This window comes from Chiloscyllium plagiosum, unplaced genomic scaffold (assembly GCF_037043375.1).
Source record: "Chiloscyllium plagiosum isolate Xiang-an unplaced genomic scaffold, Cpla_swu_hap1 HiC_scaffold_42, whole genome shotgun sequence".
Lineage (NCBI taxonomy): Eukaryota > Metazoa > Chordata > Chondrichthyes > Orectolobiformes > Hemiscylliidae > Chiloscyllium > Chiloscyllium plagiosum.
This window is the reverse complement of record NW_028270180.1, coordinates 88,524,430-88,596,518: the sequence shown is the minus strand read 5'-3', so window position 1 is coordinate 88,596,518 and position 72,089 is coordinate 88,524,430.

Sequence of the window (72,089 nt, the reverse complement as noted above, 5' to 3'; positions counted from 1 at the left end):
ACCTGCTCTGACTCCTGGCACAAGTTTGCTTCACTAAAAGGGGTATAAATAGAACATAGAACAATACAGCACAGAACAGGCCCTTCGGCCCACGATGTTGTGCCGAACATTTGCCCTAGCTTAAGCACCCATCCATGTACCTATCCAATTGCCGCTTAAGGTCACCAAATATTCTGACTCTACCACTCCCACAGGCAGCGCATTCCATGCCCCCACCACTCTCTGGATAAAGAACCCACCCCTGACATCTCCCCATATACATTCCACCCTTCACCTTAAATTTATGTCCCCTTGTAACACTCTGTTGTACCCGGGCAAAAATTTTTCTGACTGTCTACTCTATCTATTCCTCTGATCATCTTATAAACCTCTATCAAGTCACCCCTCATCCTTCGCCGTTCCATCGACAAAAGGCCGAGCACTCTCAAACTATCCTCTTACGACCTATTCTCCATTCCAGGCAACATCCTGGTAAATCTTCTCTGCACCCTCGCCAAAGCTTCCACATCTTTCCTAAAGTGAGGCGACCAGAACTGCATACAGTACTCCAAACGTGGCCTAACCAAAGTCCTGTACAGTTGCAACATCACTTCACGACTCTTGAATTCAATCCCTCTGCTAATGAACGCTAATACACCATAGGCCTTCTTACAACCTCTATCCACCTGACTGGCAACTTTCAAAGATCTATGAACATAGACCCCAAGATCCCCTCTGTTCTTCCAACTCACTAAGAACCCTACCGTTATCCCTGTATTCCGCATTCTTATTTGTCTTTCCAAAATGGACAGCCTCACACTTGGCAGGGTTGAACTCCATCTGCCACTCCTCAGCCCAGCTCTGCATCATATCTAAGTCCCTTTGCAGCCGACAACAGCCCTCCTCACTATCCACAACTCCACCAATTGCAAATGTACTGACCCACCCTTCGACTCCCTCATCCAAGTCATTAATAAAAATTACAAACAGCGGAGGACCCAGAACTGATCCCTGCGGAACTCCACTTGGAACTTGGCTCCAGGCTGAATATTTACCATTTACCACCACTCTCTGACTTCGACCAGTTAGCCAGTTTTCTATCCAATTGGCCAAATTTCCCTCTATCCCATGCCTCCTGACTTTCCGCATAAGCCTACCATGGGGAACCTTATCAAATGCCTTACTAAAATCCATGTATACTACATCCACTGCTCTACCCTCATCCACATGCTTGGTCACCTCCTCAAAGAATTCAATAAGACTTGTAAGGCAGGACCTACCCTTCACAAATACATGCTGGCTGTCCCTAATCAAGCAGTGCCTTTCCAGATACTCATAAATTCTATCCCTCAGTACCCTTTCCATTACTTTACCTACCACTGAAGTAAGACTAACTGGCCTGTAATTCCCGGGGTTATCCCTATTCCCTTTTTTGAACAGGGGCACAACATTCGCCACTCTCCAGTCCCCTGGTACCACCCCCGTTGACAGTGAAGATGAAAAGATCATTGCCAACGGTACTGCAATTTCCTCTCTTGCTTCCCACATAATCCCACGATATATCCCATCAGGCCCGGGGGACTTGTCTATCCTCAAGTTGTTCAAAATATCCAACACATCTTCCTTCCTAACATGTATCTCCTCTAATTGTGTCATTATTGTACAATGATGAATAATGTTGGAATAGAAAAGACAAAAAAAACATGTTCAAAGCATTTCTTTTCTTACAATGAAATGAAACCAATAATCATTTTGTAGAGTGCATGATTTGAAAATAAAACAGTCATTTAATGTGTTATATAAACTGAAGACTACTTCTGTTTTGCAAAAATGGAGACTTCCACAAATTCAAAATTTAGGTTTGCTGAATTATACAATAAAAATTTGAAAAAACTCTTGCACACAAATTTAAAATAAGTAAACTTACAGATTTTTAGAATGACAAAATGTTTGTTGTTTGCATGATTGTATTCGAGTCAATATCCATGATAAATTAGAAGCATTGTTTTAAGCAATATAAATCATCTTGAACTACTGAACTGACATAGAAGATATCAATTGCACTTGTTGCATGGAATAGTAAACAAATGCTTACTGTTGTTATTGGTTTCAGGAGCAATAAGGTACTTACTCAGGTTATTCTACTGAACAATAAACAGATGGTGATGAAAGTCTTTGTGTAGCTCTGTTTAGTGTGAACATTGGTTACGATAAAATTGAGATATTTACATGAATTAGGAACAGATTGATAATTGGATGCGAATGATCTGATTTAAAATCAGACAGTTTTTGATATTTACGAGGATTGCTGAGTGAAACGTTCTTAAACCATCATGCAATTTCTGGGATAAGTGAGAGTTTGCAAACCCAACTTTAAAATGAACACAACCTGATATTTTCACACCATTGCAATGTCACATTCAATATAAATAGATGACTGGAAAGCTAAAATCAGATCTCATACAATTCATAAACTAACTAGTAATTAAAAATCGATAAATAACATCAAGTAGCATTTGTTTATTTTACTGAAGAAGTATTTGATCTTCTCTCATACTTATCGCACTGGAACATAAAATTCTATCTGTTGTTTTAACCAAGATTACAGAATGTGAGAGGTAATTTCGGTTTAAACTTTAAGATGTGCCTGGACCACAGACTGATCTATAATAAAAGACAAAACCTTTGTTTCTTTTCTAACAACCATTTTATCTACTCAAAAGTAGAGTAGTTTAAATTGTGCAGAATGCTGACAATTTGTGAGCGATAGTAAAAGCAAGCAGGCTCTTGATTAATGAAGCCATTCACACAGCAGAGAAGGATGAGTCCTTGGCTTATAAGACTCCAGGATGGGAGTACGACTTGAGACATCTGTTTCAGATTAAAGCTTTTGACTGATAAGACTACAGGGTGAGAAAAACAACAAACTTTGGAGACTCTGGAGCCTTTTGTTGCAGACTTTGTGATAAAAATAATGATGTTTTTAAGAATGTGAACCTCATGGCTTGTTGGAGCCAAGGAGAGGAGGGACTTGTCCTATAAATAATGGAGACTTTGTAAGCCTCGGCGCGCCTTTTCTTTAAGGGTGCCCGACTCTGCAGACTTGACTTGTTAATAAAACTTTGTTTTCCTGAATTTGTCTAGAGCGATTATTGAGAAGCGATTTTCGTTTCTAACAACTTGGGGACTCGTCATCCGGGATCAACACTCCGGCCGCGAGGGGAGTTGAGGAAGGATATCGGAGAAGGTGCACCCTGCTGAGTTCAGCAGTCCCTGATTCCTTGCTTGTCGCCCCGCGCGGCTTGAGCGAGTGATATCCGGGAGGCTCAGGAAAACAAAGGAGGGGTGTACCCGAGGCAGTGGGGACGGTTAACGATCGAGTAATTTCGGTGCACCGAACCCAGGTAAGAAAACCTTGCGGGGACCGTGTTTCCGGAGGACTGGGTACCTACGGGGTGCCTGTGGATTTTTTCTACAGAGACGTGGGACTCAGGAATCTAGAGACCGGGGCTCGCCTGTGAGGGATTTTGCAGAGACCGTGTTTGAGGAGGAACGTGTACCTACGGGGTGCCTGTGATTTGTGTCACAGAGACGTAGGACACAGGAATCCAAAGACCGGGGGTGCCTGCAAAGGAACCTGGGAGATCACGGGACTGAAGGTCCGGGAATTGGCTACATTGTGATAGATTATCACGGGAAAAATACGAAGTCCTCGGAAATGGGAAATAAGGGATCGAAGGTGATTAAGGGAAAGGTAGGCTTAAACAGGGACAATGACACATACCCCGGGGTACCTGACGATAGTCCGTTAGGGAAAATGCTAAATAATTGGGATCAGGCTGGAAGAAAGGGAAAATCTAAAAGGAAGATGGTAAAATACTGTCAAAAGTGGTCCCAGAAACCTATTAAGGGCGACTCAGTGTGGTGGCCTAGATTCGGTACTGACGAAGACTGGGTCCGGCAAGCCCTCATTTTATATGTCAATTCAAAACCTGATGTTAATCTGGAAGAAAGTGATTATGCCCTTTGTTGGCTACCGGTTACGATATCTTGCCAAATGCAGGTAACTAATAAAGATTCGAAAGGGCAGAAAGAATGGGACCCTTTAGATCACTTACCGCCGCCCGACGTGACCCCGTCTGCCCCACAGAATGTTCCTTCGGGTGACGACGATTCAGGGGAAGGGGAAGAAGATGGGGAGGAATCACAAACTACCTCAGGGGTACAGACCAGATCTCAAGCTGAAAAGGGTCACAGACAAAACCCTGCCTCGATTGCAAGAATGAATCCACTCCGGGAAGTGCCCATGGGGGGTGAGGAAGGAAGGACGGGATATGTGAACGTTCCCTTGACGAGTACTGAAGTACGGAATTACCTGAGGGAGATGAAGGGTCTACTAGAGGACCCCATGGGACTTGCTGAACAATTGGATCAGTTCCTGGGTCCGAATACTTACACGTGGGAAGAGATGTGTTCCATCATGAAAACATTGTTCTCTAGCCAGGAGCGTCAGATGATACGACAAGCTGCGCTCTTGGTCTGGGAGAGAGAGGGGGGAGAAGGAGGGGAGCAGAAGTTTCCCCTCACCGACCCCGAGTGGGATAAGAACACGGAGGGAGGACGGCGCAACATGAGAGACATGCGGGAATATTGGATAAAAGGAATAAGACACGCAGCCCCGAAGGGGCACAATTTTACCAAGGCCTTTGGTAATCATCAAAACCCGGAGGAAACCCCTACGGACTTCCTAGACAGGATTAGGAAGAATGTGCAGCAGTTTGCTAGTGTGGACCCTGAGACGGACGTGGGGCAACAACTCATACGGGTAGAGTTTTTATCAAAGGCCTGGCCGGACATACGAAAGAAGTTAGAGAAAATGGATGATTGGGATAGTAAATCTTTAAGTGAATTACTACGAGAGGCGCAAAAGGTGTTTGTGAGAAGGGACAATGAGAAGCAAAGGAAGGCGACAAAGATAATGATGCAAACGATGCAACAAATGACAACTGGAAGAAAGGAAAAGGGTGAGCCGTGGCAGAAACAGGAAAGGGGAGAGTCGTGGCAAGAGCAGAGGAAAAGAGAACCATGGCCGGAACAAAGGAAGAGTGGAGGAACGCGAGACCGCGACAGGGAAACGAAGAGGACACTCAGATGTTACTATTGTAATGAAGAGGGACATTTTAAACGGGAGTGCTCCCGCTACAAGCGGGAGGTGAGGTCGTACGCCCTGATGGAGGAAGGTTAGGGAGGTCGGGGGTTCCTACCCTTGGGGCAAAAGGACTATCGACAGGAACCCCTGGTAAACTTGAAAGTAGGGCCCCAAGGATCGGAGATCACATTTATGGTGGACTCGGGAGCCGAAAGATCAAGTATAATCCAAATACCCCCCGGCACCCGAGCAGGAGGAAAAGTTATGGGGGTATCTGGAATTGGAGGACAGAAATTACAAGTCCCAGTGGTAGAGGACGTGGAAATTGGATATGAAAACAGAACTACTAAACGAGACCTCCTTCTACTGCCATCGGCGGGATTTAATTTGTTAGGAAGAGACTTGCAGGTCAAACTAGGGATCGGAACGGTACCAAGTAACGGGGAAATGGTGGTAAGGTTGTTCGCCCTCACCGAAGAAGATGATCAACAAATAGACCCGGAAGTTTGGTACCGAGAGGGGAACAGAGGGGCTCTAAACATCAAACCTCTCCAAATCACCATGTTACCAGGAAGAGGCCCGGTAAGAAGGAAACAATACCCGATTGCTATGGAAGGACGGGAGGGGTTACAACCTGTGATAGAAAGATTAATCACAGATGGACTACTGGAGGAATGCATGTCCCCTTTCAATACTCCAATACTCCCTGTGAGGAAGCCGGACGGGACATATAGGCTGGTGCAAGACCTGCGGGGGTTGAATGAAGTAGTCCAGGCTAGATACCCGGTGGTACCTAATCCCTACACGTTAATGAGTAAAATTCCCCCCGAACATGAATGGTTCAGCGTAATAGATCTGAAGGATGCTTTTTGGAGTTGCCCCCTTGACGAAGAAAGTCAGAACCTTTTTGCCTTTGAATGGGAGAATCCCTTCACAGGACGAAAGCGACAGTTAAGATGGACGGTCTTGCCGCAGGGATTCACGGAGTCACCCAATTTGTTTGGACAAATACTGGAGCAGATCTTAGAAGGATTTCAGTGTAACGCGGAGAATCAATTGCTCCAATATGTCGATGATCTCTTACTCTCAGGACCAAGAGAAGAGGAGGTACGAGCAGACACCGTTGCCCTGTTGAACTTCCTGGGGAAACAGGGTCTACGCGTCTCCAGGACAAAACTCCAGTTTGTGGAGCGAGAAGTAAGATATCTGGGCCATCAAGTCAGTAAGGGGCACCGCCGTATCACGCCAGAACGAATATCAGGAATTACGGGTATGCCAATACCCAGGACGAAGAAGGAAGTCAGACAATTCCTGGGACTAGTAGGGTATTGCCGGATATGGATTGAAAGTTACACCACTTTAGTAAAATTTTTGTACGACAAACTGGGACAAGAAGGACAAAAGGTGGACTGGTCAGATGAGGAGGAGCAGCGATTTAATATTATTAAAAATAAACTGATTCGAGCTCCGGTATTGGCTTTACCCACCCTGAAGGAACCGTTCCAGTTATATGTTAATAGCGCCGGCGGAATTGCCCAGGGTGTGCTCACTCAGCTGCGGGCAGGGAAACGTCAGCCGGTTGCATTTTTGTCAAAAATGTTAGACCCTGTGTCATGTGGATGGCCGACCTGTATACAGGCAGTGGCAGCTACGGCAATGTTAGTAGAAGAGGCCTGAAAACTTACCTTTGGAGGAAGGATCACAGTATACTCCCCACATTCGGTTAGTGCCATACTGGCTCAGAAGGCTCACCGCTGGTTAACAGACTCTCGCATCCTAAAGTATGAGACGATTTTGATGACCGGGAACGATCTCAATTTTGCAAAAGATCTCAGTTGCAACCCAGCCCAGTTTCTGTACGGACGTCCTGCAGACGGGGAACAGGAGCATGATTGTGTGGAATTTGTGGACTTGCAGACCAAAAGCCGAGAGGACCTGCAAGAAGCCCCGCTGGGTGAGGGACAGGAACTGTATATCGACGGGTCCTCCCGGTGCATCAGTGGAGTACGATACAGTGGCTATGCTGTTATAGATGGTGCAACGAAACGGATGATTGAGTCTGGACGACTGCCCGGGAAGTGGTCAGCCCAATCCTGTGAGTTGTACGCCCTCCAGAGGGCCCTGAAGCTGTTGGAAGGGAAAGTGGGGACCATATATACTGACTCAAAGTATGCATACGGAGTCGTTCATACTTTCGGGAAAATCTGGAAAGAGCGAGGATTGATAACTTCCCGGGGAAAGGAATTAGCTCACGAACAAATGATCAGCCTAACGTTGGAAGCCCTGGCGTTACTTACGGAACTTGCAGTAGTCCATGTACCCGGTCACCAGAAGGGGTCGACACCGGAAGCGGTGGGAAACCGGCTGGCAGACGAGGAAGCCAAGCGGGCAGCTGTCGAAAAATCCGTCCAATTGTGAACGTTAATACCGTTGAGGGAGGGCCTCGCTAAACAACCCGTCTTCACCCAGGGGGAGATTGATAAAATGGATCAATTGGGTGCCCGGCTAGATACTAACGGGAAGTGGATGGTTCCTGATGGGAGACAAGTACTGAACAAACAGATCACCTGGGGTATTCTGCACCGATTACACCATCAGACCCATTGGGGGGTGCAAGCCATGTGTGACACAATCCTGAGAGACTATGTATGCAGGGGGATATACACATTAGCCCAACAAGAGGTAGTCGGATGCCCCACTTGCCGGCGTATTAATCAGAAAGCCATGCGTTCTATGCCAGCTGGTGGTCAGCCCCTAGCGATTAGGCCATTTCAGAGGATCCAAGTCGACTTTCCAGAATTACCCCCAGTACAGAGATGGAAATATCTGCTAGTAATAGTAGACCATTTCACTCACTGGGTAGAGGCTTTCCCAACTGCCAAAGACGATGCACCAACCGTGGCCCGACTGTTGTTAGAGAACATAATCCCGAGATATGGCATAATGGAATCTATTGACTCCGATTGCGGGACGCATTTTATTTCTAAGCTACACCATTTGATCTGTAATGCCCTGGGTATCCAATGGAAATTCCACACACCCTGGCATCCTCAGAGTTCGGGTCGAGTTGAGAGAATGGATGGCACGCTCAAGACCCAATTGACTAAGCTGATGTTAGAAACTAAGTTACCCTGGCCAAAGTGCCTGCCCATTGCCCTAATGAGGATACGTACGGCACCTCGCCGAGATGTTGGGTTTCCCCCTATGAAATGCTCTTCGGATTACCGTATTGGAGTAAGGTTGATGGATGTCCCACTCTACAAGGGGGGGATGTATTTATCCGAACCTATTTACTGGCCTTATCCCGTTCTTTTGCAGAACTCCGAAGGAAAGGTCTCCTGGCTCAGACTCCGCCGCTCGACTTCCTCCTGCATAAGGTGGAGCCCGGAGATTGGATACTTGTTAAGACCTGGAAGGCCGAAAAGCTCCAGCCGCGGTGGGAAGGACCGTTCCTGGTTCTGTTAACAACTGAGGCAGCTGTTCGAACGAAAGAAAAAGGGTGGGTCCACGCATCAAGGATAAAGGGGCCCGTTCCGCCTGAAGAAGAAAGCACCTGGACATGCGAGCAAGGGGACAAGCCGTTGTCGGTAAAACTGAAAAGACAGCAATAATGAAATCTACTTGGACTGTATTGGTGGGGATATTGATCAGTTTACTCCTGTATGTGGGGGAGAGTGAGGGGAGATGTGACAAATGTCGAACTACAGTAAGACTTGGGATTCGAATCTATTCGGGATCATTTGTGTCCCATTCCTATGTGGACGATAGGTGTTACGATGTGAGTGCACGCCATGAATGTTGGGAGGATGGGAGACCCTATTATCAGGTATATAATAAAGGATACGGTGGCAAAATCCATGGATGCCCTATAAATGACCGCTGGGTGTGTATTAGCAAAACTGGGAGGCGGGACCTATCCTCCGTGTTGCTCAGGGAGCAGGTTGACAGAGTCAAGGAGACCAAGATACAGATCCCTGATCGGGGGTTGGGGAAAGAGCAAGACCGTCAGGGAACGGTCGTGCTCCCTAAAGTGCCATCTGTATACGAAGAGGTAGAAGGACAGATTGAACTCCCTGATGTTACACAAAACCTGTTTATTGATCTCACCTCTAGAATAGCCACTGTTTTAAATGTTAGCAATTGCTGGGTCTGTGGGGGGCCGCATATGTCGGAACAATGGCCGTGGACTGGTCAAAGCTTAGACATAGGGGAATTGCTGCAAACCACTTGGACTCATGACAACGACAGAAAAAGCCAGGGGTGGAGACTGACAAACAGCCCTGAGGGCCAGTTCTGTATTGAAGGCAAGGGGACCGTGAAGGTAGGGATTAGCCCCTGTCAGAATATATTGGATGCAACCACGCGAGTATGGTGGCCTGAGGATATTACTTGGTACATTGCAAACCGAGATCATCAAAATTGCATTCGGTTACGTTATGATTCCTCCTCTTACGAGCTCAGTGCTGACCCTTCCGATGGCATGAAAAGAGTGTGGAGCGGTGGTTGTCAGGGGAATCAATGCTGGAATAATCCTGTCCAGACTCTGCCACAGGGTCAACAATCCGAATACTGGAATTGCAGTGGTCCTGGTCCTTATGAGGGCGTCCCTGGGTAAAGGAGTTGTGGGATGACGTTGTGAGGCAGGGAGGGCCTGCTCCAGATGGCCTATCTTGGATATGCGGTAATCAGGCATACTCCAAACTGCCCATGGGATGGGCTGGGGTATGCTTCCTGGGTCTAATACGACCTGCGTTCTTCCTATTACCCCGGGAGGAAGGCGATGATTTGGGAGTTAAACTCTTTGACTCCCTGCGTAGGTCGCCAAGGGATATCCAAGTCGGTGATTGGGGGGATGAGTGGCCACCGGCCCGGATTATTGAATACTATGGGCCGGCTACTTGGGCACAGGATGGATCATGGGGATATCGCACTCCTATCTATATGCTAAATCAAATTATCAGGCTCCAAGCAGTCGTAGAGGTCATTACTAACCGGACTGCCCTGGCCCTAGAGCTGTTGGCTCAGCAGCAGGATCAGATGAGGGCTGCTATATATCAAAACCGACTTGCCTTGGATTATCTGTTGGCCTCGGAGGGGGGGTGTGTGCGGGAAATTTAACCTGACAAACTGCTGTCTAGAAATTGACGATAATGGTAAAGCGGTTTTGAAAATCTCCGATGAAATTCGGAGATTGGCCCATGTGCCAGTACAATCTTGGCGTCCTCTTAGTGGCATCGGATGGTGGGATGGTCTCCTAGGTGGTAGCTGGTGGCGCACGGCGTTGCTGGTGGTTGGGGGCGGCATGATTCTTCTTCTCGTATTACCCTGCCTAACTCCCTGTATTCAGTTTTTAATTCAGAAAAATATTTCCCGACTCCAGGCAGTGGTGGTTCCACAACATGGGACATGGGAACTTAAAGTGATGTTGCTGCGAAAGACCAAGGATTTCCCGGGCCCTTGAGGGAAGGCGGGGGGGGGGGGGGCGGGGGGGGGGTGCTTATCTTGGTCAGGCACATCTTAAAGAAAGAAAAGGGTGGAATTGTGAGAGGTAATTTCGGTTTAAACTTTAAGATGTGCCTGGACCACAGACTGATCTATAATAAAAGACAAAACCTTTGTTTCTTTTCTAACAACCATTTTATATACTCAAAAGTAGAGTAGTTTAAATTGTGCAGAATGCTGACAATTTGTGAGCGATAGTAAAAGCAAGCAGGCTCTTGATAATGAAGCCATTCACACAGCAGAGAAGGATGAGTCCTTGGTTGATAAGACTCCAGGATGGGAGTACGACTTGAGATATCTGTTTCAGATTAAAGCTTTTGACTGATAAGACTACAGGGTGAAAAAAACAACAAACTTTGGAGACTCTGGAGCCTTTTGTTGCAGACTTTGTGATAAAAATAATGATGTTTTTAAGAATGTGAACCTCATGGCTTGTTGGAGCCAAGGAGAGGAGGGACTTGTCCTATAAATAATGGAGACTTTGTAAGCCTCGGCGCGCCTTTTCTTTAAGCGTGCCCGACTCTGCAGACTTGACTTGTTAATAAAACTTTGTTTTCCTGAATTTGTCTAGAGCGATTATTGAGAAGCGATTTTCGTTTCTAACACAGAACAAGAGAAAATTAATGACTATCATGACTTCGTATATTTCAGCTTTATGACTGAAACATTATCAAATATTTTCCGAGGAATATTGATTGAGTGGAATTAGATACATCTTGTTATTAGTGACCAGACGAAAGTATATAGCAGATACTGTGATTATTGGAATGAACGATGATACCTCCTTATAATCTACTGATATTGTAATTGGATACACAGCAAGTGTCAGCATCGAAGTACATTATAATCAAATTAATTCAAAAATGTTTCCAAGTTTAAAATAAATACAATATTCACAATGATTGAGAGATTGTATTTTGTAATGGCCTTGCAGTATTTATTGTACGGAAGCATAATTCCACACTTATACCCCTTACTGGATTGCACAATTATTATATATAAGATATATTAGCAACAAAGGGATTTTAAAAATCATATTCGTGAATTTGAGAATAATGACATATCCTATCTTGATATTTGACTGAGTAATGTGTAGAAATGAAGAGTAATATTGCAGGGAAAAGGAATTGGAGGTCTCTGAATTTCAAAGGCTGAGATATTTATTATCATTCAAATGAGCAAAAATCAGATATTTACAAAGAAGTTTGCAAAAGATATTATTGGTCGTTTTGTATTTGGATTGGCCGGAACAAATAGGTATTAATATAGTAGCATTGACAATAAGAAATAATGAATGAAATTTTAAAAAACACTGCCTTTTTACAAAGTCTAAGTTAAATTGCTGTCTAATTATTGTAACTGATAAATGCCTTTATATTCCTGACAGATAAATTGACTTAATATTTTTAAAACATTTTGCTCTGATGTTGGTTGGATATTCATTAAGATTAAGAAACTGAAAATTAAAGCATAACACTAAGCTGGATTGTGTGAAAACATCATTCAGCAACAATTGAAAAAAAATTGTTCAAAAATGTAGGCAATGCAAGAGTTATATGCTTCCTATAGCTTTCTTGAAGAGTCATGTCGATTTTGTTAATGTAATTTTTATCACAATAAATGTTTCGATATTTATTTCAGAATTAGGAGGAAACGAATTAGGCCATGAAAGTGACTATCTTTGTGAACAAAATATAGCGTCAATGACATTTGGTACGGAAAGGAATTCTCATAATTGTGTGATTATTATTCACTGACAACTAACATGGAAGGAAAAGGAAAATTGTCAACATTTCCAAGCAATTTTTTTCTTATAATGAAATGCAAATAAAAATCATTTTGGAAGGCACATCGTTTGAAAAAAAGAAACAATCACATCAATAGACAATAGACAATAGGTGCAAGAGTAGGCCATTCTGCCCTTCGAGCCTGCACTGCCATTCAATATGATCATGGCTGATCATTCCTAATCAGTATTCTGTTCCTGCCTTATCTCCATAACCCTTGATTCCACTATCTTTGAGAGCTCTATCCAACTCTTTCTTAAATGAATCCAGAGACTGGGCCTCCACTGCCCTCTGGGTCAGAGCATTCCACACAGCCATCACTCTCTGGGTGAAGAAGTTTCTCCTCATCTCCACCCTAAATGGTCTACCCCGTATTTCTAAGCTGTGTCCTTTGGTTCAGCACTCACCCATCAGCGGAAACATGTTTCCTGTTGCCAGAGTGTCCAATCCTTTCATAATCTTATATGTCTCAATCAGATCCCCTCTCAGTCTTCTAAACCCAAGGGTAAACAAGCCCACTCGCTTCAGTCTTTCAGTGTAAGGTAATCCCGCCATTTCAGGAATTGACCTCGTGAACCTATGCTACACTCCCTCAATAGCCAGAATGTTTTTCCTCAAATTTGGAGACGAGAACTGCATACAGTACTCCAGGTGTGGTCTCACCAGGGCCCTGTACAGCTGCAGAAGCATCTCTTTGCTTCTATAATCAATTCCTCTTGTTAGGAAGGCCAGCATGCTATTAGCCTTCTTCACTACTTGCTGTACCTGCATGCTTACCTTCATTGACTGGTGTACAAGAACACCCAGATCTCTCTGTACTGCCGCTTTACCTAAATTGATTCAATTGAGGTCGTAATCTGCCTTCCTGTTCTTGCCACCAAAGTGGATAACCATACATTTATCCACATTAAACTGCATCTGCCATGCATCTGCCCACTCACCTAACTTGTCCAGGTCACCCTGTAATCTCCTAACATCCTCATCACATTTAACCCTGCCACCCAGCTTAGTACCATCAGCAAATTTGCTAATGTTATTGCTGATACCATCTTCTATATCATTAACAAATATTGTAAAAAGCTGCGTTCCCACAACGGATCCCTGCGGTACCCCACTGGTCACTGCCTGCCATTCCGAAATTGAGTCATTTATCACGACCCTTTGTTTCCTATCAGCCAACCAATTTTCAATCCACTCTAGTACTTTGCCCCCAATACCATGCGCCCTAATTTTGCTCACTAGCCTCCTATGTGGGACATTATCAAAAGCTTTCTGAAAGTCCAGGTACACTACACCTACTGGATCTCCCCCGTCCATCTTCAGAGTTACATCCTCAAAAAATTGAAGAAGATTAGTCAAGCATGATTTACCCTTCATAAATCCATGCTGACTCTGTCCTATCCTGTTACTACTATCCAGATGTGCCGCAATTTCATCCTTTATAATAGACTCCAGCATCTTTCCCACCACTAATTTCAGACTAACTGGTTTATACTTTCCTGCTTTGTCTCTCCCACCTTTCTTTAAAGTGGTACAACATTAGCCACCCTCCAATCCTCAGGAACCGACCCTGAATCTATTGAACTCTGGAAAATAAACACCAACACATCCACGATTTCCCGAGCCACCTCCTTCAGTACCCTGGGATGTAGACCATCAGGCCCTGGAGACTTATCAACCTTCAAACCTATCAGTCTCTCTAACACCAAATCCTGGCAAATATAAATTCCCTTAAGTTCAGGTCCTTCAGCCATTGTTACCTCAGGGAGATTGCTCGTGTCTTCCCCAGTGAACACAGATCTGAATTACCCATTTAATTCTTCTGCCATTTCTTTGTTCTCCGTAATATATTCCCCTGTTTCTGTCTTCCAGGGCCCAATTTTAGTCCTAACCATTTTTTTGCCTTGCACATACCTAAAAAAGCTTTTACTATCCTCCTTTATATTATTGGTCAGTTTACCTTCGTACCTCATTTTTCCTCTGCGTATTTCCTTCTTAGTAATCCTCTGTTGCTCTTTAAAATCTTCCCAGTCCTCAGTTTTCCCACTTATCTTTGCTATGTTATACTTTTTCTCTTTTAACTCTATATGTTTCTTAACTTCCCTCGTCAGCCACGGCCACCCATGCCTCCTCCTGGGATCTTTCTTCCTTTTCGGAATGAACTGATCCTGCAACTTCTGTATTATACACAGACATATCCGCCAATGTTCCTCCACGGTCATCCCTGCTCAGGTATTGCACCATTGAACTTTGGCCAGCTCCTCCCTCATAGCTCCATAGTTCCCTTTATTCGACAGAAGTACTGTCACTTCCGACTGTACCCTCTCCCTCTCAAATTGCAGATTGAAGCTTAATGTATTATGGTCACTACTTCCCAATAGCTCCTTCACTTCGAGGTCTCTGACCAATTCTGGTTCGTTACACAATACCAGATCCAGAATTGCCTTCTCCATGGTCGGCTCCAGCACCAGCTGCTCTAAGAATCCATCTCTGAGGCACTCCACAAAGTGTCTTTCTTGAGGTCCAATACCATCCTGATTCTCCCAGTCTACCTGCATGTTAAAATCTCCCATAACAACTTTAGTAACATCTTTGCGACAGGACAATTTCAGCTCCTGATTCAACTTACATCCGACATCCAGACTACTGTTTGGGGGCCTGTAGATGACTCCCAAGAGGTTCTTTTTACCCTTAGTATTTCGCAGCTCTCTCCACATTGACTCTACATCCCCTGACTCTAGGTCCGCCCCGCGAAAGGGACTGAATATCCTCCCTTACCAACAAGGCCACCCCACCCCCTCTGCCCGTCAGTCTGTTCTTACGATAGCACGTGTAGCCTTGAATATTCATTTCCCAGGCCCTGTCCACTTGAAGCCACGTCTCAGTTATCCCCACAATATCCCCACATCATGTGACATTTGAGCTGAAGACTAGTTCCCGTTTCCTCCATTGTAGTCTTCACAATAATTTAAAACTTATTGTTAGTTGAACTAACGAACAAATGGATATAATCAAATTGTTTTCTTGTACATCAAAAAAAAACAAATGTTATGCAATTTTATGATGAAAATTATATCACTCTGAATGTTATAATTTCACACACAATAAATGTATGTATTGAATTGAAATGTCATCATAGCTGTAGAAGTGTTTTCACCTGACAGGGAATGAAGCCTCTGGATGTAGGCTGAGTTCAGGCATGTGGAAGATGTTTATTCATGCAGCAACCAGTTCATGAAGGGATCATCCCCCGAGGTCAATCTCGGAAGGGAGATCCATGACACACTGTAATATGTACAATAAAAATCAGCATCTTTATGATTTGGAGATGCCGGTGTTGGGACTGGGGTGTACAAAGTTAAAAATCACACAACACCAGGTTATAGTCCAACAGGTTTAATTGGAAGCACACTAGCTTTCGGAGGAACGCTCATTCATCAGGTGATTGTGGAGGGCTCGATCGTAACACAGAATTTATAGCAATTATACAAAATTATATAGAATTATCCAGAATTTTTGCTTTGAGATCGAGCAGCAGCTAAGGTAAGACAGTTTGTTTTAAAATTACTTACCGGTAGCGGGCAGCGGTGTTTTTTTCTCTCTTTACAGAAAGAGCGGGAGCAGCAGGGGGAAGTGACGAAGAACAGAGGGGCAGCCGGGTAGGTTTTTTCCCTTTCAAAGCGCGCAGGAGAAGAACCCGAGGCACTACAGAGGTAATGTCTCCCACCCGCCCTCCTTCTCTAACCTAAATAATAAGACCTTGCAGCGTGGTTGGTACCTGGGACTTCGATGTTGTGGCTAATACGGAGACATGGCTAGAACAGGGACAGGATTGGCTGTTGCAGGTTCCAGGATTTAAATGTTTTAGTAGGGTCAGAGGTGGGGGTAAAAGAGGGGGAGGTGTGGCATTGCTTGTCAAAGATAGTATTACAGTGGTGGAAAGGACGATGGATGAGGACTTGCCATCTGAGGTAGTTTGGGCTGAGGTTAGGAATACGAAAGGTGAGGTCACCCTGTTAGGAGTCTTTTACAGGCCTCCGAATAGTCCTAGAATCATTGAAGAAAGGATAGGGAAGGTGATTCAGGAGTTGAGTGACAGTAATAGGGTGGTTTTTATGGGGGACTTTAACTTTCCTGATATTGATTGGGAAAGCTATAGCTCAAGTTCGTTAGATGGGTCAGTGTTTGTTCAATGTGTGCAGGAGAGTTTCCTGACACAATATGTAGACAGGCCAACAAGAGGTGAGGCCATACTGGATTTGGTTCTGGTTAACGAACCAGGCCAGGTGTTAGAATTAGAGGTAGGTGAGCACTTTGGGGTTAGTGACCATAATTCGGTGATTTTTACTGTCGTGATGGAGAGGGATAGGTGTGTACTACAGGGCAAGAGTTATAGCTGGGGTCAGGGAAATTATGATGCGCTGAGGCATGACTTAGGATGTGTGGCTTTGAAAAGTAGACTCCAAGGCAAGAGTGTAAATGATATGTGGAGCTTGTTCAAGGAGCAACTATTGAGTGTCCTTGATAATTATGTACCTGTCAGGCAGGGAGGAAAGGGTCGTGCGAGGGAGCCGTGGTTTAATAAGGAATTGGAATCCCTTGTTAAATGGAAGAGGGCGGCCTATCTCAAGATGAGACGTGAAGGTTCAATTGGGGCGATTGAGAGTTATAGGGTAGCCAGGAAGGACATGAAGAGAGAGCTAAGAGCAGCAAGGAGGGGACATGAAAGGTCCTTAGTCGGTAGGATTAGGGAAACCCTAAGGCTTTCTATAGGTATGTTAGGAATAAAAGAATGACTAGGGTAGGAATAGGTCCAGTCAAGGATAGTAGTGGGAAGTTGCGTGTGGAGGCGGAAGAGATTGGGGAGACACTGAATGAATACTTTTCTCCAGTATTTACTCAGGAACAGGGCATTGTCGTCGATGTGAATACTGAGTCACAAATAAGTAGAATGGATGGCTTTGAGGTATGTAGAGAAGAGGTGTTGGAAATCCTGGAAAAGGTGAAAGTAGATAAGTCCCCTGGGCCTGATGGCATTTATCCTAGGATTCTCTGGGAAGCAAGAGAGGAGATTGCAGAGCCATTGGCCTTGATTTTTATGTCCTCTTTGTCTACAGGAGTAGTGCCAGAAGACTGGAGGATAGCAAATGTGGTTCTCTTGTTCAAAAAGGGGAGTAGGGATAACCCTAGTAACTATAGGCCGGTGAGTCTCACTTCTGTTGTGGGCAAAGTCTTAGAGAGAATTGTAAGGGATAGGATTTATGCACATCTGGATAGGAATAATGTGATCAAGGATAGTCAGCATGGTTTTGTGAAGGGCAGTTCGTGCCTCACAAACCTTATTGAATTCTTTGAAAAGGTGACGAAGGAGGTTGATGAGGGGAAAGCGGTAGATGTGGTATATATGGATTTTAGTAAGGCGTTTGATAAGGTTCCCCATGGTAGGCTACTGCAGAAAATACGCAGATATGGCATTGAGGGTGAATTGGAGGTTTGGATTAGGAATTGGCTGGATGGAAGAAGACAGAGGGTAGTAGTTGATGGCAAAGTTTCTTCATGGAGTGCCGTCACTAGCGGTGTTCCGCAAGGATCTGTTTTGGGACCATTGCTGTTTGTCATTTTTATAAATGACCTGGAAGAGGGGTTAGAAGGTTGGGTGAGCAAGTTTGCGGATGATACGAAAGTCGGAGGAGTTGTTGACAGTGAGGAAGGATGTGGCAGGTTACAGCAGGATATAGAGAAGCTGCAGAGCTGGGCAGAAAGGTGGCAAATGGAATTCAATGTAGCTAAGTGTGAGGTCATTCACTTTGGGAAGAATAACAAAAAGATGGGGTACTGGGCTAATGGTCGGATACTTGGTAGTGTGGATGAGCAGAGGGATCTTGGTGTCCATGTACACAGATCTCTGAAAGTTGCCACCCAGGTAAATAGTGCGGTGAGGAAGGCATATGGCGTACTGGCTTTTATTGGTAGAGGAATTGAGTTCCGGAGTCCTGAGGTCATGATGCAGTTGTATAAGACTCTGGTGCGGCCGCATCTGGAATATTGTGTGCAGTTCTGGTCGCCATCCTATAGGAAGGATGTGGAGGCACTGGAACGGGTGCAGAGGAGGTTTACCAGGATGTTGCCTGGTATGGAAGGAAGATCGTATGAGGAAAGACTGAGACACTTGGGGCTGTTTTCATTAGAGAAAAGAAGGTTGAGGGGTGACTTGATTGAGGTGTACAAGATGATTAGGGGGTTAGATAGGGTTGACAGTGTGAACCTTTTCCCGCGTATGGAGTCGGGTATTACAAGGGGGCATAGCTTTAAATTAAGGGGGGGGTAGATATAGGACTGAAGTTAGGGGTAGGTTCTTCACTCAGCGAGTCGTACGTTCATGGAATGCCCTGCCAGTAGCAGTGGTGGACTCTCCCTCTTTATGGGCATTTAAGCGGGCATTGGATAGGTATATGGAGGATAGTGGGTTAGTATAGGTTAGGTGGGCTTGGATCGGCGCAACATCGAGGTCCAAAAGGCCTGTACTGCGCTGTATTCTTCTATGTTCTATGTTCTACCTGTTGTGGTAAGTAGGTAAGTGCTGCATTTTGTTTGTTGTATTATTTAGACGCAGTGTTTTTATAAAAGGTTACTTTCAGAGGGATGGCAGTGAAGGCAGTGCAATGTTCCTCTTGCAACCTGTTTGAGGTGAGGGATGCCATGGACGTCCCTGCTGATTACACTTGCAGGAAGAGCACCCATCTCCAGCTCCTCCAAGACCGTGTTCGGGAACTGGAGCTGGAGTTGGGTGAACTTAGGATCATTCGGGAGGCAGAGGGGGTCATAGATCGGAGCTTTAGGGAAGTAGTAACTCCAAAGATGGCAGATAGATGGGTGACAATGAGGGGGACTGGGAGGAAGCAGCCAGTGCAGGGACCCCCTGCGGCCGTTCCCCTCAAGAACAAGTATACCGTTTTGGATACTTGTGGGGGGGATGACTTACCAGGGGTAAGTAACGGGGCTCAGGCCTCTGGCACGGAGCCTGTCCCCGTTACTCAGAAGGGAAGGGTGGAGAAGAGCAGAGCAATAGTAATTGGGGACTCGATAGTTCGGGACACAGATAGGCGGTTTTGTGGGATCGAGAGAGACTCACGTTTGGTATGTTGCCTCCCAGGTGCAAGGGTACGTGATGTCTCTGATCGTGTTTTCCGGGTCCTTAAGGGGGAGGGGGAGCAGCCCGAAGTCGTGGTCCACATTGGCACCAATGACAAAGGTAGGAGGAGGGCTGAGAATGTTAGGCAGGCTTTCAGGGAGCTCGGTTGGAAGCTCAGATTTAGAACGAACAGAGTTGTTGTCTCTGGTTTGTTACCCGTGCCACGTGATAGAGAGTCGAGGAATAGGAAGAGAGAACAGTTAAATGCGTGGCTACAGGGATGGTGCAGGAGGGAGGGATTCCGGTATTTGGATAACTGGGGTTCTTTCTGGGGACGGTGGGACCTCTATAAACAGGATGGTGTGCACCTGAACATGAGGGGCACCAGTATCCTTGGGGGGAGGTTTGCTAGTGCTCTTGGGGGGGGGGGGGGTTTAAACTAACTCTGCAGGGGCATGGGAACCCAGACTGTAGCTTTAGGGTGCAGGGCCTGGAGTGTAGGGAGGTTATCAACATGGCATCAATTTCAAAGGAGGGTGCCTGTAAACAGGAAAGTGGTTTGAAATGTGTATACTTCAATGCAAGAAGTATACGAAATAAGGTAGGTGAACTTGCAGCGTGGGTTGGTACCTGGGACTTCGATGTTGTGGCTATTACGGAGACATGGCTAGAACAGGGACAGGATTGGCTGTTGCAGGTTCCAGGGTTTAAATGTTTTAGTAGGGTCAGAGGTGGGGGTAAAAGAGGGGGAGGTGTGGCATTGCTTGTCAAAGATAGTATTACAGCTGTGAAAAGGACGATGGATGAAGACTCGCCATCTGAGGTAGTTTGGGCTGAGGTTAGGAATAGGAAAGGTGAGCTCACCCTGTTCGGAGTTTTTTACAGGCCTCCTAATAGTCCTAGAAACGTAGATGAAAGGATTGCGAGGATGATTCAAGAGAAGAGTGAAAGTAATAGGGTGGTTGTTATGGGGGACTTTAACTTTCCTGATATTGATTGGGAAAGCTATAGCTCAAGTTCGTTAGATTGGTCAGTGTTTGTCCAATGTGTGCAGGAGGGTTTCCTGACACAATATGTAGATAGGCCAACAAGAGGTGAGGCCATCCTGGATTTGGTTCTGGGTAATGACCCTGGCCAGGTGTTAGAATTGGAGGTTGGTGAGCACTTTGGGGACAGTGAACACAATTCGATTACTTTTGCTCAAGTGATGGAGAGGGATAAGTGTGCACTACAGGGCAAGAGTTATAGCTGGGGGCAGGCAAATTATGATGCTGTGAGGCATGACTTAGGATGTGTGGCTTGGAAAAGTAAGCTTCAAGGCAAGGGTGTAACTGATATGTGGAGCTTGTTCAAGAGCAACTATTGAGTGTCCTTGATAAGTATGTACCCGTCAGGCAGGGAGGAAAGGGTCGTGTGAGGGAGCCGTGGTTTAATAAGGAATTGGAATCTCTTGTTAAATGGAAGAGGGTGGCCTATGTAAAGATGAGGCGTGAAGGTTCAATTGGGGCGATTGAGAGTTATAAGGTAGCCAGGAAGGACATGAAGAGAGAGCTAAGAGCAGCAAGGAGGGGACATGAAAGGTCCTTAGTTGGTAGGATTAGGGAAAACCCTAAGACTTTCTATAGGTATGTCAGGAATAAAAGAATGACTAGGGTAGGAATAGGTCCAGTCAAGGATAGTAGTGGGAAGTTGCGTGTGGAGGCTGAAGAGATTGGGGAGACACTGAATGAATACCTTTCGTCAGTATTCACTCAGGAACAGGACATTGTTGTCAATGTGAGTACTGAGTCACAATTAAGTAGAATGGATGGCTTTGAGGTATGTAGAGAAGAGGGGTTGGAAATTCTGGAAAGGGTGAAAATAGATAAGTCCCCTGGGCCTGATGGCATTTATCCTAGGATTCTCTGGGAAGCAAGGGAGGAGATTGCAGAGCCATTGGCCTTGATTTTTATGTCCTCGTTGTCTACAGGAATAGTGCCAGAAGATTGGAGGCTAGCAAATGTGGTTTCCCTGTTCAAGAAGGGGAGTAGGGATAACCCTAGTAACTATAGGCCGGTGAGTCTCACTTCTGTTGTGGGCAAAATCTTAGAGAGAATTGTAAGGTGTAGGATTTATGAACATCTGGATAGGAATAATGTGATCAAGGATAGTCAGCATGGTTTTGTGAAGGGCAGGTCGTGCCTCACAAACCTTATTGAATTTTTTGAGAAGGTGACTAAGGAGGTGGACCAGGGGAAAGCGGTAGATGTGGTGTATATGGATTTTAGTAAGGCGTTTGATAAGCTTCCCCATGGTAGACTACTGCAAAAAATACGGAGATATGGCATTGAGGGTGAGTTGGAGGTTTGGATTAGGAGTTGGCTGGCTGGAAGAAGACAGAGGGTAGTAGTTGATGGCAAAGGTTCATCTTGGAGTGCCGTCACTAGCGGTGTTCCGCAAGGATCTATTTTGGGACCATTGCTGTTTGTCATTTTTATAAATGACCTGGAGGAGGGGTTAGAAGGTTGGGTGAGCAAGTTTGCGGATGATACGAAAGTCTGAGGAGTTGTAGACAGTGAGGAAGGATGTGGAAGGTTACAGCGGGATATAGATAAGCTGCAGAACTGGGCAGAGAGGTGGCAAATGGAGTTCAATGTAGCTAAGTGTGAGGTGATTCACTTTGGTAAGAGTAATAAAAAGATGGGGTACTAGGCTAACGGTCGGATACTTGGTAGTGTGGATGAGCAGAGGGATCTTGGTGTCCATGTACACAAATCTTTGAAAGTTGCCACCCAGGTAAATAGTGAGGTGAAGAAGGAATATGGCTTACTGGCTTTTATTGGTATAGGAATTGAGTTCCGGAGTACTGAGGTCATGGTGCAGTTGTATAAGACTCTGGTGCGGCTGAATCTGGAGTATTGTGTGCAGTTTTTGTCGCCATACTATAGGAAGGATGTGGAGGCACTGGAACGGGTGCAGAGGAGGTTTACCAGGATGTTGCCTGGTATGGTAGAAAGATCGTATGAGGAAAGGCTGAGGCACTTGGGGTTGTTTTCATTGGAGAAAAGAAGGTTTAGGGGTGACTTGATAGAGGTGTACAAGATGATTAGGGGGTTAGATAGGGTCGACAGTGAGAATCTTTTTCTACGTATGGAGTCAGCTATTACAAGGGGGCATAGCTTTAAATTAAGGGGGGGTAGGTATAGGACAGATGTTTGGGGTAGGTTCTTTACTCAGCGAGTCGTGAGTTCATGGAATGCCCTGCCAGTAGCAGTGGTGGACTCTCCCTCATTATGGGCATTTAAGCGGGCATTGGATAGGCATATGGAGGATAGTGAGCTAGTGTAGGTTAGGTGGGCTTGAATCGGCGCAACAGCGAGGGCCGAAGGGCCTGTACTGCGCTGTATTCTTCTATGTTCTATGTTCTATGTTTCCACACATCTTATTAATTCAGATTTCAAAGTTATTCCTGCACTCCCTCGGGCCTCTCAGGATGCCTTATCAGTCGGGACATTTTGAATTCTGCTATTCATTATATTTAATTTTATCAAAGTCAATTACTCCTCATATTGTTCACTGTCCTAATTATATATGTACAAAGAAATACAAAAGACAGTTAGTTTTGACTTACTTGCTCTAAGATTAGTGATATCACTTGTGTTATAAAGTTCGTTACATTGTGTAAAGTTAAACAGCTACTCTTACTGTCAGGAGTTTATAATTAATGGGCAGTCAACATCATACCTTGAAGTTCATTCCTAAAACTAGCTAACTGCACAACTAAGTCTAAATGCTTTTCTATAATGTTTTTGATAGGCATTGGTTACATGTATCTAATTATTTTACAAATTACCCCTATGATTCTCAAGAATCTGTAATTCGAACCTTTGTTTAATATTCTGAGTAACTTTAAAATAATAACTATTTCTGACAAACGAACTCGTCTGTTGTCACGATAGCTGATTAGAAATCTCATAAAGCTGCCCGTCATATGTAAAAATGAACAGCATTTGTTGGAGTGTAATGGGCGGCACGGTGGCACAGTGGTTAGCACTGCCTCCTCACAGCACCAGAGACCCAGCCTCAGGCGACTGACTGTGTGGAATTTGCGCATTCTCCCCGTGTCTGCGTGGGTTTCATCCCACAGTCCAAAAATATGCAGGCTAGGTGCAATGACCATGCTAAATTGCCCGTAGTGTTAGGGGTAAATGTCGGGTAATGGGTCTGGGTGGGTTGCGCTTCGGCGGATCGGTGTGGACTTTTTGGGCCGAAGGTAAGTAAGTCATCTAATCTCAAAAAAAACAGACGTCCCTTAATATGTAAGGCCGAATATTAATCCAATGATTTCTGTGAACATTCAAATTAGAAAGGAACAGATATTACCTGTGAGTGTTGGATGGGGAGTCATTAATTAGTTTGTGTTTGTGTTGACCTGGAATGAGAGAACTATTATTCCTTTTTAATATTGACACTAAGAAATACTGGATTAAATTAAAATGTGAATTAGACGATGTTTGTTACAAAACCTAAACTGAACTACTGTGTGATTCTTGGAATGACAATAAATTGATAATTAATATTATAACTTTGGCAAAGTAAATGATTCAATATTTCCAAACTGGTTTGTTCTGATGTTGATTAGATATTTCTTAATCTGTCAGCTGAGAATACAAATTCTGGCATGATGATGTGGAAAGACATGAGACATTCAGTGAGCGTTGATCAGAAATGGTTTGTCATTCAAAATCCTTAGATCTTCAGGATTTAGATACTTGGTTTCTTAGTTTTTCTTCTGGAGAAATATAATATATAATAAGAACAAATTCTGCATTGTATTTAATTCATGCAATTTTTCATATCATCAATATTTAGACATTTGAGTCAGAATTATAAAGAAAATAAGTCAATAAGGAAGATTTATTTTCACAGAAACATATAGGCAACAGTATTTATCAAGGTATTTGTTTCAATATTGTCTCTGAATAAACAGATAAATACGTTTAATGGGGATCTGTTGACAATGTAATGAGCCACAATTACATTTTTATCATAATTTTTGGATTGGAAAACCAGCAGAAAAAAATCCTATATTCAGGACTTGCTTCATCTCGATACATGTTACGCGTCGTATCCTCAGTCAGAAGTAATAAGGTGTCATCATTGGTCTGGGAAAGATGTAATGTGTAAATTATAATAAGGTTTCTCTTACATATCTTTGGATCTAGCGAGAGTGTGATGTTTGCTGTGATTATTCATCCTGAGAACAATAAGGCACGTACAAAGTGTTTTTCACCGAACAGTAATTAGGTGGTCTTGAAGACCATTACGAGTACTTTGATTTCAATAATGTTGAGCTGATTTCCATGATCTTGGAAATGTTTCAAAACATTTGTCCAAAATTCTGGTAGCTAAGCATTCAATGGGTTTCGTGCAAACACCCTTCACTTGTCGTCATCCTCAAGCGAGGTGTATAACGCTCAGGCACTGGCTGCAAGTCAAGGTGCCAGGAAGTTTGCTTCAACCACTCCAAAACACAGCTCTCGGGCTTGTTGTAACTGGATCTCCCGAACCTTTGTGACCTCTTTGACCTGGCTTTCCACTGTTTTCTGGAGCTTGTTATTTTATCTATTGTTTCCTTTATTTTGACCTTTTTAGCTCTGATTTTCCCAGCTGTAGGAATATTTAGAATGTTCAATTATGGGCGACAGGTCACTTGACCTTAGTGGACAGATAAAATATGGTTCACTTATTGTTGTAACAACGAATTTTAGAATGAATCTTTGCATTTTAAAAAATAAAATGTTTCAATATTTTTCAGCGGTTTATAATGACATTGATTAGATAGTCATTAAGAGAGATCAACTGACAATTATAATATATTTGTAGGATTATTGAATTGAAAATAGTCGTACAGAGATTTTTTCATTCAATTATCTTTGCTGTTCAAGAGGTCTATGTAGCAGTTCATTGGTTCTCTTGTCCAGATACTAATTTTATAATTCATATCGCTTTTATTGTGCCCGGAGTTTTGAGATTTGAATCAGATTAAGAAGAAAATGAGGAGCTATTAAAATGAGAACTTGATTGAATAGAAAGCACAGTAAATTTATATTACAGAGGAAACAGAGAATATTTGCTCCAAATAAGCAGACATTTTTTTTAATGTCGAAAGTGTGGTGGTGGAAAAGCACAGCATTCCAGGCAGCATCCATGGAGCCGGAGATTCCCGATGAAGGCTTATGTCAGAAACGTGGTTTCTGCTGCTCCTCAGATGCGGCCTGACATACTTTGCTATTCCAGCACCACATTCTTGACTCTGATCTCCAGCATCTGCTTTCCTCACTTTCTCCAAATATTTGTAATGGACATGAACATTAGCCTCGGTAGTTGAACAAAACGGTTAGAAACAAAATTCACTTTAAATCAGCCAGAGACAAAGACATGGAAACAAGGACAATTTATTACAAACTTGCAAGTCCGGGCACCCCGCTCGCCTGGCAAAAAGGGCAAATATATCAGTTATGCAATCATTTTTATACAGTTTGGGTGTTGCAGGCTCACATCCACTTTCCCAATGCTTACCCTATCAAAGTTATTTATTTCATTTCATTCCCTTATTTGGCCTTTACTTGTGACTAACCTTAAGATAATTCCTTCACTTGTTTTTCTCTTTCCCTATCTATGTACCAGGTTGTCCGTGTTCTTGGATGTCTGACTCTAAGTTTTATTGTGAAAATGAACTTACTTCTTCTTTTGTGGTCAGCTAAAACACTCCATAGTTGTTTCCTCGCTTACAACTATTTTCTTTAAAACTACTTCTTTAAAAGACCCCCTATATTCATTAAAGTCTTAGCCTTAAGTATACTATATGCTACAAGAATTCTATGACCGTTTGTATAATGTCTCACCCCTCCCCCATCTACAGAAATTACACTCCACTAGCACTTACAACAATCACATTCCTATATCGCCTGCAGAAAACTGCATTTCCTATTTCCCACAAAACCAAATTTAAAACTTTTTTTGCAATATTTGGACTGAAAATTGTTTGTGATTATGCAACACATCAGGACATATGAACATCTGTTCCATTAGAATCCTTGGCGTTTCATAATAAAGAAAAACCACAGCTTTGACCAACCAGTATCGTGTGTAATTACTGAACTGAAACACCAGAGCGCAACTACTGCAGTTATTGGAGGGAATGATAACGGATCCTTACTGTGGCAGTGGGGATTGATCTCAGGAACAATCAGATAGTTACTCTGCTTATTCCACTGAACAGTAATTAGCTGGTCACGGGGACCTTTTTGTGATCTCATGTTTTGTGTGAGCATTGATTTCAAAAAAACATTGAGATATTTTACAAGATTTGGGAACATATTGACAATCAAGTATTAAACATATTAACTGAAGTCAACAATTTTTAATAAAATGTTAGAATTGTATAGAGAAACGCAATTAAACGATTGTAGAATCCCTGTTAGCACAGTGTGGTGACAGGCAATTTGGTCGAAAAAATGACCCTCCAAAGAGTAACCCAGCCAAACACATTTCCCGACCATATTCCTCTACACTGCCTGCTGACTAACATACACATCCCTGAACACAATGTGCAATTTAGCATGGCCAGCTCACCTAACCTGTACATCTTTGGATTGTAGAAGTAAACCACAGCAAATCCATATTGCAATAACTTGACAGAATTGTGTGATTACTCCATATTGATTAATAAAAAATGAAAACAATAATTTTATATGTTCAAAATAGTTTCTCAATTTATGAAATGCAAATTAAAATATTTTTGTTCTATACTTTAATTGGAACAAAATGATGAACTGGTCAGTCAATGAAGGCACCTTCATTCTTTCTGAAAATGTATGATTTCTAAGACGTCACCATTTCTTTTGATTCTTTAATGAAACAAGGGTGATGTCAACCCTTTTTGTGTACGTCAAAAAGATTCATGTGATTTTAAATAATTTTGCACATGAAAAATATTTAACTATTATTGTCATTAGAAATATTGTTAACATTGAAGTGAATTACAATCAAATCAATTGAAAAGTGTTTCCAAGTTTAAAATGAAAAGTAATATTCACGATGATTGAGAGATTATACATCGCGATGTCCTTGCATTAGTTATTATATGCAACTATAATTCCATGTTTACGCCCCTATGGAATTGAATAATTATTCGATATTAGGTATTAGCAACAAATCAATTTTAAAACTTATATTAGTGAATTTAAGAATAATGAGGTATCTCATCTTGCTATTCCACTGAGTAATGTGCAGCGTAAAGTTATTGGTGTTCTCTGAAATTCAATGGCTGAGATGACTGTGATTTTTCAAATGAGCAAAAGTCAGATATTTACAAAGGATATTGCAAGGGAAATTACTGGTATTTATGTGGGTGTAATGGCCTGTCCAAACAGGCTTTTATCTTGAAGCATTCACAATAAGAAATATGGAAGATATTAAAACACATTGTGCTTGTTACGAAGTCTAAGTTAAAGTGTTGTGTAATTACTGTAATTGATAATTGTTTCTAGATTCCTGATAGATAAACAACTTCATATTTTAATGCACTTTGTTCTGATGTCGTTTGCATATTCATTAATATTAATCAATTGTAAATTAAAATCTAAAAAGTTGTTTTAATAATTAAAAAAACACTCAGCAACAATTGAACACAGTTCAACTTTGTTTTTATTTTGTCGAGTCATGTCTATTTTATTAATGTTACATTTACCGTGATAAATGCTTAGACGTTTATGTCAGAATTAGGAAAAAAAATAATTAGGCCGGGAAAGTGAGTATGATTATGAACGAAAGGTCGAGTTCATGACATTTGATACAGGAAGTCATTTTGTACCAAATGACTGATAATTGTGTGATAATTGTTCATTGACAACTAATGTTGGAAGAAAAATAAACTATATCAACATTTCCAAAGCAGTTTTTTTCCTTATAATGAAATTGAAATGCCGATCATATGATTTGAAAAAAAGAAACAGCCGTTTAATGTGACATTTGAGCTGAAGAATTGTTCTTTTCCCCCCAGTATGGTATTTTCAATAACTTAGTGTTAGGTGAACTAAAGAACAAATGGATGTGCCTACATTGTTTTCTTCCACACAAAAAAGTAAAACAATTGTAACATGAAAATGATGTCGCTCTGAATGTAATAATTTCACACATAATTAATATTGGTATTGAATTGAAATGTCAACTTTGCTGTAGGAGTGTTTTCCGCTGACAAGGAATGAGAACTCAGGAGGCAGGGTGAACTCAGGCACGTGGAAGACACTTACTCATGCAGCAACCAGTTAATGCAGGGATCATCCCCCCAGGCCAATCTCGGAAGGGAGGTCAATGACACACTGTAATGTGCACAGTAAAAAACAGTATTTTTACACACTTTCTGTATTACAATCTCCACATGGTTACAGTCTTTCTCTCCTTATACCCAATCCTGTAGAACACCTAATCTCAGATGGATATCGTTATGGATAGCCCCAGCTTTCTATTGTCTAATGGTGTTTAACCGGTGTTATAATCTCCAGGCATTGGGATCTCTTTACGTATCTTATTTCTTCAGATTACAATGGTAATCTGAAGAAATAAGAGACAGTTCTCGTGTGCTGTCCTTTTGTGGCCACAACACACTGCAGCACACCAGAATTGCATTAAAGAGGGAGAAGAACACCTATACACTGTATTCGCCAAAAACGGATACCCGCGCAATTTCATCAACAGATGCCTAAGGGAAAGACAACGGAATGAGGACATGCCGCGACCCAAAGGACTAGCCACACTACCATACATCAAGGACATTTCTGAACTGACAGCCAGATGAATATGACCACTCCGACTCATAACAGCACTCTCTCCCTGTCTTGCCCTCTCTCCCTCTTTCACCCTCTCTTCCTCTCTCTCCCTCTCTCCCTCTCTCTCTCGCCCTCTCTCCCTCTTTCGCCCTCTCGCCCTCTCTCCCTCTTTCGTCCTCTCTTCCGCTATCACTCTCTATCCCTCTTTCACCCTCTCTCCCTCTCTCGCCCTCTCTCCCTCTCTCACCCTCTCTCCATCTCTCACCCTCTCTGCATCTTTTGCCCTCTCTTCCACTTTTGCCCCCTCTCCATCTCTCGTTGTCACACCCTCTCTAGCCCTCTATCCCCTCTTGCCCTCTCTCCCTCTCTCGCCCTCTCTCCCTATCTCACTCTCTCTCGCGTCCTCCCTCCCTCTCTCTCCCTCTCAACTCCTCTCTCACTCTCTCTCCCTCTCTCACCCTCTCTCCGTCTCTCACCCTCTCTCGCCCTTTCTCTCTCTCTCTCGCCCTCCCTTCCTCTCTCTCCCTCTCTCGCCATCTCTCCCTCTCTCACTCTCTACCTCTCTCGCCCTCTCTCACTCTCTCCCTCTCTCACCCTATCTAACTCTCTCGCCCGCTCTCCCTCACAACCCCCTCTCTTGCCCTCTCTCCCTCTCTCGCCTCTCTCCCTCACGACCCCTCTCCCTCTCTCACCCTCTCACCCTCTCTCCCTCTCTCGTCCTCTCTCCCTCTCCCCCTCTCTCGTTGTCACACCCTCTCTAGCCCTCTATCCCCTCTCGCCCTCTCTCCCTCTCTCGCTTTCTCTCTCGTCCTCCCTCCCTCTCTCTCCCTCTCAACTCCTCTCTCACTCTCTCACCCTCTCTCGCCCTCTCTCCGTCTCTCACCCTCTCTCGCCCTTTGTCTCTCTCTCGCCCTCCCTTCCACTCTCTCCCTCTGTCGCCCTCTCTCACTCTCTACCTCTCTCACCCTCTCTCACTCTCTCGCCCTCTCCCTCTCTCGCCCTCTCTAACTCTCGCCCACTCTCCCTCACAACCCCCTCTCTCGCCCTCTCTCCCTCTCTCCGTCTCGCCCTCGCTCCCTCTCTCGCCCTGTTTCATCCTCTCTGTCTCTCTCACTTTCTCTCCCTCTCTCTCCCTCACTCCCTCACTCGCGTTCTCCTGCTCTATCACTCTCCTGCGCTCTCGCCATCTCTTGCCCTCTCTCCCTCTCGCCCTCTTTTGCCCTCTCTCCCTCTCTTGCTCTCTCTCCCTCTTTCGCCCTCTCTCTCGTCTTCTCTCCCTCTCCCTCCCTCTCTCCCTCTCTCGCCCTCTCTCGCCCTCTCCGCCTCTCTCACCTTCTCTCCCTCTCCCGCCCTCTCTCCCTCTCTCTCCCTCTCTCGCCCTCTTGCGCTGTCTCCATCTCTCGCCATCTCTCTGGATCTTGCCCTCTCTCCTTCTCTCGCCCTCTCTCCCTCTCTCTCCCTCTCTAGCTCTCTCACCCTCCTGCCCTCTCTCTCTCTCACCCTCACTCCCACTTGCCCTCTCCCTCCCTCTCTCACCCTCGCTCCCTCTCTCACTCTCTCGCCCTGTCTCACCCTCTCCACCTCTCTCACCTTCTCTCTCTCTCGCCCTCTCTCGCTCTCTCTCTCGCCCTCTCCGCCTCGCTCGCCCTCTCTCTCTCTCTCGCCCTCTCACCCTCTCTCGCCCTGTCTCCCCTCTCGCCATCTCACCCTCTCTCCCTCACTCCCCCTCTCTTCCTTCTCTCACCGTCTCTCCCTCTTTCGCCCTCTCTCCCTCGTTCCATTTCTCCCTCTATTCTTCTTCCGCACTCTCTCCCTCTTTCCCACTCTTTCCCTCTCTTTTCCTCTCTCACCTTCTCTCTCTCTTGCCATCTCTCCCTCTGTCTTCCTCTCTCGACTTCTCTAGCTCTCTCTCTCCCTCTCTCGTTCTCTCTGCCCTCTATCCCTCTTTCGCCCTCTCTCTCACCCTCTCTCTCTTTTGCCCTCCAACCCTCTCCGCCTCTCTCACCCTCTCTCGCCCACTCTCCCTCTCTTCTATCGCCCTCTCGCCCTCTCTCTCCCACTCTCCCAATCTCTCCCTCTCTCCCTGTTTTGCCCTCTCACCCTCTCGCCCTCTCTGGCCCTCTCTCCCACTCTCGCCCTCTCTCACATTATCTGCCTCTTTCACCCTCTCTCCCACTTTAGTCCTATCTCCTTCTCTCTCCCTCTTGCTCTCTCGCCCTCCCTCACTCTCCCTCTCTATCCCTCTCTCTCCCTCAACCTCTTTCGCCATCGCTACCTCTCTTGTCCTTTCGCCCTCTCTCGATCTCTCGCCCTCTCTCGCACTCTTGCCCACTCTCGACCTCTCACACTCAACCGCCCCCTGCCTCTTTCACCCTCACTCCCTCTCTCTCTCTCGCCCTCTCGACATCTTGCCCTCTCTCCCTCTCTTGCCCTCTCTTCCTCTCTCGCCCTCTCTCTCACACACTCTCTCCCTCTTTCGCCCTCTCTCTCTCTCGCCATCTTGTCTTCTCTCGCCCTCTCTCTATCGTCCTCTCTCCTTCTCGCCCTCTCTCGCACTATCGCACTCACTCTCGCCCTCGCTCAATCTCCCTCCCTCTCTCGCCCTCTCTCCCTCTCTCGTCCTCTCTCCCCCTCTCTTGCTGTCTTTCCCGCTCTCGCTCTCTCCCCCACTCTTCCTCTCTCGTCCTCTCTCCCTCTCATCCTCTCTCGCCCTCTCTTGCCTTCTCGTCCTACTCATCCTCCATCGCCCTCTCTCTCTCTCCCTCTCTCACCGTCTCTCCCTATCTCTACCTCTTTCCCCCTCTCGCCCTCTCTCGCCCTAGGTCCCGCTCTTGCCCTCTTTCCCACTGTCGCCCTCTCCCACTCTCGCCCTCTCTCCCACTCTCGCCCTCTCTCCCACTCTCGCCCTCTCTCCCACTCTCGCCCTCTCTCCCACTCTCGCCCTCTCTCGCTCTCTTGCCCCCTCTCACTCTCTCGCCTTCTCTCCCTCTCTCGACCTTTTGCCCTCTCACCCTCTCTCTGTCTCGCCCTCTCTCCCTCTCTTACCCTCTCTCCCCTTCTCTCTCTGTCTCGACCTCTCCCCCTCTCTCTACCTCTCTCCCTCTTTCGCCCTCTCATCCACTCTCGCCCTCTCTCCCTCTCTCTACCTCTCTCCCTCTTTCGCTCTCTATTCCTCTCTTGCTCCCTCTCTCCCTCTCTCAACCTCTCTCTCCCTCTCTCCCTCTCTCGCCCTCATTCCGGCTCTCGCCCTCTCTCCCTATCTCACCCTCTCTCCCTCTCTCCCCCTCTCTCCCTCCTGCGCCCTCTCGCCCCCTCTCTCACCTTCTCTCCATCTTTCAGCAAGGGAGATGGGGCAAAGTGTCAAAAGCCATTTCCATTCATTGATGCTAGCAGAGATAGGAAATGGAGACAATTCTTTGAAGGTGATTAAAATGCAAATCCCAGAACCTGTTTACAGTGAATGCGGAGAGACAATGTGACATTCCAGTAGAGTCTGCCTTACTTTCCAAGCTCCTAATATATGAGAGAAACGTAATATACAAAACCTGAAAGAGCTCAGCCACTGAATTGTAGATTTGCAGCGTTTGATCAGGCTAGGCTAGGCTAGGCCTTATCCCAAATTGAAGGGTTTCTCAAATCCAACACTGACCTTCTGTGGGTTTAAATTGGGAACCCATTGACTAGATTCAAGGCTGTAAATCACTCCGGGCTATCTTTTTATTCTGTACATAACCACACTGAACCCCTCGATTAAATTCCAAGCTGTAACTCATCCTGGGATATCTGTTACTCTGTATATAAACCAGCCTGAACCTCTTGATGAGATTCCAAACTGCAACTGACCCTGGACTATCTGTTACTCTGTATATAAACCACTCTGAACCCCTCAATTAGATTCCATGCCTTAACTCACTCCGGGCTATCTGTTATTTTGTATATTAATCACCCATTGATTTGATTTCAATTCATGTCATTTTAAGCTCATGTTGCCAACACAATCTAATCTCAATTATGATCAATGTATCACGGGTCCTCCTATCTGCTGGCACGACCATGATGTTAACTTACTGATGTTTACGTACATGATCAGCTGTAGCATCTGAACAATACTGTTTCAGAATTTCTCATCATTTTACACAGAAACATTCAGCTTTTTCTATTCTTATTGCATATCACCTTCCAGAATATTCTCTTGCACCTGCCAATGTTTTCAATATAATTCACAAAACACTGACAGCAAAGTAGATGACATGACGGGATGTAGCAAACTGTTACACTCAGTACCTTCATATTGCAATGTAATAATATCCAGTCAGAAACCTGCCCTGGGTCAGGGACAAAACCTCACTGCGTCTGGAAGTGGGGACTGGGTAGAGAACGGGGTTTTCGTCTGTCACTGAGTTAGTTTGGAAATCTGTGCTGCACATGGATATTTCTCGACATTATATTCAGTTTCTATGAATGGGTGTGTGTGTGTGATGGAGAGAGTTTAAACAGAGTTTAACTCTGCGTCTCTACTTAGGGATTCCCTGTCCTTCAGACATTTGACTGCAACATCATAGAAAGTGTGGGTATCTGCCTGTTTCTATCCAGTCTTTCAGAACACATGGAAACCTCCACTACAGCAGTTGAATTATGTCTGGCTCAGCTCATTGTTGAGTTGGTCCATGGTGGCAACTTTCTCCTCAGCTCTCTCTCTTCTCGTATCCCGTTGCTCTGTCTATAAATTGCCCAATACCCTCAATTTGCTCACTCCTGGGTATCTGTTATCCTACACATAATCATCCCAAAACCCCTTGATAAAATTCCAATCTGTAACTGACTTCCAATTTTAAGGGGCTCTGCACATTAGCCACCTCAATCCTTTGATTAGATTCCAGTCTGTATCACACTCCTGGGTATCTGTTATTCTGTATAATAACCATCCAATTCAAACCCTGTTAAAATTGCCCACAGTGTTCAGGGATGTGTAGGTGAGTTGCATTAGTCAGGGGTAAATGTGGGGAAATGTGTCTGGATTGGTTATTCTTCTGAGGGTCAGTGTGGTCTTGTTGGGCTGAAGGGCTTGTTTCCCCACTGTCGGGATTATATGAATCACCCGGAACCCTCTCGTTTAGATTCCAACGTGTAACTCACTTCCATGTATGTGTGACTGGCATGTTTCAAAAACACCCCAAAACCTTCCACTTCGATAAACACGAGGTGCTGCATTTTGGGAAAGCAAATTTGAGCAGTACTTACACACTTAATGGTCAGGTCCGAGGGAGAATTGCTGAACAAAGAGACTTTGAAGTGCAGATTTGTAGCTCCGTGAGAGTAGAGGGGCAGGTGGATAAGATAATGACGGCAGCGTTTGGTATGCTTTCCTTTATTGGTCAGAGTTTTGAGTATAGGCATTGAGAGGTTATTTTGCGGCTGGACTGGACATGGGTTAGGCCACTGTTGGAAGATGGCGTGCAATTCTGGTCTCCTTCCTATCGGAAGGATATTGTGAAACGTGAAAGGGTTCAGAAAAGATTTACAAGGAGGTTGCCAGAGTTAGGGGACTTGAGCTACAGGGAGAGGCTGAATAGGCTGGGGCTGTTTTCCCTGAACAACAGAGGCTGAAGGGTGACTTTATCGAGGTTTATAAAATCATGACTGGCATGGATAGGATAAATAGACAAAGTCTTTTCCTTGGAGTGGAGGAGTCCAGAACTAGAGGGCACAGGTTTAGTGTGAGAGGGGAAAGATATGAAAGAGACCTAATGGGAAACTTGTTCACTCAGAGGTTGGTACATGAATGGAATGAACTGTCAGAGGAAGTGGTGTAGGCTGGTACAATTGCAACATTTAAAATGCAGCTCGATGGGTATATGAATGGGAAGGTTTGGAGGGATTTGGACCAAGTGCTTGAAAAAGAGTTTAGAGTAGGTTAGGATATCTGGTCGGCATAGACGGGTTGGACCAAAGGGTCTGTTTCCATGCTGTACATCTCTATGACTGTATGACTCCGTGATTTTGTGACTCACTCCTTGTTATCTGTTATTCTGTATGTAAACCACGTTGAACCCTTCGATTCGATTCCAATCTGTAACTCACTCCGGGCTATCTGTTATTCTGTATATAACCCACCCTGAACCCCTCGATTCGATTCCAGGCTGTAACTCACTCCGGGCTATCTGTTATTCTGTATATAACCCACCCTGAACCCCGCGATTAGATTCCAGGCTGTAACTCACTCCGGGCTATCTGTTATTCTGTATATAAACCACCCTGAACCTCACGATTAGATTCCCGGCTGTAACACACTCTGGCCTGTCTGTTGTTCTGTATATAACCCACCCTGAACCCTGCGATTAGATTCCAGGCTGTAACTCACTCCAGGCTATCTGTTATCCTGTCCATAAACCACCCTGAACACCGCGATGAGATTCCAGGCTGTAACTTCATGTCATGGTTGAAAGGGAAGGCTGGCAGTTATAGGGAATGCTGGGTGACTAAAGAAATTGAGGGTTTGGTTCAGAAAAAGATGGAAGCATGTGTCAGGTATAGACAGGATAGATCGAGTGAATCCTTGGAAACGTATAAAGGAATTTGGAGTATACTTAAGAGGGAAATCAGGAGGACAAAACGCGGACATGAGATAGCTTTGGCAAATAGAATTAAGGAGAATCCAAAGTGTTTTTACAAATAGATTAAGGACAAAGGGTAACTAGGGAGAGAATAGGACCCCTCTAAGATCAGGAAGGCGGCCTTTGTGTGGAGCCACAGAAAAAGGGGAAGATATTAAATGAATATTTTGCATCAGTATTTACTGTGGAAAAGGATATGGAAGACATAGACTGTAGGGAAATCGATGGTGACATCTTGCAAAATGTCCCGATATACAGAGGAGGAAGTGCTGGATGTCTTCAAATGGGTAAAGGTGGATAAATCGCCAGGACCTGATCAGTTGTACCCGAGAACTCTGTGGGAAGCTCGAGAAGTGATTGCTGGGCCTCTTGCTGAGATATTTGTATCATCGATAGACACAGGTGAGATGCCGGAAGACTGGAGTTTGGCAAACGTGGTGCCAATGTTTAAGAAGGGTGGTAAAGACAAGCTAGGGAACTATAGACCGGTGGGCCTGACCTCGGCGGTAGGCAAGTTGTTGGAGGGAATCCTGAGGAACAGGATGTACATGAATTTGGATAGTCAACATGGCTTTGTGCATGGGAAAACATGTCTCACAAATTTGATTGAGTTATTTGAAGAAGTAACAAAGAAGATTGATGAGGGCAGAGCAGTAGATGTGATCCATATGGACTTCAGTAAGGCGTTCGACAAGGTTCCCCATGAGAGACTGATTAGCAAGGTTAGATCTCATGGAATACTGGTAGAATTATTTATTTGGATATAGAACTGGCTCAAATGTAGAAGACGGACGGTGGTGGTGGAGGGTTGTTTTTCAGACTAGAGGCCTGTGACCATTGGAATGCCACAAGGATTGGTGCTGGGCCCTTTACTTTTTGACATTTACATAAATGATTTCAATGCGAGCATAAGAGGTACAGTTAGTAAGTTTGCAGATGACACCACAATTGCAGGTGTAGTTGACGGCGAAGAGGGTTTCCTCAGATTACAACAGGATCTGGATCAGATGGGCTGAGAAGTGGCAGATGGAGTTTAATTCAGATAAATGCGAGGTGCTGCATTTTGGGAAAGCAAATCTTAGCAGGACTTCTACATTTAATGGTAAGTTCCTAGGGTGTGTTACTGAACAAAGAGACCTTGGAGTGCAGGTTCATATCTCCTTTAAAGTGGAGTCGCAAGTAGATAGGATAGTGAAGAAGGCGTTTTGTATGCTTTCCTTTATTGGTCAGAGTATTGAGTACAGGATTTGGGAGGTCATGTTGCGGCTGTACAGGACATGGGTTAGGTCACTCTTGGAATATTGCGTGCAATTCTGGTCACCTTCCTATCGGAAAGATGTTGTGAAACTTGAAAGGGTTCAGAAAGGATTTACAAGGAGGTTGCCAGGGTTAGAGGATTTGAGCTTCAGGGAGAGGCTGACAGGCTGGGGCTGTTTTCCCTGGAAAGTCAGAGGCTGAGGGATGACCTTATAGAGGTTTGCAAAATTATGAGGGACATAGATAGGATAGGATAAATATACAAAGTCTTTTCCTTGGGGTCAGGGAGTCCAGAACTAGAGGGCACAGGTTTAGTTTGAGAGGGGAAAGATATGAAAAAGAGTCCTGAGGGACAACTTTTTCACGCAGAAGGTGGGACGTGTATGGGGTGAGCTGCCAGAAGAAGTGGTGGAGGTTGGTACAATTGCAACATTTAAGAGGCATTTGGATGGGTATATAAATAGGAAGGGTTTGGAGAGATATGGGCCGGGTGCTGGCAGGTGGGACAAGATTGGGTTGGGATATCTGGTCGGCATGGACAGGTTGGACCGAAGGGCCTGTTTCCATGCTTTACATCTCTATGATTCTATGTCTCTATAACTCACTCCGGGCTACCTGTTATTCTGTAGCCTGAAACCCTCGATTAGATTCCAGTCTGTAACTCACTCCAGGGTATCTGTTATTCTACACATAATCATCCCAAAACCCCTTGATAAAATTCCAATCTGTAACTGACTTCCAATTTTAAGGGGCTCTGCACATTAGCCACCTCAATCCTTTGATTAGATTCCAGTCTGTATCACACTCCTGGGTATCTGTTAGTCTGTATATTAACCATCCAATCTAAACCCTGTTAAAATTGCCCAGTGTTCAGGGATGTGTAGGTGAGTTGCATTAGTCAGGGGTAAATGTGGGGAAATGGGTCTGAATGGGTTATTCTTCTGAGGGTCAGTGTGGTCTTGTTGGACTGAAGGGCTTGTTTCCCCAATGTCGGGATTATATGAATCACCCGGAACCCTCTCGTTTAGATTCCAACGTGTAACTCACTTCCATGTATGTGTGACTGGCATGTTTCAAAAACACCCCAAAACCTTCAATTCTATTCCACTTCGATAAGCACGAGGTGCTGCATTTTCGGAAAGCAAATTTGAGCAGGATTTATACACTGAATGGTCAGCTCCGAGGGAGAGTAGCTGAACAAAGAGACTTTGAAGTGCAGGTTCGTAGCTCCTTGAAAGTAGAGTGGCAGGTGGATAAGATAATGACGGCAGCGTTTGGTATGCTTTCCTTTATTGGTCAAAGTTCTGAGTATAGGCATTGAGAGGTTATGTTGCGACTGGACTGGACATGGGTTAGGCCACTGTTTTAAGATGGCGTGCAATTCTGGTCTCCTTCCTATCGGAAGGATATTGTGAAACTTGAAAGGGTTCAGAAAAGATTTACAAGGAGGTTGCCAGGGTTAGAGGATTTGAGTTACAGGGAGAGGCTGAATAGGCTGGGGCTGTTTTCCCTGGAACATCAGAGGCTGAGGGGTGAGCTTATCGAGGTTTATAAAATCATGACTGGCATGGATAGGATAAATAGACAAAGTCTTTTCCTTGGAGTGGGGGAATCCAGAACTAGAGGGCACAGGTTTAGTGTGAGAGGGGAAAGATATGAAAGAGACCGAAGGGGCAACTTGTTCACTCAGAGGGTGGTACATGAATGGAATGAACTGTCAGAGGAAGTGGTAGAGGCTGGTATAATTGCAACATTTAAAATTCAGATCGATGGGTATATGAATGGGAAGGTTTGGACGGAGATGGGCCAAGTGTTTGAAAAAAAGTCTAGAGTAGGTTAGGATATCTGGTCGGCATGGTCGGATTGGACCGAAGGGTCTGTTTCCATGCTGTACATTTCTACGAATGTATGACTCTGCAATTTTGTGACTCACTCCTTGTTATCTGTTATTCTGTATGTAAACCACCCTGAATCCCTCGATTAGATTCCAGTCTGTCCCTCACTCTGGGCTATCTCTTATGCTGTATATAAACCACCCTGAACCCCTCGATTAGATTTCAGTCTCTCCCTCGCTCCTGGGTATCTCTTATGCTGTATGAAAACCACCCTGAACCCCTCGATTAGATTCCAGTCTGTCCCTCACTCTGGGCTATTTCTTATGCTGTATCTAAACCACCCTGAACCTCTCGATTAGATTCCAGTCTGTCCCTCACTCGTGGGTATCTCATATACCCCGAACCTCTCGATTAGATTTCAGTCTTTCCCTCACTCCTGGGTATCTCATATGCTGTATATAAACCACCCTGAACCCTTCGATTAGATTCCAGTCTGTCCCTCACTCTTGGGTATCTCATATGCTGTATGTAAACCACCTGAACCCCTCGATTAGATTCCAGTCTGTCCCTCACTCTTGGGTGTCTCATATGCTGTATATAAACTAACCCGAACCCCTCGATTAGATTTCAGTCTCTCCCTCACTCCTGGGTATCTCATATGCTGTATATAAACCACCTTGAACCCCTCGATTAGATTCCAGTCTGTCCCTCACTCTTGGGTATCTCATATGCTGTATATAAACCACCCCGAACCTCTCGGTTAGATTACAGTCTCTCCCTCGCTCCTGGTTATCTCATATGCTGTATATAAACCACCCTGAACCCCTCGATTTGATTCCAGTCTGTCCCTCACTCTTGGGTGTCTCATAAGCTGTATGTAAACCCTAAACCCCTCAATTAGATTGCAGTCTAGAACTCACTCCTGGGGATGTGTTATTGGATCAGTGAAGTGATCCTTGTTGGATGTTCGACCGAAGACAAGATAAACTAAATGGTCAAATGTTACATCGGGAGCAGGAACACAGAAAGCTGTTGTTTCATTCTCTCGCCCTCTCTCGCCCTCTCTCCCTCTCCCGCACTCTCTTTCCCACTCTCGCACTCTCTCCTCCTCTCGCCCTCTCGCCCTCTCTCCCTCTCTCGCCCTTTCTCCTTGTCTCAACCTCTCTCTCTCTCTTTCTCGCCCTTTTGCCCTCTCTCGCCCTTTCTCCCTCTCTCGCCCTCTCTCCCTCTCCGCACTGACTCTCCCGCTCTCGCACTCTCTCCTCCTCTCGCCCTCTCTCCCTCTCTCACCCTTTCTCCTTGTCTCAACGTCTCTATCTCTCCTTCTCGCCCTCTTGCCCTATCTCGACCTCTCTCCCTTTCTAGCCCTCACTCCCTCGTTCGCCCTCTCTCCCTATGTCACACTCTTGCCCTCTCTCGCCGTCTCTTGCCCTCTTTCTCCCTCTCTCCCTCTCTCACCCTCTCTCCCTCTCTCTTCCTCACTCCCTCTCTCTTCCTCTCTCCTTGTCTCGCCCTCTCGCTCTCACTCGCCCTCTCGCTCTCCTTTGCCCTCTCTCCCTCTGTCGCACTCTTGCCCTCTCTCGCTGTCTCTTGCTCTCGCTCTCCCTCTCTCCCTTTCTCACCCTCTCTCCCTCTCTCGCCCTCTCTCACCCTTCATCCCTCTTTTGTCCTCTCTCCCTCTTTCGCCCTCACTCCCTCTCTTGCCCTCTCTCCCTCTCTCGCCCTCTCTCGCCCTCTCTCCCTCTCCCGCATTCTCTCTCCCACTCTCGCACTCTCTCCTCCTCTCGCCCTCTCTCCCTCTCTCGCCCTTTCTCCTTGTCTCACCCTCTCTCTCTCTCCTTCTCGCCCTCTTGCCCTCTCTCGCCCACACTCCCTCTCTCGCCCTCTCTCCCTCTTTCGCCCTCTCGCCCTCTCTCACTATCTCTGCCGCTTTCGCCCTCTCTCCTTCTTTCGCCTTCTCTCACTCTCCTTCTCTCTCTCCCTCACTCGCCCTCTCTCCCTCTCTCGCCCTCAATCACTCTTTCGCCATCACTCCCTCTCTCATATTCTCTCCCTCTTTCGTACTCTCTCCCTTTCTCGCCCTTTCTCACTTTCTCCATCTCTCCCCCTCTCGCTCTCTCTCCCCCACACTCCCTCTCTCGTCCTCACTCCCTCTTTCGCACTCTCGCCCTCTCTCCCTCTCTTGCCCTCTCTCCCACTCTTGCCCTCTCTCCCTCCTTCGCCCTCTCTCCCTCTCTCGCCCTCACTCACTCTTTCGCCATCACTCCCTCTCTCATCTTCTCTCCCTCTCTCGTACTCTCTCCCTTTCTCGCCCTCTCACACTTTCTCCATCTCTCCCCCTCTCACTCTCTCTCGCCCTCTCTCGCCCACACTACCTCTCTCGTCCTCACTCCCTCTTTCGCACTGTCGCCCTCTCTCCCTCTCTTGCCCTCTCTCCCTCTCTCGCCCTCTCTCCCTCTATCGCCCTCTCTCCCTCGCGCCCTCTCTCAGCCTCTCTCGCCCTCTCTCTATCTCTCTCCCACTCTCCCTCTCTATCCCTCTCTCAACCTTTCTCTCCCTCTCTCCCTCTCTGTCCCTCTCTTCCTCTCTTGCCCTTTCTCCCTCTCTTGCCCTCTCTCGCCCTCACTCCCTGTTTCGCGCTCTCTCTCCCCTCGCCATCTCTCCCTCTCTCACCCTCTCTCCCTCTTTCGTACTCTCTCCCTCTCTCGCCCTCTCTCCCTCTTTCGTACTCTCTCTCTCTCGCCCTCTCTCCCTCACTCCATCTCTCCCTCTCTCGCTCTCTCTCGCCCTCTCTCCCTCTCTCGCCCTCTCACCCTTTTTCGCTCTCACCCTCTCTCACTCTCTCTGCCTTTTTCGCTTTCTCTCCCTCTCTTTCCCTCTCTCACTCTCTCACCCTCTCTTGCCCTCTCGCCCTCTCTCATTCTCTCTGCCTCTTTCGCCCTCTCTCCCTCTTTCGCCCTCTCTCCCTCGCCTTTCCTCTCTACCTCTCTTGCACTCTTTCCCTCTCTCGCCCTCGCTCCCGCTCTCGCCCTCTTTCCCTCTTTCGCGTGCTCTCTCTCTCTCGCCCTCTCTCCCTCTCGCACTCTCTCCATCTCTCTCCCACTCTCCCTCTCTATCTCTCTCTCTCGACCTTTCTCGCCCACTCTCCCTGTCTCCCTTTCTCGCGTTTTCTTGCCCTCTATCCATCTCTCGCCGCTTCTCCCTCTCTCGCACCCTCCCCTCACACTCGCCCTCATGCCCTCTCTCGCCCTCTCTCCGTGTCTTGCCCTCTCTCCCTTTCTTGCCCTTTCTCGACCTCTCTCGCCTTTCTCTCTCTCTCACACTCTCTCCCTCTTTCGTCCTCTCGCCCTTTTTGCCTTCTCTCCCACCCTCGCCCTCTCTCTCTCTTCATCTCTCGTCCTCTTTGTGGCTCTCGCCCGCTCTCCCTCTCTTGCCCTCTCTCCCCCCTCACCCTCTCACACTCTCTCGTCCTCTGTCTTTCTCTCGCCCTATCTCCATTTCTCGCCCTTTATCGACCTCTCTCACCGTTTCACCCTCTCTCGCACTCTCTCCCCCTCTCTCACCCTCTCTCTCTCTTTTGCCCTCTTTCCCACTAACACCCTCTCTCCTTCTCTGGCCCACCCCCACTCTCTCGCTCTCACTCTCTCCCTCTCTCACCCAACCCCTTTCTCTCGCCATCTCTTCCTCTCTCCCCATCTCTCCGTCTCTCCCTCTCCAACCCTCTCTCACCCTCTCGCCCTCTCTCCCTCTCTCGCCCACGCCCTCTCTCCGCCTCTCGCCCTCTCTCCTTGTCTGACCCTCTCTTTCTCCTTCTCGCCCTCTTGCCCTCTCTTCACCTCTCTCCCTCTTTCGCCCTCTCTCCCTCTCTCTCTCTCGCCCTCTCTCTGCCTCTCGCCCTCTCTCCCTCTCTCGCCCTCTCTCCTTGTCTGACCCTCTCTTTCTCTTTCTCGCCCTCTTGCCCTCTTTCGCACTCTCTCCCTCTCTCGCTCTCTCCCCCTCTTATGCCCTCTCTCCCTCTCTTGCCCTCCCTCTCTCTCTCGACCTCGCTCCCTCATTCGCACTCTCGCACTCTCGCCATCTCTCGCCCTCTCTCACCCACTCTCGCCACTCTCATCCTCTCTCCTTCTCTCGCAATCTCTCCCTCTCACTCCCTCTCTTGTATTGCCCTCTCTCTCGCTCTCTGCTTCTCTCTCCCTCGCAACCTCTTTTTCCCTCTCTCCCTGTCTCGATCTCTCACCCTCTCTGGCCCTCTCTCCCTCTCTCGCCTTCTCTCTTCCTTTTTTGCACTCTCTCCTTCTCTCGACCTCTCTCTTTCTCTCACCCTCTCTCCCTCTCTCGCCTTTTCTCGCCCTCTCTCTCTCTCATCCTCTCTCCCTCTCTTTCTCCCTCTCTCCCTCTCTGTTCCTCACTCTCTCTCTCGCACGTCCACGCCCTCTCTACCTCTCTCGCCCTCTCTCCCACTCTCGCCCACTTGGCCTCTCTCTCCCTCTCTCCCTCTCTCACCCTCTGTCTCTCTCTTTTGCCCTCTCTCTCACTTTCGCCCTCTCTCCCTCTCTCGCCCTCTCTCTTCCTCTTTTGCACTCTCTCCCTCTCTCGCCCTCTCTCTTTCTCTCACCCTCTCTCCCTCTCTCGCCTTCTCCCGCCCTCACTCTCTCTCGCCCTCTCTCCCTCTCTGTCCCTCACTCTCTCTCTCGCACTTCCACGCCCTCTCTACCTCTCTCGCCCTCTCTACCACTCTCACCCTCTTGCCCTCTTTCTCCCTCTCTCGCCCTCTGTCTCTCTCTTTTGCCCTCTCTCTCACTTTAGCCCTCTCGCCCTCTCTTCCTTTCTCGTCCTCTCTCCCTCTCTCTTCCTCTCTTGCCCTTTCTCCCTCTTTTACCCTCTCTCGCCGTCACTCCCTCTTTTGCCCTCTCTCCCCCTCGCCATCTCTCCCTCTCTCATCCTCTCTCCCCCTTTTGTACTCTCTCCCTCTCTCCCTTTCTCCAACTCTCCCTCTCTCCCTCTCGCCCACACTCCTCTCTCACCCTCTCTCCCTCTTTTGCCCTTTCGTCCTCTCTCACTCTCTCTCTGCCTCTTTCGGCCGCTCAGCCTCTTTCGCCCTCTCTCCTCTCTTGCCTTATCTCCCTCTCACACTCTCTTGCCCTCTCTCGCCCTCTCTCCATCTCTCTTCCATTCTCCCTCTCTATCCCTCTCTTGACCTTGCTCGCCCGCCCGCTCTCCCTCTCTTAACCTCTCTCCCTCTCTTGCCCTCTCTCCCTCTTTTGAACTCTCTCCCTCTCGTCCTCCCCCTCTCTCACCCTCTCTCCCTCTCTTGCCCTCTCGCCCTCTCTCACCATCTCTCGCCTTCTCACCCTCTCTCACCCTCTCTCACCCTCTCTCCCGCTCTCACCCTCTCTCCCTTTCTTGCCCTTTCTCGACCACTCTCACCGTTTCGCCCTCTCTCACACTCTCTCCCTCTCTCTCACCCTCTCTCTCGCTTTTGCCCTCTTTCCCACTATCACCCTCTCTCCTTCTCTGGCCCACCCCCACTCTCTCGCTCTCACTCACCCAACCCCTTTCTCTCGGCGTCTCTTCCTCTCTCCCCATCTCTCTGTCTCTCCCTCTCCAACTCTCTCTCACCCTCCCCCCTCTCTCCCTCTCTCGCTCACGCCCTCTCTCCGCCTCTCGCCCTCTCTCCTTGTCTGACCATCTCTTTCTCTTTCTCGCCCTCTTGCCCTCTCTCGCCCTCTCTCACTCTCTCGCACTCTCTCCCTCTCTCGCCCTCTCTCCCTCTTTCGCCCTCTCTCCCTCGCTCTCTCATGCCCTCTCTCCGCCTCTCGCCCTCTCTGCCTCTCTCGCCCTTTCTCCTTGTCTGACCCTCTCTTTCTCTTTCTCGCCCTCTTGCCCTCTCTCGCACTCTCTCCCTCTCTCGCTCTCTCCCCCTCTCTCGCCCTCTCTCCCTCTCTTGCCCTCTCTCTCTCGACCTCGCTCCCTCATTCGCACTCTCGCACTCTCACCATCTCTCGCCCTCTCTCACCCTCTCTCGCCACTCTCATCCTCTCTCCCTCTCTCGCAATCTCTCCCTCTCTCTCCCTCTCTTGTATCGCCCTCTCTCTCGCTCTCTGCTTCTCTCTCCCTCTCACCCTCTTTTTCCCTCTCTCCATGTCTCGACCTCTCGCCCTCTCTGGCCCTCTCTCCCTCTCTCGCCCTCTCTCTTCCTCTTTTGCACTATCTCCTTCTCTCGCCCTCTCTCTTTCTCTCACCCTCTCTCCCTCTCTCGCCTTCGCTCGCCCTCTCTCTCTCTCACCCTTTCTCCCTCTCTTTCGCCCTCTTTCCCTCTCTGTCCCTCACTCTCTTAAACTTCCACGCCCTCTCTACCTCTCTCGCCCTCTCTCCCACTCTCGCCCACTTGCCCTCCTACTCCATCTCACCCTCTGTCTCTCTCTTTTGCCCTCTCTCTCACTTTCGCCCTCTCTCCCTCTCTTCCTCTCTCGCCCTCTCTCGTCATCTTTTGCACTCTCTCCCTCTCTCGCCCCCTCTCTTTCACTCGCCCTCTCTTCCTCTCTTGCCGTCTCTCGCCCTCACTCTCTCTCGCCCTCTCTCCCTCTCTTTCATCCTCTCTCCCTCTCTGTCCCTCACTCTCTCTCTCGCACTTCCACGCCCTCACTACCTCTCTTGCCCTCTCTCCCACTCTCACCCTCTTGCCCTCTCTCTCCCTCTCTCGCCCTCTGTCTCTCTCTTTTGCCCTCTCTCTCACTTTCGCCCTCTCTCCCTCTCTTCCTCTCTCGCCCTCTTTCCCTCTCTCCCTCTCTCTCCTCTCTTCCTGTCTTGCCCTTTCTCCCTCTTTCACCCATTCTCGCCCTCACTCCCTCTTTCGCACTCTCTCCCCCTTGCCATCTCTCCCTCTCTTGTCCTCTCTCCCCCTTTTGTACTCTCTCCCTCTCTCTCTTTCTCCAACTCTCCCTCTCTCCCTCTCGCCCACACTTGCTCTCTCACCCTCTCCCTCTTTTGCCCTTTTGTCCTCTCTCACTCTCTCTCTGCCTCTTTCGGCCGCTCAGCATCTTTCGCCCTCTCTCCTCTCTTGCCTTATATCCCTCTCACACTCTCTCGCCCTCTCTCCATCTCTCTCCCATTCTCCCTCTCGCTCTCTCTCGACCTTGCTCGCCCGCCCGCTCTCCCTCTCTCAACCTCTCTCCCTCTCTTGCCCTCTCTCCTTCTTTTGACCTCTCTCCCTCTCGTCCTCTCCCCCTCTCTCACCCTCTCTCCCTCTTTTGCCCTCTCGCCCTCTCTCACTGTCTCTCGCCCTCTCACCCTCACTCGCCCTCTTTCCTCTCTCACTCTCTCTCCCTTTCTCGCCCTTTCTCGACCTCTCTCACCGTTTCACCCTCTCTCGCACTCTCCCCCTCTCTCTCACCCTCTCTCTCGCTTTTGCCCTCTTTCCCACTAACACCCTCTCTCCCTCTCTGGCCCACCCCCACTCTCTCGCTCTCACTCTCTCCCTCTCTCACCCAACCCCTTTCTCTCGCCGTCTCTTCCACTCTCCCCATCTCTCCGTCACTCCCTCTCCAACCCTCTCTCACCCTCTCGCCCTCTCTCCCTCTCTCGCCCACGCCCTCACTCCGCCTCTCGCCCTCTCTCCTTGTCTGACCCTCTCTTTCTCTTTCTCGCCCTCTTGCCCTCTCTTGACCTCTCTCCCTCTCTCGCACTCTCTCCCTCTCTCGCCCTCTCTCCCTCTCTCGCCCTCTCTCCCTCTTTCGCCCTCTCTCCCTTGCTCTCTCGCGCCCTCTCTCCGCCTCTCGCCCTCTCTGCCTCTCTCGCCCTTTCTCCTTGTCTGACCCTCTGTTTAACTTTCTCACCCTCTTGCCCTCTCTCGCACTCTCCCCCTCTTTCGCCCTCTCTTCCTCTCTTGCCCCCTCTCTCTCTCCACCTCGCTCCCTCATTCACACTCTCGCACTTTCAACATCTCTCGTCCTCTCTCACCCTCTCTCGCCACTCTCATCCTCTCTCCCTCTCTCGCAATCTCTCCCCCCCTCTCTCTCTCTTGTATCGCCCTCTCTCTCCCTCTCTGCTTCTCACTCCATCTCACCCTCTTTTTCCCTCTCTCCCTGTCTCGACCTCTCACCCTCTCTGGCCCTCTCTCCCTCTCTCGCCCTCTCTCTTTCTCTCACCCTCTCTCCCTCTCTCGCCTTCTCTCGCCATCTCTCTCTCTCGTCCTGTCTCCCTCTCTTTTGCCCTCTCTCCCTCTCTGTCCCTTACCCTCTCTCTCGCACTTCCACGCCCTCTCTACCTCTCTCGCCCTCTCTCCCACTCTCGCCCACTTGGCCTCTCTCTCCCTCTCTCCCTCTCTCACCCTCTGTCTCTCTCTTTTGCCCTCTCTCTCACTTTCGCCCTCTCTCCCTCTCTCGCCCTCTCTCTTCCTCTTTTGCACTCTCTCCCTCTCTCGCCCTCTCTCTTTCTCTCACCCTCTCTCCCTCTCTCGCCTTCTCCCGCCCTCACTCTCTCTCGCCCTCTCTCCCTCTCTGTCCCTCACTCTCTCTCTCGCACTTCCACGCCCTCTCTACCTCTCTCGCCCTCTCTACCACTCTCACCCTCTTGCCCTCTTTCTCCCTCTCTCGCCCTCTGTCTCTCTCTTTTGCCCTCTCTCTCACTTTAGCCCTCTCGCCCTCTCTTCCTTTCTCGTCCTCTCTCCCTCTCTCTTCCTCTCTTGCCCTTTCTCCCTCTTTTACCCTCTCTCGCCGTCACTCCCTCTTTTGCCCTCTCTCCCCCTCGCCATCTCTCCCTCTCTCATCCTCTCTCCCCCTTTTGTACTCTCTCCCTCTCTCCCTTTCTCCAACTCTCCCTCTCTCCCTCTCGCCCACACTCCTCTCTCACCCTCTCTCCCTCTTTTGCCCTTTCGTCCTCTCTCACTCTCTCTCTGCCTCTTTCGGCCGCTCAGCCTCTTTCGCCCTCTCTCCTCTCTTGCCTTATCTCCCTCTCACACTCTCTTGCCCTCTCTCGCCCTCTCTCCATCTCTCTTCCATTCTCCCTCTCTATCCCTCTCTTGACCTTGCTCGCCTGCCCGCTCTCCCTCTCTTAACCTCTCTCCCTCTCTTGCCCTCTCTCCCTCTTTTGAACTCTCTCCCTCTCGTCCTCCCCCTCTCTCACCCTCTCTCCCTCTCTTGCCCTCTCGCCCTCTCTCACCATCTCTCGCCTTCTCACCCTCTCTCACCCTCTCTCACCCTCTCTCCCGCTCTCACCCTCTCTTCCTTTCTTGCCCTTTCTCGACCACTCTCACCGTTTCGCCCTCTCTCACACTCTCTCCCTCTCTCTCACCCTCTCTCTCGCTTTTGCCCTCTTTCCCACTATCACCCTCTCTCCTTCTCTGGCCCACCCCCACTCTCTCGCTCTCACTCACCCAACCCCTTTCTCTCGGCGTCTCTTCCTCTCTCCCCATCTCTCTGTCTCTCCCTCTCCAACTCTCTCTCACCCTCCCCCCTCTCTCCCTCTCTCGCTCACGCCCTCTCTCCGCCTCTCGCCCTCTCTCCTTGTCTGACCATCTCTTTCTCTTTCTCGCCCTCTTGCCCTCTCTCGCCCTCTCTCACTCTCTCGCACTCTCTCCCTCTCTCGCCCTCTCTCCCTCTTTCGCCCTCTCTCCCTCGCTCTCTCATGCCCTCTCTCCGCCTCTCGCCCTCTCTGCCTCTCTCGCCCTTTCTCCTTGTCTGACCCTCTCTTTCTCTTTCTCGCCCTCTTGCCCTCTCTCGCACTCTCTCCCTCTCTCGCTCTCTCCCCCTCTCTCGCCCTCTCTCCCTCTCTTGCCCTCTCTCTCTCGACCTCGCTCCCTCATTCGCACTCTCGCACTCTCACCATCTCTCGCCCTCTCTCACCCTCTCTCGCCACTCTCATCCTCTCTCCCTCTCTCGCAATCTCTCCCTCTCTCTCCCTCTCTTGTATCGCCCTCTCTCTCGCTCTCTGCTTCTCTCTCCCTCTCACCCTCTTTTTCCCTCTCTCCATGTCTCGACCTCTCGCCCTCTCTGGCCCTCTCTCCCTCTCTCGCCCTCTCTCTTCCTCTTTTGCACTATCTCCTTCTCTCGCCCTCTCTCTTTCTCTCACCCTCTCTCCCTCTCTCGCCTTCGCTCGCCCTCTCTCTCTCTCACCCTTTCTCCCTCTCTTTCGCCCTCTTTCCCTCTCTGTCCCTCACTCTCTTAAACTTCCACGCCCTCTCTACCTCTCTCGCCCTCTCTCCCACTCTCGCCCACTTGCCCTCCTACTCCATCTCACCCTCTGTCTCTCTCTTTTGCCCTCTCTCTCACTTTCGCCCTCTCTCCCTCTCTTCCTCTCTCGCCCTCTCTCGTCATCTTTTGCACTCTCTCCCTCTCTCGCCCCCTCTCTTTCACTCGCCCTCTCTTCCTCTCTTGCCGTCTCTCGCCCTCACTCTCTCTCGCCCTCTCTCCCTCTCTTTCATCCTCTCTCCCTCTCTGTCCCTCACTCTCTCTCTCGCACTTCCACGCCCTCACTACCTCTCTTGCCCTCTCTCCCACTCTCACCCTCTTGCCCTCTCTCTCCCTCTCTCGCCCTCTGTCTCTCTCTTTTGCCCTCTCTCTCACTTTCGCCCTCTCTCCCTCTCTTCCTCTCTCGCCCTCTTTCCCTCTCTCCCTCTCTCTCCTCTCTTCCTGTCTTGCCCTTTCTCCCTCTTTCACCCATTCTCGCCCTCACTCCCTCTTTCGCACTCTCTCCCCCTTGCCATCTCTCCCTCTCTTGTCCTCTCTCCCCCTTTTGTACTCTCTCCCTCTCTCTCTTTCTCCAACTCTCCCTCTCTCCCTCTCGCCCACACTTGCTCTCTCACCCTCTCCCTCTTTTGCCCTTTTGTCCTCTCTCACTCTCTCTCTGCCTCTTTCGGCCGCTCAGCATCTTTCGCCCTCTCTCCTCTCTTGCCTTATATCCCTCTCACACTCTCTCGCCCTCTCTCCATCTCTCTCCCATTCTCCCTCTCGCTCTCTCTCGACCTTGCTCGCCCGCCCGCTCTCCCTCTCTCAACCTCTCTCCCTCTCTTGCCCTCTCTCCTTCTTTTGACCTCTCTCCCTCTCGTCCTCTCCCCCTCTCTCACCCTCTCTCCCTCTTTTGCCCTCTCGCCCTCTCTCACTGTCTCTCGCCCTCTCACCCTCACTCGCCCTCTTTCCTCTCTCACTCTCTCTCCCTTTCTCGCCCTTTCTCGACCTCTCTCACCGTTTCACCCTCTCTCGCACTCTCCCCCTCTCTCTCACCCTCTCTCTCGCTTTTGCCCTCTTTCCCACTAACACCCTCTCTCCCTCTCTGGCCCACCCCCACTCTCTCGCTCTCACTCTCTCCCTCTCTCACCCAACCCCTTTCTCTCGCCGTCTCTTCCACTCTCCCCATCTCTCCGTCACTCCCTCTCCAACCCTCTCTCACCCTCTCGCCCTCTCTCCCTCTCTCGCCCACGCCCTCACTCCGCCTCTCGCCCTCTCTCCTTGTCTGACCCTCTCTTTCTCTTTCTCGCCCTCTTGCCCTCTCTTGACCTCTCTCCCTCTCTCGCACTCTCTCCCTCTCTCGCCCTCTCTCCCTCTCTCGCCCTCTCTCCCTCTTTCGCCCTCTCTCCCTTGCTCTCTCGCGCCCTCTCTCCGCCTCTCGCCCTCTCTGCCTCTCTCGCCCTTTCTCCTTGTCTGACCGTCTGTTTAACTTTCTCACCCTCTTGCCCTCTCTCGCACTCTCCCCCTCTTTCGCCCTCTCTTCCTCTCTTGCCCCCTCTCTCTCTCCACCTCGCTCCCTCATTCGCACTCTCGCACTTTCAACATCTCTCGTCCTCTCTCACCCTCTCTCGCCACTCTCATCCTCTCTCCCTCTCTCGCAATCTCTCCCCCCCTCTCTCTCTCTTGTATCGCCCTCTCTCTCCCTCTCTGCTTCTCACTCCATCTCACCCTCTTTTTCCCTCTCTCCCTGTCTCGACCTCTCACCCTCTCTGGCCCTCTCTCCCTCTCTCGCCCTCTCTCTTTCTCTCACCCTCTCTCCCTCTCTCGCCTTCTCTCGCCATCTCTCTCTCTCGTCCTGTCTCCCTCTCTTTTGCCCTCTCTCCCTCTCTGTCCCTTACCCTCTCTCTCGCACTTCCACACCCTCTCTACCGTTCTCGCCCTCTCTCCCACTCTCGCCCACTTGGCCTCTCTCTCCCTCGCTCCCTCTCCCACCCTCTGTCTCTCTCTTTTGCACTCTCTCTCACTTTCGCCCTCTCTCCCTCTCTTCCCCTCTCTCGCCCTCTCTCTTTCTCTCACCCTCTCTCCCTCTCTCGCCTTCTCTCACCCTCACTCTCTCTCGCCCTCTCTCCCTCTCTTTTGTTCTCTCTCCCTCTCTGTCCCTCACTCTCTCTCTCTCGCACTTCCACGCCCTCTCCCTCTCTCCCTCTCTCTCCTCTTGTCCTTTCTCCCTCTTTTACCCTCTCTCGCCATCACTCCCTCTTTCGCCCTCTTTCTCCCTCGCCATCTCTCCCTCTCTCGTCCTCTCTCCCCCTTTTGTACTCTCTCCCTCTCTCCCTTTCTCCAACTCTCCCTCTCTCCCTCTCGCCCACACTCGCGCTCTCACCCTCTCTCCCTCTTTTGCCCTTTCGCCCTCTCTCACTCTCTGCCTCTTTCGGCCGCTCAGCCTCTTTCGCCCTCTCTCCTCTCTTGCCCAATCTCCCTCTCAACCTCTCTCCCTCTCTTGCCCTCTCTCCCTCTTTTGACCTCTCTCCCTCTCGTCCTGTCCCCCTCTCTCTCCCCCTCTCTCTCTCTCGCCCTCTCTCCCTCTCTCACCCTCTCTCCCTCTCTCACCCTCTCGACCTCTCACACACTCTCCCTCTATTAGCACTCTCGAACTCTTTCACTCTCCCCCTCTCTCTCTCTCACCCTCTCTCACCCTCTGTCTTTCTCTCGCCCTCTGCCCACTTTCGCCCTCTCTCCCTCTCTCTCCCACTCTCCCCCTCTCGCCCTCTCTCTCTCTCTCTTGCCCAGTCTCCCTCTCTCATTCTCTATCCATCTTTATTTCTCTTGCCCTCTATCCATCTCTCTCCCTCACTTCCTCTCTCCCCCTCTCTCGAACTTTCTCGCCCTCTGTCCCTCTCTCGCCATCTCACCCTCATTCACCCTCTCTCCCACTTTTGCCCTGTCTCGCTCTCGCCCACTCTCCCTCCCTCGCTCTCTCTGCCTCTCTCGACCTCTCTCCCCCTCTCACCCTCTCGACCTCTCTCGCCCTCTCTCCCTCTCTCCCCTCTCTCGAACTCTTTCGCCCTCTCTCGCCCTCTCACCCTCTCTCACCCTCTGTCTTTCTCTTGCCCTCTCTCCCACTTTCGCCCTCTCTCCCTCTCTCTCACTCTCTCCCCCTCTCGCCCTCTCTCTCTCTATCGCCCACTTTCCCACTTTGGCCCTCTCTCCCTCTTTCGCTCACTCTCCCTCTCTCGCTCTCTATCCTTCTTTCTCCCTCTCGCCCTCTCGCCCTCTCTCCATCTCTCTCCCTGTCTTCCTCTCTCTCCCTCACTCGAACTTTCTCGCCCTCTCTCCCTCTCTCACCGTCTCTCCCTCTCTCGCCCTCTCTCCCTCTTTTGCCCTCTCTTGCTCTATCCCTCTCTCCCTCTCTCGCTCTCTGCCTCTCTAGCCCCCTCCCTCTCTCGCCCTCTCTCCCTCTTTTGTCCTCTCTCTCTCTCGCCCTCTCTCCCTCTCTTCATCTTTTGCCCTCTCTCCCTCTCTCCCTCTCTCGCCCAATCTCTGCCTCTTTCGGCCTCTTGCCCTCTCAGGCTCTCTCGCCCTCTCTCACCCTCTCTCGTCCTCGCTCCCTCTCTCTCGCTCTCTCTCCCTCTCTCTCGCTCTCTCTCTCTCTCGCCCTCTCTCACTCTCTCTCCCTCTCTCCATAATTCGTCCTCTCTCTCTCTCTCGCCATCTCTCCCTCTCTCGCTATCTCACCCTCTCTCGCCCTCTCTCCTCTTTCATCCTCTCCCCCTCTCTCACCCTCCCTCCCTCTCTCGCCTGCCTCCCTCTCTCGCTCTCACTCTCTCCCTCTCTCGTCCACCCCTCTCTCTCCCTCTCTCCATCTGTCACCCTCTCTCGCCATCTCTCCCTTTCTCGTGCCCTCTCCCTCTTTCGCCCTCTCTCCATCGCCCTCTCTCCCTCTCTCGCCCTCACTCTCCCTCTCCCTTCCTCACTCCCTCTCTCTCTCGCCCTCTCTCGCTCTCTTGCCCTCTCTCTCTCGCCATCTCTCCCCTTCTCGTCCTCTCGCCATGACGCCCTCTCTCACTCTCTCGCCCTCTCTCCTCACGCCTTCTCTCCCTCTCTCGCCCTTTCCCTCTCTCCCTGTCTCGCCCTCTCTCGCCGTCTCTCGTCTTCTCTCTCCCTCTCTCCATCTCTCGCCCTCTCTCTCTCTCGCCCTCTCTCACCCACTCTCCCCCTCTTTTGCCCTCTCTCCCTCTCTCGCCCTCTCACCCTCTCTCTCTCTCTCTCGCCCTCTCTTGCCCTCTCTCCTTCTCTCTCTCGACCTCTCTCACTCTCTCGCCCTCTCTCACCCTCTCTTCCTCTTTCGCCCTCTTGCCCTCTCAGGCACTCTCGCCCTCTCTCGCCCTCTATTCCTTCTCTCGCCGTCTATCCCCCTTTCTCTCCCTCTCTCTCTCCCGCCCTCTCTCCCTCTCTCTCTCTCTCTTCTCTCACTCTCTCTCCCTCTCTCTCCCTCTCTCCATCTCTCGCCCTCTGTCTCTCGCCCTCTCTCCCTCTCTCCCTCTTTCGCCCGTTCGGCCTCTCTCTCTCTCTCTCGCACTCTCGCCCTTTCTCCCTTTCTCACCCTCTCTCCCTCCCTCCCCCTCTCTCCCTCTCTCGCCCTCTCTCGCCCTCTCTCTTTCTCTCGCCCTCTATCCCTCTTTCGCCCTCTCGGCCTCTTGTCCTCTCACACCCTCTCCCTCTCTCGCCCTCTCTGCCTCTCTCGCCCTCTCACCCTCTCTCACCCTCTCTTCCTCTCTTGCCCCCCCACTCCTCTCTCTCTCTCCCTCCTCACCTTCCTCCGTTTCTCTTTGACTGAATCTCTATCCCCCCTCCATCCCTCCCACTCTGTCTGATGGACTCTGTCTCCCTGGTTCTTCCCTTCCCCCTGAGGTGGTGAGAGTGGAAGTCTTTGCAATGAGAGGGAGAGAAATGAGGAGAAAGAGTATGGGAGAGGAAATGGGAGGCCAGGTTAGAGTGGGGGCACAGAGGGATTTAAACTCAGCTCCTGAGCTCAGGGCGCGATGCTCTCCCCTTCCCTGAGGACCAGGACTTGGGGTTGAGTCTGTCTCTCTCCAGCTGAGTTTCTCCAACACAAAGACACACAAAAACATCGGTCACTCTGCTGCTCGGCATGCTTTAATGAACATTTAATGATGGATACAGTCAGTGGGATGGTGCCTTTTCTCACTGGCCCCTGAGTTGTGAGAAACATTGAAATGTGTCCCTGTAACCCTCCTGTGGGATAAGGATGGACAAACCAGCCCTACCCTCAGTCTGTTACCATAGCGACAGGCTGCTCCATCGCTGAAACACTGAACTGAAATGAGAAAATCCCTGATGGATTGATTAATGAGGGAATTTGATTGATGGATGGATTTGGGTGAAGGGATATTTCAGCACATTCTTCAGCTGCTGCCTGAACTTTGTCTGGGTCACGGCATAAATCGCGGTGTTTGTGCAGCAACTGAGGAGCTGCAGCATGAAGCCCAATTCCTGAACGAAGCGATGGAGATACACAGCGGTATCCACAATATCTTCCATCCGTCTCCATATAGAATACAGCATTAACGTTGACCATAAAAGGACGAAATTGGCCGAGATCACAAACAGTAAAATGATGGATTTCTTTCGGTTTCTCATTTCTGTGTCAGACTGAGCGTCCCCATTGGTGTGAGCGCGGAGTCTCCTGCGGGCTCTGCTGGTCACTAAAATGTGTCTGACGGTGAGAACATTGAGCAGCAGAACCAGGAGAAATGGGACACCCGGGGTTAGAATGTGGTGGAGGGACTCGATTGTGACCCAGACACTGGAGGATAGACCACCGACTATTACATAACAAAACCAGGGGCGGTTCACCAGCCGATACCGAGCCGTGAGCATAAAATACCAGAAAATGTTCTTTAAACAGCTCAGCACAGTCACTGCTCCCAGAACCACAGCCACCGTCTTCTCACTGCAATATTTACTTTTCGGTTTGTGGCAACAAATGGCCACAAACCGATCAAAGGTGAAAGTGACGGTGAACCAGACAGAGCAGTCAGTGGCTGCATAAAGCAGGACGGCGTGGATATTACACACGGGGACGGAGTCCCTCAGGAAATAAAACTGTTCCCGATAAACAATGGGAATGTGTCTCAGGATCAGGTCGAGGATAATGACCAGGAGATCCGCCGCTGCCATGGCCCCCAGGTAACGTCTGACACATGGAGACAATCCACAATCTTTATAAAGCAGGACGTAGATGGTCACTACGTTAACTGTGAGGAAGGAAAACAAAACCCATTATCCATCAGCCTGGAGGCAAAGGGACCCGTTTGATCAGGGACCCAGTGAGATTTTCAAATGTGTCCCTGTATTCAGGGATTTAGTAAAATAATCGGAGCTGGAATAACAAATGGGAAGGTCGGAATTACTGACAAAAATGTGACTTAAACCACAAGAAACCCTCCCTCCACAAACACACAGAGACACATCCATAAGGACAGATGGTTTCTAGAACATTCCCACACACTCGATCACTCGAGACCAGACACCGGTCACTCCTTCCCAATTCCTAATATGGAGGGTATCCTGAAGAATTCTCTCCCAGTTTCCTGAAGACAAACGGAGTTTGGGAATTCCTGTATTTTGGTCTAAATTGTGGTTGATCCTGTGTCGTGGAGAAATGTAAACGCAGGGAAAACTTATTCACCCCTTTAACTGCCTGAGGGGCCTTCGGAACAGTGTCTCCTTCTCCCTGGAACGAGATCTCTTCCCTCGGGATCTTATCGTTTGTTCAATTCACTGACGTCCGGCCGTTCACAAACAATGTCAGGGACAGAACGTTCCGGGGAATGTCAGTTATAGAATGTCGGGGACAGAATGTTCCGGGGAATGTCAGTTATAGAATGTCGGGGACAGAACGTTCCGGGGAATGTCAGTTATAGAATGTCAGGGACAGAACGTTCCGGGGAATGGCAGTTATAGAATGTCAGGGACAGAACGTTCCGGGGAATGTCAGTTATAGAATGTCAGGGACAGAACGTTCCGGGGAATGGCAATTATAGAATGTCAGGGACAGAACGTTCCGGGGAATGTCAGTTATAGAATGTCAGGGACAGAACGTTCCGGGGAATGTCAGTTATAGAATGTCAGGGACAGAACGTTCCGGGGAATGGCAATTATAGAATGTCAGGGACAGAACGTTCTGGGGAATGTCAGTTATAGAATGTCGGGGACAGAACGTTCCGGGGAATGTCAGTTATAGAATATCGGGGACAGAACGTTCCGGGGAACCCCTTGACCTGTCCATGACCTTTCCCCCTACCCACCCCACCAACATGATGTTCTGTACCTGGACACACTGTAACATTAATGGGGTGAGAGACGGAGGGTCTAATCACAGGAATGGGAACTAAAGGCATTGCCAGATCAGCTGAAATGGTTAGATATACCACATTCTCAATCCACCTCACAGAACCAGCCCAGACCCCATAAAGCCAGAGGGAGATATCTGTTCACCGTGGAACACTGTGCAGACCAGGCCAGTGTCCTGCTTAGTACAACCCAGCAATCTGTCCAGAGTGGAGCACTGCAGAGATCAGATCAGGGCATTGATCTATAATCCCAGACCACTTATCTGTCCAGCGCGGTGAGAAGTGCAGACCACAGCAGTGCATTGATCTATAAGCCCAGATTAGATATCTGTCCAACACGCGGAGCTGTGCAAACCACAGCAGTGCATTCATCTATAACCCCGTAGTAGATATCTGTCCAACACGGGGAGTTGTGCAGACCACAGCAGTGCATTGATCTATAACCCTGGAGAAGATATCTGTCCAGCAGCGGGAGAAGTGCAGAACACAGCAGGGCATTATCTATAAACCTCAACCAGAATGACTTACCAGCACAGTGATCTGTGCAGTGGTCACCCGTGAATTAATCTGTAAACTAGGAGCAGTTACCCTCCCAGCATGTAGGACTGTGTACATCACCCCAGTGCATTGATCTGTAACACTGTGATAGATCACTGCCCAGTGTGTGGAAACTTGCAGCCCGGGCTGGAAGTGACAGGATGTACAGCTCACGTCCATTTACAACTCCATATCTCCATTGTGCCGTGACAAGGGGGAGCTGTGACTGTGAACATCACTGCCACAGAGATACAGAGATCGAGGGGGAATCAGTTTAAACAATAACAAATGGGAGGGATATGGGAAATAGACAGAGAGGGGGACACTGAGAGACAGTGTTATGAAAGGATGTGTTCCCAGGTTTTAGAATGCAGAAATGAAAACATTTTAACAGCATCCTGTAACATAAGTGTTTCCAGGAATTTTAGGTGAACATGATATTGGTGGGAGTTCGGATGATGCAGAGTTTTGGATGAGTATTTGTTCTGCAGCTTTGTATCTGGGTGTAGGGTCAGCAGAGTCTTTGACTCATTGGGCTAAATCTAACAATAATTTGTCTCAGTGCCATTTCCATTGACTGTGACAGAGTGATCATCTACACTGGGCCGAGCTAGTTTCCTGGTGCTATCTTATCGAACTCACCTCATTAACCACCCACCCCATGGTGTCCCTCTCATTCAATACCAGCCCGATTCTCCCACCCAATATGGCTGGAGGTACTTACCATCGCCCGGGTGTCCCTGGATATTCCATGATCCATGACACTGGCGCCATCTTTAAAAGGCCACTGAGCACAAGGTTGAGCTTTCTCTGTTAGGAGCTGCCCTGCACAGTTTACCCCGAGCATGGCAGATAAGGGGTAATTACACCACGGTTTGTCGACAGGAGCACGGAAGTCCTGGTGAATGGGCTAGTACAGAGGGGGGACCATTTTCTTCCCAGAGTGAGCCACACCACCAGACCCACTGAGCATGGTTTGAGCTCACCACCCAGCTCAGTGCAGTATCTGTGGTCTGAAGAAATGTTCAGCAATAAGGACAAGCTTCAATAACCTTCCCCGCTCTGTCAGGATAAGGGTCACGGTATTGTCTCTGCTCCCTCACACTCACTGTGTATCTATTATAGCACCGACTTCCGAACAAGGCTCATGGTCCACCACTCTCACTGCCGCATGCAGCACCTTCTCTCTCTCTGTGTCTCTGTCTCTCTCTGTCTCTCTCTGTCTCTTTCTCTCTCTCTCTCTCTCTCCCTCCACTTTACCCCCCACCCCACCACATTAATAACACTGCATGGATACAACACTGTGGACTGACTCCCTCCGGCCACCTCACCATGACCATGTCCCCATCTACACATCGTCACCACCACCTCCCAGGAAGGGAGCATGGAGACTCCCTCCTACACCTCCCCCTGTAAACAGCTCAGATACTGAAACTAATCTGTGATAGTTACTGCTCTCCCCACTTGTCCTGACATCTTCAACAATCTGTGCTCATATACACCCAGGACTCTCTGTTCCCGCACCCCTTTTATAATGGCACAGCCTGTTTTGAACTGTCTTTCATTGTCTTTCCTACCAAAGTGTATCACCTCAAACTGCTCTGCATTAATCCCCATCTGCCATACACCTGAACACTACATCAACGTGTGATTTTCCTGTTACAGTTCCACACTGTCCTCCATAGACTTCAGAGTTCTTCCAGATTCGGTGCCATCTACAAACATTGAGATTGTTACAGTGTCACAGTCCCCATGAAACAACTGAAATCCTGCCCCACATACACGAATGTGAGCAAGTGAAATACTGATATATTCCTATGGATAAAGTCGAATAATGACATGGTGTCAATGGAGCAACAAAAGTCCTGACACACACCAGACGGAGCAAATGAAATATTGACAAACCACAGAGCAAGGGAAATCCGGATAGGTTCCACTTATCGATATTCACCAGGGTATAATGTGATGAAGTTGAAAGCGTGTACTGTACCTTTAAGCGAGGGTGAATTCTGTTCTGAACTGAGAGCTTACAAGCACCTGAGATATGACAGGATGGCAGACCCAGAAACAGTATATTGCTGTAGAGCTGGAGTTGGGTAATAAGCAGTTGAGAGAAAGGGGGGTAAAATGTTCACTTTCAGAGTTAAAAAATAAATTGATGTTTTTATTTAAACAGTGGGATTTGGTAAATCTGACACTCATATTTTAACAGTTTACGAGGCGAATTGAGCATTTCTTTATGCTTCATTTAAGTTACCAGATGAGCTACACGCAGTGCCCTAACCATCCCGTGTGTGTATCTGTGTGTCTGTGTGGGACAGGTCTGGCCGTCTCTGTGGTGCTTAAAGTGATGCAATGTCACCCTCTGCTGGTCTCCACACGCCACTGCACAGGGATTGGCAGAGGGTGCAAACCAACAGGGATTCATTCAGAGAGGGGGAGGGAGAGGGCAGCTGCTCACAGCACCATCCAAACTGATGTCTTATCCATGTACTGATCTAAATGTCCTTTAAACGTTGTAACTGTCCCTGCTTTCACCAATTCCTCTGGAAGTTCATTCCACACCCAAGCCAGATTCTGTCTAAAGTAATTACCTCTCATGACTTTTGTAAATCTTTTTCCTCGCACCTTAAAATATCCCTCAGTTTTGAATCCCCACCTTGAGGGAAAAGACATCAGCCCTTCAGCTTATCTGTACCCCTCATGATTTTATAAACCTCTGTAAAGTTGCCCCTTAATCTCATACTCTCCATTGAAAAAAGTCCCAGCCTACCAGCCTCTACTTATAGCTCACTTCCTCCATTCTCAGAAACATCCAGGTTAATCTGTTCTCAACCCTCTCCAGCTTTATTATATCAAGGGCAATAATATCAAAGTGAATAGTCAAGGTGTTTTCGAAGGGTACAGGGAGACCAAAACTAGAGGACATAGGTTTAAGGTGAGAGGGGAAACATTTAAAAGTGACCTAAGGGGCAGCTTTTTCACCCAGAGGGTGGTGTGCCTATGGAATGAGCGGGCAGGATGACCAGGCTCCAGAAGAGGTCTCACCAATATCCTGTACAACCACAACATGACATCCCAAGTCTGATACTCAAAGGTCTGACCAATGAAGACAAGTGTGTGAAACACCTTCTTAACCACACTATCTATATGAGATGCAAATTTGAAAGAATTATACCTGACAGCTAGGTCTCTGTTCTCCAACACTGCCAAAGGCCCTGCTTTTAATTGTATAGGTCCTGCTCTTGTTTGATTTACCAAATCCAATACCTCGCATTAATCCAAACTAAACTCCATCTGCCACCCCTCAGCCCAGTGAGTGATATTACTGCCACCTCACCCTCCCCCTTCAATTTTGAAATGTCCATCCCTCTCCAGGAGGCCTGCACACTCCGGCCTTGATTTTCACAAAGACCCCAAGCTTGGGTTGCCTTGTGTGGATAGGAGGGGGGGGGGGGAGGGGGGGGGACAGATTGAAGACACAGTCAGTGAGGAGAAGAGGCTGGACAGTCATAACCGGCCTGGTATCATTTCATTGTTTTAGGAAGAAGGCAGTCGCACGTTAGAGTTGGTTAAGAGTGATCGGTGTTTTGGGACCAGAAATTAAACTCTTCCTTCGTCTCTGCTGTTCAGTAATAAATATCTATTTGATACCCTTCATTGGGCAGAGTGTGTCTGCAGGATTTCTTTCCCTAATATTGCAGACTACAGATAATAGCGATTAAAGATGGTCATAGTTAATTTCGATGGCACTGCACATACACTCAACATCCTACAGTTGAGACAAATATCTTGCATTTGATTAATAATACAAATTGTTTTATGTAATTCAGTAATGGTAACCTGATTATAATAAATCCACACCGAGCTGAAAGTGGGCTCTAAAATATGACTCAAAATCTGGGTATGGTAGTGTGCTGGGTAGTGTCCCTGCCTCTGAGCCAGCTCTCTGGATTTGATTCCAATTCCTGAACTTATGTGGTAGTGCTCCAAGCTCTGGACTAGAAGGACTGGATTCAAGTCCTGCCTGTTGCAGAGGTATGTCACAGCATGTTAGAACAGGCTGATGAATAAACACACAGGAAAATAATGTTACAGCTTTATGGAAATTGCCGAGTGATGCTAGTGTCCCTACCTCCGGGCACAAAGGTCCAGTTGCAAATCCCACAGAATTGTCTCAGGATACATCTGAACAAACTGATTAAAATGGATTTAGAATTGTGACTAGATGGAGAAGGAAGAGGTGTCAGTATTGCATTTCAGAATTTAGGCCCAGGATGACTGAAAGTACAGCCATTCGTGTTGATTGGAGTCACATTTCGCAGCAGTAAAGGTTTATAAAATCGGAACGGTCCTGGACAGGGTGAGTAGTCAGGGGTTTTCCCCCGGTTAGGGGCGTCCAATACGAGAGGGCATTGTTTGAAAGTGAGAGGGGAAAGGTTTTGATGAGGCCTAAAGGGCACCATTTCACACAAAGGGTGGTGTGTGTATTGAATGAGCTGCCAGAGGGAGTGGTGGAGGCTGGTACAAATACAGCATCTGGGTACTGAGAGACCTGGTGATCTTTTCCAGCAATTTCTGCATTTCTTTAAAAATGCGTTCATTTTAACACAGGTATTCTGAATAAATTAAACATTTTATTTTTTTAATGACGCAGGGACATGTAAACATATTTCAAATTGACCGAGACCATTTTCTGCTGAGGGTATGGCTCTGTGTATGACAGCAGCAATGGTGCACCTACATGGAACAGGGAATGTGATGTGGACATAGTTTGGACAATGTACAATGTACCTCACATGGTACAGTTTGGGAGAGGATGACATTCCTGTGTGATTCAACTCAGAGTGGGAGTAAATGTAATCTGCCTGTGAAGGAACGGCCTCTTGCACTCTCACTCCTTCATTGTTCCTCATCACAGCAATGTGTGCGAGCTAAAAACAAACCTCTAAAGTCATCGTTACCATTCTTATTTTAATGGAATCCCTGCAGTGTGGAAACAGGCCTTTCGGGCCAACAAGTCCGTATCCACCTTCCCAATCCATTTCCCTATATTTATATCTGATGAATGTACGTTATCTAGATATCCCTGAACACCACAGATAATTTAGCGTGACCAATCCACCGAACATACACAGTTTGAGCTGTGGTAGGAAACTGGATCACTCATTAGAAGCTCACACAGACAAGGGGCGAATGTGCAAACTCCACATAGACAGTCACCCAAGGCTAGAATCAAACCCAATTCCCTGGTGCTGTGCTGCAGCAGTGCTAACTACCGTGCTACCCTTTGGGTGATCCCTAACCAGAATTCACTGGAATCTCCTCACTGTCAAAGCAAAGGGAATTCAGCCAAATCCAAATCTCCCAGGATGTTGGTGAGGCCACCTTAAGAATACTGTGTACAACTCGGTTGTCTGCAGAAAAGATTTAGACAGATGACCCAGGACTGGAGGTTTGAGCTTCGGGGAGAGGTTGATTAGGTTGAGGTGTTTCCCCCTGGAATGTAAGAGGCTGAGGGGTGACATTATAGAGGTGTATAAAATCATCAGGGGAATGGATATTCTGAATAGCCACGTTCTGATCCCAGTATAGGGGAGTCCAGAACAAGAGAGCATAGGTTGAAGGCGAGAGGGCGAATGATTTAGAAAGGACCTGAAGATAAATGTTTCACACAGAGAGTGTTGCGTGTACAGAAATTGCTGTCAGAGGAAGTGGTCAAGTTGGGTACAACCACAGGAGGAATATTGACCAAATGCTGGCAAATGGGACTAAATCAGATTTGATATCTGACCGGAGTGAACAGATGGACTAACGGGTCTGTTTCCGTTCTGCAGGGCTCTCTGCAGGATTCTATAAGAAGAATGACGAAAAATTCTTAAAGGACCTTTCAAGTGGGAAATCTCTTCACTGGAAGTTTTTATTGTGCCTCGATGTTCACATGGACTGAAAACTGCGTCAGTTAAATATTTGACAGGGAAGTGAGTCACGGATAATGGGATACAGTCAGGAAAGTGGGGCTGAGACCACAACCTGATCAGCCACAGTCTTAGTGCCTGGTGGAGATGGCTCAAAGTATCTAATGACCCACTCCTGCTCCTCAGTCCCATGTTTCTGTGTTCCATTCAGCCCCTCAAACCTGCTAGACAGGAGCAGTTGGAGGCTACTTACATCTATAACCTGTTGCACAGAAACAGAGGAGACCATTCAGCCCTTCAAGACAGTCCCACACGCTTTGAGGTGATTTGGGAAATGTAATTGGAAAACCCAGGCTGGGTATGAAAGAGGCCCCTCATCTCGCTTTACAAAATTTCCCCTCTCTGCAACTTGTGCTTCATTTGTTGGTCATGTTGTAGACCCAAATTCACTGAGAATACAGACAACTTACCTCACCCACAGATGACTCACAAAATCCTCTGGTCTCCCTGGCTGCAATATTCAGTAATTGCACATTCATGAAAATAACACCCACTAACTTTTCAATCACAGAATGTGAGTACATCAGAAACAGGGGCCGGTCGTTCACTCCCCAAGCCTGCCTTGTCCTTCCCTAAGATCATGGCTGATATGCTCTTGGTCTCAAATCCTCTTTCATTCCCAATTCTTCATAGCCCTCAATTCTCTGGCAGGTCAATATCCATCGACCTTGTCTTGAAACACTTTCAGTCATCTAGCTCCCCGAACAGTGTTGAGAACAGAAATCCTGACATTCAATCCCACCTGTTTGAAGAAAGCACTCGCTGCTCCTATACCATGACCTCTTGATATGAACAAAAGAGGCTGATACAAGGGTTCAGACAAAAATGACTGGCCCTGATATCAAGGCAGTGGTTAACTTCTGCTGGCATCAAGGAACTTAACAAAACTGGACTTAATGGGAATCAGAGTAAACTCTCCAGTGTTTGGGATCAAACATGGCACAAAGGAAGATGTTCATCATCTCAGTCCTGGGTCACCTCTGTGTGAGATCCTCAGGGTAGCTTCCTCTTCACAAACATCTTCAGCTTCTTCATCAATGTCTCCCCGCCCCCACTCTCCCCACCATAAGATCAGAAGTGGGGATGGTCACTGAAGATTCCACAATGTTCAGAACATTTTGTCCCTCGTCAGCTCCTGAACTGGTCTCTGTCCATGTGCAGCAAGACCCAGACACCAATCAGGTTTTTTCTGTTAAAGTGTCTGTAACATTCATGTAACAGCACTGCCTGACACTGCACATTGCCACAGTAAAACAAGAGTTCATTCAGCAGCTCACTCTGGTTTCACAGGAATATGAGGAAATCATTCAGCCCATTGACACTATTGGAGAAGAACAGGGACAGTCCATTCAGTGCCTCCAGCCTATTACTCAGGAAGAGAAGGAGTCTAGTGTGATTGGCCACACCAGAACCCTTCAAAAATATTTGAGGGCGGTAACCAAGACTCTAATATTTTCATATTTTAAATGAAATGTAAACTGTCTGTTCCAGATGCAATGTGACTGGTCAAACTACTCGTTGTGAAGCAAAACACCATTTATTTAAACACGGAAGATAAAATGAAACCAAGGAAAGGGAAATTTAGAATAACTCAATTCTATTGGCCAAGTTAACAGAATAATAGATCGTGGAGTGATTACTAATGAACTGTTCCAATACAGGAAAATCGCATAACCACAGCCCTTGGCAAAAAGGAATATTCAGACACAGAATGTCACAAATATTTCTCCAATCCAGGAATTAAAAACAGCAGCAAGAGAAAATTAAGTGAGTGTAGCAGCCAGGAGACATTCACTGAAGCTTCCAACTCTGTGGAGACCCCAATAGTTTCTGTTATTACTGAGAAAGCAAAACCCAGAGATCCTAATCTGTGAGAGCTGGCCACACCCATTCAGTCTTTATTAAAATAAACACAAGGCCTCCCTCGCTGTTTACTCAAGTGATCTTAACTAGCCAGCTTGGTAACGATCATTCAATCTCTCTCTTAAAAGAAACCAGGACAAAATAACCTCTTAAAGCTGCAACATCATCACACTTTTCAGCACATCGAGCTGTCAAACAGGAACCAGGGGTAACCCAATCAGGCTCTTGGCCATGTCCAATCGACAATGAAGAAGCCATTCAATCCCTTGAGTCACTTACACAGGAACAGCAGGAGGCCTTTCCCACCTCAATGCACTTACACGGGGACAGAATGAGATAATTGATGCTGATCCTGATGAATGGCTTATGCCCAAAACGTCGACTCTCCTGCTGTGCTTTTCCAGCCATCCACTGTCTACTCTGATCTCCAGCACCCACAGTCCGCACTATCTCCTAATGATGCTCTAATATGATGACCAAGTGGAGCAGAGTCTGCACAGACAGATTGCTCCACGTTGTTCCTCGTGGCGCCGTCGCACATGATACACACTTAACGTGGTTTTCTAGTGGTGAGGAGGGAAGCCATATGTCTTGTGTGAAGTCTCAAGAAGGCATCTTTCATCTCGGAGAAGACAGCCTGGTGTTTCTATGTAGGGCGGATGCTGGTGGGAATGGCTAGCTGTTTTAGATGGAAGGTTAGACTGATTAATGGACTCTCTAAGTTCAAATAATGATGGTATTACTCATGTTGATCTTGTCTAGTGCACGTCCTGTTCAGTGTAATCTGAACGCCTTCTTCTGTCCAAGCCTATTTCCACCCTATGATCTGCCAGTTCATCCTTACTATGACCTGCCTCCACTGCTCATAAATAAAGTGTTTCCCTGTACTGAGGTACACATGACAATAAATCAAACCAATCAATCCTAGGTAAAGTATGGAATTTCTCACCCCATCAATGTCTCTTTTGGAAATAAGTGATCGCTGCCACTCCTCGCGTTTCAGCATCACCATTTCTTCATCTCTCACAGTTCTACAGATCAAACACTCAGCGTCTTCACTCTATCCTCATGTTACCATCACCCGTATCTGTGGTAAGGAGATAATTCCTTACAAAGGAGATCAACTCTGTAGAGAGTGTCCCTAATGCTCTCTCAGCAAGGCTCTACAACTGCAGGAAGATGGCTTTACTTATGTACTCGAATCATCGTGCAATGAAGGACATCACACCATTGTCTGCACCCATTACATACACAGGGTTTGATTCGGAACAGTCAACATAGACCTGTGAGTGGGAGATCATGCTTCCCAAATTTGTTAGAGTTCTTTGATGAAGTGACCAAGAAAGTTGACGAAGGCAGAGCAGCAACCATAGTCTCTATGGATTTCAGTAAGACCTTTGATAAGTTTCCACATGGCAGGCTGCTCAGGAAGGTTACATCACATGGAATGCTGGGGGAACTGGCCAATTGGATACACAGTTGGCTTGATGGTAGGAAGCAGAGGGTTTAGTGGAAGGGTGCTTGTCAGACTGGAGGCTAGGTCCATTGCTGTTTGTTATCTATGATTTGGTTGAGAATGTACAAGATATAATTAGTAAGTTTGCAGATGACACTAAAGTGAGTGGGAGCATGATCAGTGAGGAAGTTTATCAGAAATTGCAGCAGGACCGTAATCAGGTGGGGAAGTGGGCCGAGAAATAGCAAATGGAATTCAATATAGAAGTGTGAGGTCTTGCATTATGGAAAATCAAATCAAGGTAGGAGTTTCACGGTGAATGAGAGGGCCTTAATGGGTGTAGTGGGCAGAGAGACCTTGGTGTTCAGGTGCACTGTTCTCTCAGAGTGGAGTCACATGTAGAGAGGGCAGTGAAGAAGGCTGTTGGCACACTGGCCTTCATCAGGCAGGATATTGAGTATAGAAGTTGGGAATTTATGTTGCAGTTACACAGGACTTTAGTAAGGCCGCACTTGGAGTATTGTGTTCAGTTTTGTCACCTTTGTTATCAGGAGGATGTTATTAAACTAGAAATAGTGCAGAAGAAATTCACAAAGACGTTGCCAGGACCCGATGGTTTGAGTTATAGGGAGATGTTGGACGAGCTAGGACATTTTCCTTAGCGTGTAGGGTGTCCTAATAGAGCTATATAAGATCACGAGGGATATGAATAGGGTCAATGCTCTCAGTCTTCTTCCAAGATGTAGAGAATTGAGGACTGGATGGGATCAGTTTAAGGTTAAAGTGGAAGGAATAAAAGGGAACCTGGTGGTCACTTCTTTACCCAGAGATGGTACGTGGTTGAGCTGCCAGCAGATGGGGCTGAGGGGGTACATTAACAATATTTCAAAAGCATTTGGATAAATATGTGGATAGGAAAGGACTAGAAGGATATGGGCCAACTGCAGGGAAATTGGGTGAGCGTGGGTGGACATTTACAAAGTAGAGTTGAACCCCTCTGTTAATTAAAGCCAAACACCCAGAAAAGCTCGTAATCTGTTAAAATATGAGCAACACAGATCTCCTACATTCCACTATTTAAACAAAAAATAACAAGTTAGTTTCTTATCTTTAATAGTGAATACTAAACAACAACTATTCACGAATACACGCCCCTCTTTTCTTAGCTACTTACTATTTGACTCCAACTCTGTAAAAATATGCTGTTCCAACAACCCACATATTAAACATTACAATCTCAAGACCACACAGAATCTATCTTCCCTGCTGTGTTCACTCTTCCAGCTGCTGATCTCCCTGGATCTTGTTTTTTTTTATATATATTGCAAGTAGCTTTTAAATGGACATGTATATTTGATAGAAAGTGTTTGAGATGACCAGTTAGCACTCCTGCTCTACAGCAGTTACACTGCTGTTGGATGGCAGTGGCTCTCCCTCTAGAGTTCAAAATGCTGGGTTTATATACTCCCCATGATACAATAATTCTCATAATTTGATTGCTTTCCAGGTGTCCAAACAATAATATTCAAATTCCGTTGGCTTCTGGTATCCTGAGCGTTATTTAAACTCTTTGGTTTTATTTGAATTGTTGTCAAAACAGAAACCAAAACTCAGGTATCCATTTCCCAGCTAATGGTGACATGTGGAACAGAGTGAACTTTAGCTGGCATCTGTGGCTGTACTTTCTATTCAGCAAAACCCGTTCTGTCTGAAAGTGACCGGACATGCTTTCGGCTTCATAACACCTCCCCACTTCAGAAAAAAAAAACATGAACCAACAGAATGAAAAAATGGTTTCATTTCTTTTCCTCTAATTCTTAATCCCATTATTATGAATTCCAAAAGTATTAATCTCAGCCGTACCATACATATTAATTCTGCACACATATATAACACTGCAATAGGTCAAATCTTATCGAAACTTTTTCCTTTAAATCTAGGATAACACATCTGCTATTGCATTTTAGGACCCACTGCATGTACGTTTTGTAAGGTTAAAGTCGGTAACATAAGACTCCAATGAAATAGTCTCATATTCTGTTCTTTAAATATTAAAAAAAAATGTGAGAGGGTTGTTGTTGTCCACAACCATATCTGACAATTTGTTTGTCATATAAACATCAAAATATTGAGGTAAAAACAATGACTGCAGATGCTGGAAACCAGATTCTGGATTAGTGGTGCTGGAAGAGCGCAGCAATTCAGGCAGCATCCGAGGACAGGCAAAATCCTCGGACTGCCTGAATTGCTGTGCTCTTCCAGCACCACTAATCCAAACATCAAAATATTGTCAGTCCCGTGCGAAACTTAATCATTCTTTTACAATAAGGGAGATGTTGTATTTTTTTTCTGGTGGATATTGTTTTTTCCGACAAGTAGCTAATTGGCCATTCAATTCCAACATCATCTTGCTGTATCAATACTTCTCCAACACCTATACCCCTAGCATCAAATACAATTTTCAAATTTTTCAAAATATTTGGTGCAGCTAAAACTAGTGCGATGATTAATCCGGCTTTAAAATTCTCGAATGCCTCCTGGCATTGTTCTGTCCACCACAATTCTGTGTTCTTCTTTAATAAATCCATCAGTGGTGCCAATACGCTGCTGAAGTTTGCAACAAACTTCCGATAGAATCCACTCAGTTCCAAAAATCGAAGCACCTCTTTCTTCGAGGATGGTCGTGGAAATTCCTCAAAGCCCTTCGTCTTTGTGTTCCGTGGGGTCAACCTTCCATGTCCAATGTAATGTCCCAAGAACATCACCTCTGCCTTCGCGAATTCTGTTTTCTTTAAGTTTATTACCAAGTTTGCTTCTTGCAATCATTCAACATGCTCTGCCAACTGTAACATGTGAACTTTCAATCACTTGCTAAAGATCACTACATCATACAGATAAACTGCACAATTTATTCAGCTGGCCACAACTCTGTTCCGGAGTCTTCAATGTATCTGGAGCATTATTCATTCACATGACATTCTCTGGCATTTTTTGTCATATCCAGTACCTTTACCAGATAGTTTAACTGACTCAACATTTTTTTTAATTTGAAAGGGGCCACTAAACCTGGCTTTGAAGGGATTTCCTACCACTGCTGGCAATACTAATATGTCATCCCACGGGAAATCGTCAAAGTTTCAGCGTTTTTATCTGTCACCTGCTTCATTCCATGCTGTGCCCTCTTCAGGTATTGTTTAGCTAACTCACCTACTCCATCTAATTTCTCCCTTACCTCAGATACATCATCCAAGTGTGAGATCTCCGACTTCGGTCTGTCAATTTAAATTTAATTAATTTCAAAGGACCTCTCACTTCATATATGAATATTAACTCAAAGGATGTAAAGTGAGCAGATTTATTTGGGGCATCTCCAATGGCAAACAATATAATGAGACGCCTTTATTCCAATCATTTGGGTAATTCTGACAGTACGCTGTTAATATTGTCTTCAGCTTCTGATGCCAACTTTCCAAGGCCCCCTGCGATTCGGGATGGGATGCACTTGATTTAAACTGCTGCGTGCCGAAGCTATCCATGACGTCCGTAAACAGCTGAGCGGTAAAATGAGACCCTTGGTCTGACTGAATCACACTGCGTAGCTCACAGTGAGTAAAGGTACCAACAACTCCTCTACCTCCCTTTTTGCCTTAACACCCCATAATGGAATTATCCATGGAAATCTGGTAGACACATCCATTATGATCAGCAAATATTGGTTTCCACTTTTACTTTAGAAAGGGGAGCTCCACAATTAATCATAAGCCACGTGAAAGGTTCTACGAATAAAGGAATTGGCAAGAAAGATTCTCGTTTTATTACTACCTGTTACTTACCTATCTCTTTCAGTCTCTCTCTTTATCTTCTAACTCCAATTGCCCAACTTGCAATTTAAGTTTTTTTCCAACTCGACTGCAGTTTCCTGCTTCTCTGATACACCAAAGTGCTTGACCAACTCCATTCTGGTGACAGCTTTCCTTTTGTCCCTGGTGAAACCCAATTCTAATCTACATGTTAATTCTAAAAGGATGCCCTTCCTTTGTCTTTCTAAACTTTGTCGGCAAACTTGTGAATCATCTTCAAACCTCAGAACCTCCTTAGTAATGTTAAAATCCATTTCTTTTAATTTAACCAACCACAAGGAAGCAAAATTAAATGAATTTTGTCACCTGTTTTATTTGAAGATCTAGGTCACTAACTGCCAAGTGATGGAATCTGCTGGGACATTTTAAAGCCAAAATCTGTTCAAATCCCATACGACAAGCCCTCAAACCGTTATGATGTCGTTGTCTAACCCCTCTGTTAATTAAGACCACACACACAGAAAAGTTCACCTCGCCTCATAATCTGTTAAAACCTGAATGACAGAGAAGTCCCAAATTCCACTATTAAGAGAAAGGTAGCCATTTACAAGTGTGTAAGTGTGCTCGCTGAGCTTGAAGGTCTGTTTTCAGATGTTTCGTCACCATGACTAGGTAACATCATCAGGGAGAGTCTCTGGTGACGCACTGTTGGTATGTCCTGTCTTTCTATTTATAGGTCTTGGTTTCTTAAGGCGCATGATGTTTTTTCCAGTTTTTTTCAAGGGAAGGTAGTTAGGATCTAAATTGATACGTTTATTGATGTACGTCTGGCTAGAATGTCATGCCTCTCAGAAGTTCCGTGCGTGGCTTTGTCCTAGGAAGTGTGTGTTGTCACAGTCAATGTGGTGTCCTTCTTTGTGATAGTGGGTCATGTCTTTTGATGGCCAGTTGGTGTTCATATGTCCTGCTAGCACGACAACAGGACAGTTTGAAATGGAGGAAAAATGATTTTATATACACTGTTTAATCAGTGTGTGTTCAGATAAATAAAATTTTTCATATGTGTACAACACATTCTGAATGAGCAACGGAGACACAGTTAACGAAAAATGATGCACATGATGTACAAAATTTATAAAGCATTAAAACATTATTTGATTCTCATCTGAAGTGATACCTTTCCTTTCTCTTAACTTTCCCCCTTTTCTGATATTCCCAACACTCGTCTCATTCTTATCAGGATGTGTGTTATAAATTCTTGCTTCTCGTGTCCCAACTTATTTTAGTTAATCCCCTTTCTTCCGGGAATTCAATATATTGGCCTGCTGGGTTCTTTCCAAAGTTAGTGTCTGTCATATTATTGGAAAGAAAAGTTCTGGCATCAGACCCAGCATTTGAACATATTGTATGTGCACTGTACAAAGGAACACAGCCCACAGGAATTGCCAAACATTGAGGGACAAGGCAGCCACGAGTGATAAGGCCTCAGACCAAAAGAGGAAACATACAACGTGGTGAAGATGATTGGGAATCCAGAGAATTCAATGGCTCTGAAACTACATAAGGCTGGCATCACTGACACTACAGAGTGAAGAGTGAGGCGTTTGCTCAGAAGTCTTTGACAAGGAGGTTGAGTGAAGTGATTATGCCACAGTTGAAGAGGGTGAAGACATGACTGCCCAGCTGGTTCAGTGCACTACGTGCTTGATGTGGGAGGTCAACGACTCTGGTGTGTCTGGCTCGTATATGTGTGGAAAGTGTGTGCACGTTCAGCTACTGACCGAGCATGTTGCAGCGCTGATGAAAGAACTCGAGGACCTTAGGCTCATCCGAGAGAACGATATCTTTC